Below are 72089 nucleotides of genomic sequence, written 5' to 3'. Positions count from 1 at the left end.
TATTCTAGTGAAAGCTTCAAATACAAGCAGGATTATATATAAAAGTTAAGAATCTAAGACATCAGAAATGATTCCTGTTTTCTTGCATTATCACTTTGGGAAATACCTTCTGTATAGCTGAACCACATATAACCTATGTGATGGGGGCAGGGTTGGTGGTGGTGGCATAAGAGAGAGGCTCATGGTTGCCAAACTTGATTTTTAAAAAATTGGCACAATCCTTCCCCACCTACTTGTGCCAGTTTTTTTTTTTTTTTCTTACACAATGGGCTCAGAAGGGGTGATGTGTTGATATGTGTCTACTCCTCTAACAGAATAAAGATCTTGTTAGTTTCCTTGCTTTCCTGGTTCAGAAAGCTGCTTTTCTAAAATAAAATAAAAGATAAAATAAAATAACTCTTCATTACACTTAAACTTAATGCTTTGCAAAAGCTCTAAAACTACTGTTATGTAGAAAAATTGTTCTGCATTTTTTCTTCCCATCCTTATTTATTTAATTTGAGAATTATGTATGTGTGTATTTATTTGTTTGATTCATATGGTCATCCAGCTCCTGAATGTAACTCTAGGTGGCTAACAACATATTAAAAACAGGATTAACAAAGGACAGAACTCTACAATGGTCATTGAGGGTAAACCCATACAAAACGATCAACAAAAACCTGCCAACTGACTTCAAAATGCCTTTCAAAGGAGAAGTGAATGTTGATGAAGTTCTCCTGGTTAGTCTTACACTTAGTGAGTTCTGGAATGGCAAAGGATTTTGTGTGAATGTCCTGCCTTTGGCTCTATATTCATCTTTCCAGAAGGCTGCAGCCTTGGTTTCCAACTTCTCCGGTTGGAAAGTGTCAGTGGAGAGGCTTCAGAGCAACGGAACGATGAGTTACAGAAGACAATAGCAGCAGTCGTAGCATCCTCTACCACTTCCAAAAATAAACTGAACTCAAAATGATGGGAGGGGGTGTCGCTGGGAAAATTATGGAGACCACTGAAATGGAAAGTAATGTTGTCTTCCCTAAGTTTCCAGCGAGGTATTATACAAAAAAAGCTTAACAAACCTTTTCATAATTCAACACTCATCATAAACATGTATTTTATCCTATCCTATCCCTATACTCATGTCTAAAGTATGTGCCTATTCCTATATGTATATCCAAATCCTAAAGGGTCCTATATACAGTTCTTTTTTCTTTTGTCATACAAATATGCTTGCCTGAGTGATAACAAATTCTTCAACTACCTTGAAGTTAGTTAGCTTCTGTTGCTGCCAACTGCTGTTCAGAATGGCTGGTGGGGTGTTAGCTTTGCCCAGGCTTTCAGTCTGTGTTGGGAGGTAGCGGGTGGGGGACAAAGGTGCTTTACCCACTGCTGGCTGGCTGTGGGCTGTCAGAATCTCTGCTGGAGTGGGGTGGAGTAGAGTGGAGTGGCCATCGGGCTTTGCTTCTCCTTTCAGCTCTTCTGCTGTTGGTTTACTGGGATCCATGCCCTCTCCTCCTTCATCATCACTCTTTGTTGCAGAGTGCTGGAAAGCATTTGGCCTGAGAGGTCAGAAAAGACACACCAGGCATTTCTATAAAATAAGTGTATTTAAAGAAAGCATAAAACATAAACAGTTTCCTTATCCAGAGCCCTGGATAGGCAAAGTCCTTAAATACGCAGAATCATTTTAAAAGCTTATAAATGCGCACACACACGCTGAGCAAAAAGAGAGAGCTGCTGAGCTGGGCTGGAAGAAAGGCTGCAAACAGAAACTGAAACTTTTGGTGGCAAGTCCCCCCAGGCAAGCAGCAGCTTTTCTTTATTTGGTCATCCTTTTCCACACCCCAACCTGAGGATAATTAAGTCTGACCTGCTCACCCTGCCGATACTTAAGTACCATAGTAACCAGGGCGTCTTTGAGTCTTACTCCAAGCAGAAACAAAACAAATACCAATACTCTTCCTGTGGGCTACACTTTTCCCCAGCAGCTGCTCTACTCTTTTGCCTGAACTTCTTCCCCTACTGCTCTCCCATACAACCAAAATCTCCTTCCAACACCCACACCTACACTCAGGTGCTAAAAGTGTCTTCCTTTTGTCATTGGAACCCACATGTGGTCTAAGACTCTTCCAGTTGCCTTAAAGTCTTGAAGGTGGGGAAACAACAAAGGAAAGGAAGGGCTCATGCTAACTGCTACAAGACGGTCCTTCCACAAAAGCAAACATAGAAATTGCAAGGCAATTCTTCCCAGTAAGGTAAGAGTTTGCCATCAAATTGCAGCAGCTTAGCTTGGTGCACTATCAAGTGACCTGGCAGATGCTGGTGGTTATGTTGCCAAATGTCATGGCAAAGAATGATGCTGAAGTTGATACTGCGAACAGAACTCATGGGCTACTCAAGACAACTGGGAGCAGGTGTCCATGCAATCCATAGTCCATGCATGTTTTGGAATTTCATGCTGTAAAATACATGTGGTTTCACAGCAGATAGGTACATGGTTAAAACTGGTATTTGTGTTGCTGGATTAGAAATATCAAGGAGGAGTTATTCTGCTTTCTCTTACTTGGAGTGACCCCAATAGAAGCTTATCAGTCTGAAAGTGTGGGAGAAGCTCATCCAGCAATATATTAATTCTAAGCCTTTATTCAAATTAATGCTCCATCTAGTGGTATAAATATGTATTTTTGCATTGCATTCTGGATTTCCTGCTATTTTATAATGAATGGGGGAGGGGATAAGGCGGATCTGCATATTACAATTTTAATAGATGCAAAATCTCAGATTTTTGAGACTTTCTGCGAGAATGATTTTGGCTGATAATTAGCAATATTTTCTCTTATAAAAATCCAACACTTTTTTTTTGTAATTCCCTCTGGGAAATATTTATCTAAATTATAAAAATTTTGTATGTTCAGTGTGTAAAACATCAATTGTTAATAACAGGTAAGGCAATTACTGCATTTGCACACTCCTTTAGCTTAAATCTAATTCAGCATAAGATCATACCGTGCTCATTGAAAAACTAAATAATAATGCCAACAGCTTTCCCAAGACTTATGAAGCAATAAACTCTTCTAATAAATACTTGGATGTGAACTAGTTCGAGTATGACATTATAAACTTTTCCATGTAAGTTGTACTGAAAGTTGCATCAGTGGGTCAGAGCTACAGGTTTGATGCGTCCTCACTTGGCAGCCTTGACGTTTGCAGTCAAGATCATTTTATGAGTGTGTGTACCATACATACTACAAAATTACAAACTCTGCAAAGGATTCCTGCATTGGGCACAAGGTTAGAGTAGAGGATTTCCAAGGCTCTTCTAACCCTTACATTCTCTGATATGTAACTTGTAATTCTACACATAATCTGTCCTGACAAGCAGGAACCACACCGAGACAAGGTATAAGTCTCTAGTGTTTCATTACTGCTACAGTAGACAGAAAATCCTAACAAACTGAAGAAGCATGGGAAAACCCAGACAGATAAACCCCAAAAGTCAAGGTGGGTCTGTTCTGTGTCTCTTTGAATGACTGCTCAAATTCTCTCTACTATGCATGCATTTTCCCCCCTGGATAGGGGCCCCCTCCTGCTCTCCATCAGTGCTCATGACATCATCTTCTCTTTGTTGTTATCCTGTGGCCAAAGAAAAATAAAGGATTGCAACCAAAACTCTGTACAATATTTATGTATTTGTTACATTTAAATCCCACCTTTTGTTCAGGAGCTCAAGGTACTGTACAAGTCCTCTCTCCTTCCATTTTTCCCTACAACAAGCACTTTGAGAAATAGGTTGGACTGAGAGCAGGCAACTGGTCCAGAGTCACTCATGGAGCTTCTGTGACTGAGAATGGACTTGGATCTGGGCCTTCCTAGTGCCAGGCCAGTCCAACACCTTAATCACTACACCACAATGACCAGTGCAAATTAACACACACACACACATGAATAAAAAGCAGATCAAGTAGATATAAAAAATGGTCACAAGGTACAAACATTTCCTCTTAGGCATTAGTCTCAGCCATCCATCAGGGTTTCTAAATTATTATTTAATTAAAGAATTCTTCTGTGATGCCACCTGGGATTCACAAGAATAACACCTGCTTCCCAGACAAGGAATTCACATCCCTTTTTCTCAAGTAATATCTTCCAGAGAAGATATGTTTATTTTAGCATATAGCAACAGGAGAGACCCCCGCAAACCCCTCCTCCCTCTCCAGGTAGAATGACTTTTTTTCCTTTCTGAAACTACAGGCAGGTCTCTGAGGGAGGGGAGAAACAAGAAGTTGAATATTGGGCCAGGAATAGCATTCCTGAGCTTTGAAAAAAGCTTGCCATCTACAATTTACTGGAAAAAGTCCAGAGACTTGAGAAGGGGACTTTAGCTTAGACCTCAGGTCATCTTAGGAAACAGGGAACAAGTTTAGGTACAAATATTTCATATATACATATTTTGATTGTGTTTTTAGTTTAATTCATTGTCTCTGGTGCTTATTGTCTCTGTGCATCAGGGTTGTTATGCTGTTTGGACCCACTTTGCAGGAGAGTTGCCTCTAAATAGAAGCAAGCAAGCATCATCTGTTCCTCTGTCAGATCTTTAGATATTCTTCTATGGGAGACCCTTTTAAGACATTATCTGAGGTTTGAACAACTCGATTTTTACATTCTCTTTTCCTTTAAAAAAAACTGATTTTTTTAAAGCATCGCCCATCTCCTTGTATGGGAGATGGGTGGTGATAAATCTGATAAACAAATAAATAAATAAATATTATTTATAACTTGTGGGATTGGTTTATTTCCCAAAAGGGGGAAGAGAAGAAGGGTCTCATTTTCTTAGCCAAACACCACAGTGTTACAGGGCCAGGAGGTAGGGCTGTAGAATTAATTTGATCTCTCTCTCTCTCTCACCCAGGCAAGGTGGTCCCTAGAAAATAGGTGGTAAGAAATAAAAAGCTGTACACCAAGTTAGGAGGCAGTGCTAGGATGTACAGGCCCTGAGGACTTCTGAGACCTCCAATCTAAAGCCTCAGTTGTGCTATTACAACAACATCTTGGGTGGTACAAATGGTTACTTCATTCATATCAGCGTACTATATTTTCCCCACTTCTGAAAAGATGGTCACTGCTTGCAGGTCATGTAAAAAAGAAAAAGCCACAAAACTCTCTAAATAGAGGAATTAAAAACAACAACAGCAGGGGAGAAAAATTGGCCACTTTTTAATATTAAGTCACTTCAGATCTAAATCTGAATGATCAAATGATGAGAAACATTCTTGGTGATAACGATCACCCCTTCCCACTTTTCATTGGTCTTGACTAGATTGGGATTGCTTACTTCTGCTATTCTTTAAAATGTAAAAGGATGGAAGTTTCATGAAATAATGTGATGTGGCTGCGCGGAGGACACGTATCCAGAATTCAGATTAGATTCCTAAGACAACTTAGAGTAAATAAGATTCCTTTTGGCAGAAGATACAAGCCACCTCCTTTTCTACAACCCTTGCCTTTCGGCAATGCCATTGTCCTTCAATTCCACTACGCCATGGCAGAATTGATAGCGGCGATGTCAGCCCTACCTCACTCACCATTAAACCAGTTGGAAGGAATTGATTTCCAGAAGAGGTATTTCACCCTTCAATGTACTGGATGCCCCTGTGTGGACCTTTGGGGTAGAATCAATACTCTTGCTTCCAGTATTGTGTGAAGAGCAAACAAAGTAGACATTTATTGCAATTAATTCTCAATTCATTAATTGAGAAAGAAGCAGAGGAGAGGCTGCTTCCCCTTCCACTGAATCCCTTGATGTGGAAAAATGCATACTTAATGTAGCTTTTGTACTAGAAAGAAGAGATAAAATGGAAGAGTGTGAGAAACGATGGGATTTGCTAATGTTTATTGCACTAAACTGGTATATTATAAACAACATCTACTCAGAAGAAAAAGTGAACGTAACATTACACTGGACTTTTCACCAAGTCATTGTTGAACTAGAAACGATTGATGCCTTTTGCTTCTACCAAAAATAATGTTATGAACAATTTCTTATTTGTGGTATTGCTTCACCCTTTTTACTCAGGCCTTTGGTGTGGGAGAGTGAGACCCCCTGCTTCATGGCACTTGCTATCTGTTATCTTTATCTTTTATTGATGTTATTGCAATTTTTTGGTATGATTGTTGTGAGCTGCCCAGAGTTGCTGAGAGTCAGGTGGCATACAAGTTTAATAAATCATCATCATCATCATCATCATCATCATCATCATCATCCCCCCTCCCAACTTTGTTTCTGTTTGTTATAAATACAACTTCACTGAAATGAAATATTACAGGCAACTTTTTTTAAAAATCAAAATGGAGAGAAAGCAAGTTCCAAGTTTGAAACTTAGAATACGGCAATGCTATTCAATAGTCTTTTAATCTTTTATTTTTTTAATCAAGATTTGTAAATATGAGGACCTACTTTCTTTGCACTAGTATGTACTTATTTGTTACTAAATCAAAGTAGGGTAAGAACTAGATTAAGCTGCATGATTAATGTGCATATTGGACCTGAATGCAGTATTGTCCTCCAGCAGACTGGTTAAAGCTTTATAATAAAGATCTATGAAAAATAGACCATTGAGCCAGTGATGATTGAAGTCACAGCAGATTTGGCTCAAATACAGCTGTATCTCTTCAGAGGCTTGGGAATATTTCCATAAATGAATGAAAAATTATTCAGTAGTAAAGAGAGATTTATCTGAAGTGTTAATACCAACCAATTCATAAAAGGACAGTAGATATTCATTAGCAAAATACTGTTTGGGATGGGACAAGTAGAAGAAGGCATTCGGTTTAGGCTTGAAGATCCACAACTTGTATTAATCTCTTGTTTCTCTTCTGCTGTAGAAAAGCACAACACGATTGAGATCTCTTTTTAATTTCTGTTTTTAAACACGAACGGCCAGTTCATTAATCAATGAATTAACATTAACCAATCCCCACTTTCCTCTCACAATTTTTTGCATGCCTAAAAGCCTTTATACAACTATTCAGTAAATTCAAAGATTTATTTATTTATTTATCAAATTTGTCACCCTGCATCTCCTCCCACCAGGGGGACTTTGGGCAGTTTACAACAATAGTCAGTAAAACAATAAATATATAATAAAAATACAATATCTAAAATACAATATCTAAAAATACAGTTACAAATATAATAATTACAGGTAAAAATAGAATCCAAATGGCGGATGATAACTCAGACCTTGTATGTGAAGAGAGCTCTAGGGTACTAGCCATTCCCAAACATGGTGACTCCCCTCCCCTCCCTGCCCCAAGCCAGGTGGCAGAGCCAGGTCTTCAAATTCCTCTGGAAGCCCAGGAGTGATGGGGCCAACCTCCCCTCTGGGGCAGTGGGTTCCACAGGGCAGGAGCTACTGCAGAGAAGGCCTGCCTCCTAGACCCCGCCAGACGAAATTCTCTTACAGACCGGGTCCTCAACGTGCCCTCTCTGCATGATCAGGTGGGACAGATTGACATAACGGGGAAGAGGCGGTCCCTCAGGTAGTTTTCTAACAACCAGTTGTCTCTCAGCTCAGAGGAAATGGGATTCCCAAGTGTCAGCACTTTGAGGTAGACCAGGTCAGGAAACAGATCCCACATAATCTACTGGAACTCTACTTAAGTAACAGAATTTTGACAGCCTGACAGATTTTCTCTTCTCCCATAAGAGAACAAGGGAATCAAGGTAGGGTCACCTTGAGTTTCTTTCTCACCTTCTCTGTTTCTCAAGACTAAGCTGGTGTTTATGTGACTGCTCTTGCATTCCTTCAAGGCTGTCTCTATACTCTTTTACATTATTCCGCCTAACAGAAAGGGAGAACTGGGGGTAATTTTAGGGGTGGATAATAAGGCAATTAGAAAGCATGTATAACTCCTCCCCAGAACTCCTGATTCTTATCTGCCTATAGGATGTGGGAGATAACTTGTACATCGTTTAGCATAAAACACAAGGATAAGAGTATGGCCTTTCAAATATTCATATACACATGAGAAATTGCCTCATTTCTTAGAAGAATATTTCTCTCTTTAGTCACTGATTCCTGTTCAACTTTGCTGAAACTCAGCAAGACACATTTTGCTAAACTGTCTGGTCCTTCTTTCAAAAGGCTGAGAATGAATGCTATCTTGGTCTGATCTGTAGGGAGCTTCGCTGGCCTGCCTGCCATGAACAATTCACACTGAAAGTTGTGAAGGTTAGGAATTGGCCCTGAGCTTTCTCAGACTTCTCTGGCAGGCCTCTAGTGTAATGGAGTAAAAGCAGTGATACAGCAGCCTGAGGGACTGCTCCTGGTTGAGATAAACCATGGCCCATATGCTAACTGAATCACAGATTCCCAAAACTCTTAATCTGTGTATCCACCTGATATCTATGCTGTAATATGCCTCTGTGATTTGTTCTGAAGGTAGAGGGATATATTGAGGATCTGTAGCCATGGACTAGGTCCAGATTTCAAGACTGACGCCAAGCCCTGTGAGGTAGCCAAACTCAGGAAACAAGAACTTTATTGTCAGTTGAATCTGAAAAGCCTGCTAAAGCAATTCTCCAGGCCAGCTTATACCTAGTGTAATTAAGGCAGAGTTATTTGGATTCTCTTTCTCATGCTTCCCTTCTTCCTTGGGGCCAAGGTGTCTTTTTTTTGCAATGGTCCTGTTTCCTCCACCATGTTCCCAGAGGCTGCTAGACATTCCATCACACATTTGAAGCTGGTGTACTGCTGAAATATAGGCCACAATGAGTGAGGCTGGTACTTAAGTTTTTATTTGTTTAGTTGTGGAACGAAAAAGCACCAGTATGAGGTAGCTTTAGGTTGAAGGTAGATGCTGTACTCAGCCTTTTTCAAAAATAATCAGTCCATAGAGAGCAATAAAGGATGAGGGAAAGAAAATAGGAAGCTTTAAGTATTAATAGTAAATGAATATTAAAAATGTTGCAAGTTCCTAGTTTATGTACTTGTTTTACTACAGCCTAAAGCAAAGCATAGTGAAGAAAGTAGTTTTCCAAAACTCAGGTAATATTTTCTTTAAAATATTTGAAAGTAAATGTGTTATTCTGACAATTTATATGTGTTTTCAGAATGGAAGAGGGAATGAGAAAAAAATCCCATTTATTCAGCTTCCACTTGGTTTCATGAGTTTGGTTCAACATCACTTCTGCATTAAAAATGATCCTTGGAGTGTTAATCATGCAGCTTTGCAAATTAATCATTGCATTACCAAAATATTTTGTTTGCTAACATTTTTCACATAGCTAGACGCATTGGATTAATTTTGCTGCATGCCCACTCCATCTTCTTTTTCTCCCTCAAGCCTGCCTTGGTAACTGAAAATGATCCATAATTTCAGTGTGTTTCATATTTCCTGCTGTGCAGTTTGGCCCTCTAATAGTTGTCATTAGAAAGCTTGTAACTGCACAAAAATGAGAAAGGCACACTTAGAAATATGATACGGATTGAAATACAACCTGAAGCACACTCAACACAGTCTGCAATTTAGTTTTATAGCAGCCTGGCAATGCAAAGCAAAACTGCTATGAATGCTGGTGAAAATATCCTCACTGAAAATAGTGTTCCAATGCAAAATAATATCCCTCAATGGGTCCCTTTTATTTTTGATAAATATTTCACTGTTCGGAACAAATGGAATACGTAAGTGTGTGTTAAGGATTCTCTCTGTGTTAATTTACCCAGTTGCAGCTTTAAAAAATTATCTTTCTTCCTGTTTCTTTCAAAAAAGCTGGATATGTGATAGAAATTAAACTTGTGAATTGTGGTTGTTCTGGAAGCTATGACAGCAGAGTCAGTTAATCAATATTAGTCAAGAATGCATCAATTCACAGGTACAAATTTAGAAACAGGTGCCAATCTGAGGTGCCGATCTTGGTGATATCAACATGCAGACATGCACAAGTTGTGAGCTATCTCTGTAATACTTTATTCAGCAGCTAAAATAAATACCACAAACAACTCGTAGGGCATGAACAAATATAAATTCACAGATTGACACATGAACATTTTTTTCTTTTATGAGGAGGGACAAATTGCAAATACAGGTTTATCCAGGTATGCAATGGAGCTCAGTGGATAGAAGGTCTTAAAAATCGTCATGGTCCAGCGTGGTGTGGAGAGAGGAACTTAGTAGAAGAAGCTAGAGGTGGACAACATGGTGCTCACATATCTCAAGGTACCCTGGATATCTGTTTTGGAACCCCTCAGACTCCCTGAACCAGCCCTTAGTGTCACGTCTGCAGTAATTCCTTTGAACCCTTCAAAAATCCACTGAGAATGGCAGACAGCATCTTGGTCAATGCCTGCTTTGTGACTGGCCAGGCTTGCCATGGCAACTAATTCTGTGAATAAGGTCACTACACACTTTAAAAATGCTGGATGTGCCTCCAGATCAGAAAGGTTTCCTATCCCTGGAATAAGTATTAAAGGTTGGGTGTCCATCTAAACATGATCTTCAGCCTCTCAGCAATTTTTTTTGTAAAGCTTGGTCATTACCTTTCATCTGATATCACAATAGCTGGAAAAATTGAGAGCCAAATTTAAAGAAACAGCATGGGATACTGCTGCAGTATCCAGTTCCATGACACAGTGAGTTGTTCCTGAAGGCCTGCAGTGGAGTTATTGCCTAAATTAATGTTACCAGCAGCAGCCTTGCAAATATCACTATAAGCAGAGTGGAGCAGCTTCCTCACAATGGCTCCCCCAGTATGTAGCTAATGTGTATAGAAGTCGGTAATTTCTTTGAAAAGGTATTACAACAGCTACACAGGTTCTTTCAAAAGTAATGAAAAGAGAGCAACCATGTCTTGTGCTTTAACATTTCCAAAATTAATTGGTTTATTTAAATCAGCAAAGCCATATGTAGCCTTCTAACCTTGCATTTTTATTTTTTATTTTTACTAAAAAGTAGGTTCCAATATTGAAAAGTACCTTAGGAGGCAGCAGGCAGGGGATGGCGGTGCTTAAAGCTTTGGATCAGGATTGTGGAGTCCCTTGTCCAAGTCTCCACTTGATCACGGAGCTCTCTGGGGTAACTCTGAGCCAATCACTTTTTCTCAGACCAACCTCTCTTCCAATTATTGGCTCAGATCCACAGGATCTTGACTGAATCATTCTTTCTTGCCAACTCGACTTTAAGAATCATACTATAGCATATTTGAAAGGTGAAAGGTCCCCTGTGCAAGCACTGAGTCATGTCTGACCCTTTGGGGGGATGCTGCTTTTGTGACGTTTTCTTGGCAGACTATATATAGTGGGGTGGTTTGCCATTGCCTTCCCCAGTCGTAATTACCTTTCCCCCGGCAAGCTGGGGGCTCCTTTTACCGGCCTCAGAAGGAAGGAAGGCTGAGTCAACCTGATCCAGCTATCTGACAATCCAGCTTCTGCTGGGATCGAACTCAGGTCATGGGGAGAGTTTTCGTTTGCAGTACTGCCACCTACCACTCTGCGACACACAAGGCTCTTATTTAGGAATCAAATATTCAGGAAATATTTTAGCATATTTAGGAATCAAATATCTAATAGAAATGTAATACATGCAAAGTAAATGATTTCAGTTTTGGAAGAACCTCACATACGGTGCACATTCATACAATCACTTATAGTGTGGCTTTTATGTCTGAGGAGAATCCACTTTGTATCTGATCCATTTAGGAGATGATATTTGCTTCATCCATTCTGCCAGCTTGGCTAGCCAGATGGACACAGAATTTCTACTCCTCTGTCCCACTGTGTGGATTATGATGTAGATCTTCTACTATTTCCTGAAAGGTGAGGTCTTTGCCTCAGAGCTTCTCCTCCTCCTGCTCCTCCTCCTTCCTCCATAGGTAAATAAGTCTGAATCCTAGTGCAGACACCTCTCTTCTGTGCATAGGGGCAGGAATTCCAGTGTTGGCTCCAGGGACAACTTGATTCTCAGCATGGATGTTAGGGGCTCACAGCTGCATATCTATGGTTGAAACATGGTTCATTCATTTTCTGTCTCACCTATAGAAACATGCAGTCTGTTCATTCAGTTATCCACAAGCCACTTATACATACAGACACTCTACTCTCTGTCACACTCAGTAATGTATTCATGTGTTCCCACATAGATCATCAATAGCAATAGAAGGGATTTTAAAATATGGGGTGGAGGCAGGAAACAGGGTTCTTGGTTGGAGGTCAGAGTTTTTTTCTTTTTCCAGGGGAGAAGCGAGGGTGAGGCCTGAGAAAAAGGGAGAAACTTTTGAGGACTTGAAGAAAAGGGCTCTGATAAAGGTGGCAAGTCCTCCCTAAAGTGCTTGTGGACTGGATGGGGAACATCTGGGGCTGGATTAGAGATTAGGATTAATTTACATCCCCTGTGACATAGTAAAATATGTGGAACTCAAAATCTGCTACAATAGTTCATAAGTTTGACTTCAACAACAACAACAACACATTCCCAAGGTAGGAGCAAGTCGTGAACTCCCTGAGTCAGTTCAGCTGAGCCTGTGGGATCTACTCTGCAGTTCAGGTGGAGATAATTTGCTGCATTCAGATATTTGGACTCAAACTCCAAGCATCCTCAGTTGCAAAGGGCTGTGGGAATAATAGTTCCAAATATCTGGAGGGCAGTGGATTGCTTGCCTCTGTCTCTGTCTCATCGTGGGCCACTGAATGAAAAACAGGGCGGAGGGCTCAAACTAAGGTGATTATACATTTCCCCATAAATGAAAGTGATGCCCGGAACAGTTTCTCCAAAGTATTTATTTTTTGGATAAATGAAACTTGTCGGTGGAGCCACAAACATTTGTAACTGTCCTAGAACAGGGTAAAAAGAAAAAAAAAATCAAGCAAGCATTTTTTTCAGACTTGATTTGCAACCTAACGCAGAATGAGAAAATATGTACCTTACCTATTGAGTAGTGCAAATGTCAAGGTTGAGGCAAGCCATAGATTGATCTGACACACTAAAAATATTCATAGCATCATTCCTCTCCATGTCCTTTTTCTTCCCCCTCCTCTGGTATAATTTTTTCTACCTGCTGGCCTATTAATACGCCCAGTCTAGTGGGAGGTTTAAGAGTTCATATCCAGCAGCACATTTCAATCTTTGCAGCCTCATTCTTGGCTTCTATTTCTGGATCATTGTGTTCAGAATTCTGAGGTACAAGTTAATTAATATGTCAGCACTATCTCATTTAAATGGGAACAGTACAACACTTAGACCTGTTCCCACTCCTTGGTATTGGGTCGTTATCTACAATTTGGATGGCAGAGAAGAAATTACCATATTTTTACATCATGACAGCTTCTCAGGGCCCTGTTGCAAGTCAGTACCCAGTAAAAGTCATTAAAGAAAAAGTAAAAAAAAAACTTGTTTTAGATAAATCTTATAATAAATTCCTTCTAATATATAATTTGCTTCTTTCCAAATTGCAGCAGCAAGACATGGACCGTAATGACCCTATTAGATTAATCCCCACTGAACACAATAGGACTTATTTCTGGGTAAACCTGTATAGCAGTAAGCTGAAGGTCAACCTGGATGTGATGCAGGAGATCTGTAATTAGATTCCCCAAGCACTCATGTTCCTTCTCTTTACATTAAAGCAGTCGGAGGAAACTCTAACTGGAGCAGCAGCACCTGAGGAACAGACGAATAGCTCTTTTCTTGCATGTCAACCAACCTGATGACCTCCAGGTATGTTGGACTACAACTCCCCAAGTCCTCCAACCACATCCCTCTCCCTAATACAAATAGAACCTGGGTTGGCACTCTTCTGTCCTTGAAAATAATAGCTGGTTTGGGGTAGATTTACCATGCGGCCCTATCCATGTCTGTTCAGAAGAGACTCTTGTTTCTGATGTCCAATTGTTCAGGAAAAAGATCATTGGATAGGCTGACCATACATCCTGTTTTGAATGGGACAGTCCTGTTTTTTTAACATTTCCTGACCATCCCGTCATTTTAATATAAATGTCAATTTTGTCCCATTTTTTAAAAACATTGGAGCCATTATTGGGAAAAGCGGGAAAAAATTGAAATTGAAATAAAAAAGGAGGCTTACTTACCCATTGGCAGTAGTTCTCAATCCAGCAGGGAACCTAGAGCAGAAACCGCAGGAACAGCTGATTGGTGGTGAACAAGAGGAAGAGTGCTGCCGCCAGTCAGTGCAGTGGAAGACAGTTGGAAAAGCACACCCAGCAGAAAAGAAGCTGATTGGCTCTCAGGCCAAAATGGCTGGAAGAAAATAAAAGGGTGCACCAAAGAGGAACAGGTTGTTGGGGACAACCATTCACTAGACTCCTCTGTTCCTCTCCTCCTGTACCAGCTCGCCTCTGCCCTCAGCCCTCTGCTTCTCCAGCCTCCAGCCACCTCATTCCTGTCCTCCCGTCCCAGCTCACCGCTGCCCTCAGCCTTCCACTGCCCTCAGCCCTCTGCTTCTCCAGGCTCTGGCTGCCTCGTTCCTGTCCTCCTGTCCCAGTCTGCCACTGCCTTCAGCCCTCCGCTGCCCTTAGCCCTCTGCTTCTCCAGCCTCCTGCCGCCTCATTCCTGTCCTCCCGTCCCAGCTCACCGCTGCCCTCAGCCTTCCACTGCCCTCAGCCCTCTGCTTCTCCAGGCTCTGGCTGCCTCGTTCCTGTCCTCCTGTCCCAGTCTGCCACTGCCTTCAGCCCTCCGCTGCCCTCAGCCCTCTGCTTCTCCAGCCTCCTGCCGCCTCATTCCTGTCCTCCCGTCCCAGCTCACCGCTGCACTCAGCCTTCCGCTGCCCTCAGCCCTCTGCTTCTCCAGCCTCCTGCCGCCTCATTCCTGTCCTCCCGTCCCAGCTCACCGCTGCCCTCAGCCTTCCACTGCCCTCAGCCCTCTGCTTCTCCAGGCTCTGGCTGCCTCGTTCCTGTCCTCCTGTCCCAGTCTGCCACTGCCTTCAGCCCTCCGCTGCCCTCAGCCCTCTGCTTCTCCAGCCTCCTGCCGCCTCGTTCCTGTCCTCCCGTCCCAGCTCACCGCTGCCCTCAGCCTTCCACTGCCCTCAGCCCTCTGCTTCTCCAGCCTCCAGCCACCTCATTCCTGTCCTCCCATCCCAGCCCACCACTGCACTCAGCCTTCCGCTGCCCTCAGCCCTCTGCTTCTCCAGCCTCCTGCCGCCTCATTCCTGTCCTCCCGTCCCAGCTCACCACTGCCCTCAGCCTTCCACTGCCCTCAGCCCTCTGCTTCTCCAGGCTCTGGCTGCCTCGTTCCTGTCCTCCTGTCCCAGTCTGCCACTGCCTTCAGCCCTCCGCTGCCCTCAGCCCTCTGCTTCTCCAGCCTCCTGCCGCCTCGTTCCTGTCCTCCCGTCCCAGCTCACCGCTGCCCTCAGCCTTCCACTGCCCTCAGCCCTCTGCTTCTCCAGTCTCCAGCCACCTCATTCCTGTCCTCCTGTCCCAGTCCACCACTGCCTTCAGCCCTCCACTGCCCTCAGCCCTCTGCTTCTCCAGTCTCCAGCCACCTCATTCCTGTCCTCCTGTCCCAGTCCACCACTGCCTTCAGCCCTCCACTGCCCTCAGCCCTCTGCTTCTCCAGCCTCCAGCCACCTCGTTCCTGTCCTCCTGTCCCAGTCCACCACTGCCTTCAGCCCTCCACTGCCCTCAGCCCTCTGCTTCTCCAGCCTCCAGTCACCTCATTCCTGTCCTCCTGTCCCAGTCTGCCATGGCCTTCAGCCCTCCACTGCCTTCAGCCCTCCGCTGCCCTCAGCCCTCTGCTTCTCCAGTCTCCAGCCACCTCATTCCTGTCCTCCTGTCCCAGTCCGCCACTGCCTTCAGCCCTCCACTGCCCTCAGCCCTCTGCTTCTCCAGCCTCCAGCCACCTCGTTCCTGTCCTCCTGTCCCAGTCCGCCACTGCCTTCAGCCCTCCGCTGCCCTCAGTCCTCTGCTTCTCCAGCCTCCAGCCACCTCGTTCTTGTCTTCTCACCCCAGCTCGCTGATGCTCTCAGCCTGCCGCTGCCCTCAGCCTGCCACCGCCCTTAGCCCTCTTGCAACCTCTCCATCCAACACCACCCCTGTACCAGCCTCTCCAGACCCAACCATTGCCACATCTCCCCCTCCTCCACCTTCCCAGCTTACTGTTGATAACTTTTTTATCATCTTTTTCGTGAATATGGAATATTACATAAGTTTAACCCCATCCTGTTTTGCCATCCCAATGTCCCATTTTTGTCTCAAGGAAATATGGTCAGCCTATCATTGGAGGAAAGGGTCAGAGACATCTCAGCTTCCAGTATGTTAAATTGTTATCCCCACAATTCGTTTGAAGTAAATAAAAATGCCAGCAGGTGTAATCGTAGTCACATATCACTTCTGCACAGGCTCTTAGAGACACTTACATTTATTTTGCTTGCCTGAGAATGAGACTGTGTTCAAGCACAACTTAGTGTCCTCCACCATCTGGTGATTCTCATCTGTCTAGCTAGTCCATGACAATAGTCCTTCTGGCTGGGCACATGGGGTTTGTAATCCAAAAACATTGGGAGGGTACAAATTATAGGAGAGTTACTCTAGCACCTCCCTGTAGGTTACATTAAAACTGGAATCTTCTCTTTTTCCCACTTTTAGCAAAATGCTTATTATCTCAAAAGAGAATGATCATAGCAGATGTCCCATTTGGTTTCTGTAGATAATCAGATGGACTCTGTAAAGACCTTATTTAAAAGCACTACAAGGAAAAGAAAATTAATAAGTGAAACATACATTTTATTTATTTCATTTTTAAAAAATACTTACATGGCTGCCTATCTCATAGGTGGCTCAAGGTTTCCATTAACTCAGGGTCTGAGCCTCCAATAACACTCTGTCCCTATTGCATAAGTATATGTAAAAAAAGGTTTGCAAAACTCAGCAGCAAGGGTTATTGCCTTTCCTGTATTCAGCATTTAGCACATGTTTTGTGTTTCATACCCAAAGGGTCTTCGTGAAACTGTAGCTGTTGAGAAGCAAGTCTGTTAGCTCAGTTCATCCACCGTGCTGAATCAATATTTATGATGGCAAATCATGTTATCACTTGACCTTCCAAATAAGTCTTAACTAAGTTCTGTTTTTGGTTTTCATTTCTTATTTGGTGAGCTCTCCAGTGTCAGTAGGACCAGTTGTTAAGTATGACTTACCAATTTACATTACACAAAATTATAATTAGCAGAAACCATGCTTTGTCAGGCTACTTCAAAACATAGTTTCTGATTCTCCTTTGAAAGTGACGTTAACTCAGAGATGTCATACTAAACTAGTGTCTCCTTAATCAGGGGAATGTTGTCTGAACTGAGCTATGCATAGCCCTGATATACGTATAATTGCATTATGTGTGCCATGTAAGGGCCATATGAATAAATTGAATCCATTTTTGTTTCCTGTGTGTGTCAAGATATCTACACATCTGGAATTATTGTTCCATATATTCAAGAGTTTCAGTGCCTGCATGGGGATCTAAATTCCATTTTCTCTATATAGGATGCTTTTATACATGGGCACATTGAAATCTGATTGGAGAGATGAAAGGAATGAATTCATAACTGTTCATAGAGTTCCAAAGACTGGAATCCCACTTGTTTCTCTGGATAATTTGGAAAATGTATTTTCACACTGCATACAGTTTTTGCTGCACATAACTACCACTGTGCAATGCCTTATCAACATCAGTTGATTTGGGTGTTCCATGTAAAATATTCCTAAATGAATTTCCAGAGCCATAGATTGTGTCTGGGAATCTCTAGAATAGAGGCAGAATTTGCTGTGATCTTTTTTAAGGGTTGTAGGCCAAAATCTTGATATATAATCAGCAGAGGACATTTTTCATAGCTGCAACCAGGAGAGAAGTCAACCTTCCAGACATTAAAAAGAGGTAGGAGTGCCTCTCTTGCTGTCTAATGCCTTCTTCTTAGCCCTTTCCAGATGTCCTGAATGCATGAGAACTTGAACCTGTGGTGGGACAAGTGGATCACATAGCCATGGGATATGGCTCCAGCTTGGTCCTTGTGTAGAAATAATCTAGTTTTGTTAAGCTGCTTTAATAAATGGAAGAAGAGCTAGGATTGCCTACAGGGTCACCCAAGGCAAGAGCTCCATTTGTCTGCAGATTATTTAACATAATGTAACATAATTGGGAAGAACTAATTAGCATAAGAAAGTTAAGCTTTCCAAAACTATTAGAAGCTCCAAACAAAATTAATCGTTCAGTTGCCATTTCCCCCCCCCCCCTCACATGCTCTTTTTTCCCCCACCCTGTCACTTCTGGGGAAAATGTTAGCATGGTGCCTGAGTGCTACAAGGCAGAAAGGGGGTCTTCCCAAAGTTTGAGTCCTCTCACTTCCCCCTCCGTCAAGGAAGGACTGTCACTTGATTCTTTTCAAGCTGTTTTTGATTTCAGTCAAATCTGTGTTCACTGAAGGTAAGTGCTATAGGCAACTGCACTAAAGGGAGAGTCTACATATGAACTTACAGAGCTTATGGTTCCCTCATCACCAACACACTTCCTCCCACCTGAATTGTCCTTATTTTCCATCAGCTTCTGAGGAGAGCCATTCATCCATCCATCCATCCATCCATCCATTTATTTATTTGGTAGCTGCAATAGCTTCAGGAAGGAGGAGCATGGAGGAAAACAGAAAACTTCATAAAAAATACAGAACCTGCGTCCCATACAGAAAATGGGGCTTGCTGCTGTAGGCCTGCTCTCCCTGACTTGCCTTTACTGCACAAACAGTAGTTGAGTGAAAAGTGTTGGACAATTCAGTTAAAATATGAGAGCCCTGGAGGTGAGCATCAAAAGTCACAGCATCAGCCAAAGAGCAGGTCTGGAAAACAAAGTAAGAATCAGGGCTGAAGTTGCAAGCAATGTTCTGCTGTCTCAGGAAGTCCTTTATTCCCCTTCCTATTCAGAAAGTTCCAGTAGTCCACCTAGGTGGGTGGAGTCAGTCCAGAACTGGAAGATGTGTGTGTGTGTGTGTGTGTGTGTCTGTGTATTGGGGAAGTGCCCCTCCTGTACAGTGATTCCCAGCTGTACATGATATTTAACATTCACAAAAAGCTGTACCTTGTGCTTCAAGACATGGGCGGTAGTCAGTTGTCCCGGGCTAGACGGGAGCGGGGTTTGTTCCTGAGGCCCCACCCCTTTCCATGTGCTTTTACTGAATACATGATCCCTGCTTCCACCATTTGCTTTACTGTTCATTGTTGTGCACTCTCCCTCTCTCTCTCTGAAGTTGTACCCCAGTTATATGCAGTGGTTTAAGTGCTGTTGTTAGAAGAAGTGAGACACCCATAACCACAGATTATTTGTAAAGTCGTTATTACCTTCAGAAATTACTTCATTAAATTCTCTGATGAGCCATCCTTGCCATTTGTGAAATGTAATCCAGGTGCACTTCAAGAGATAAGTAATCTTTTGCAGTATTTTGAAATAATACCTTTCCATCTGAAATAATACCTTTCCACTTTTAAAACAATTATTCCTTCCTAATGTCCCACATATTTATATGCATGTGTATGCATGTATCTCATGAGGAACTTGAAAAAAAAGCCAGTGATGCTTTTGAAGGCGTTATATGTTCCCAGCTTGGATCCTCTGAGAATATGCATGCATGTAGCAGCAGCAGCAGCAGCAGCAGCTATCCTGAATGCCTTCATGATGTACTGTGCCTCTGGTGTTTGGAGTTTGCAGTGGTTCAAATGTAGCTTCGTTTTTCTTCTGTCTGTAACAGTGCCCTGTTCTACCATGTAGTAATAATAATGGCAACCACATCCACACTAGCAAGGCTCATCTGTTGCAGATGCTGGGAAAGCCTTTAGCCCAGGAGAGGTCAAAAAAGTCACACACCAAGCATTTCTATAAAAATAATTTATTTACAGAAAACAAAAACAAAAGCAAAACATTTAAAGGACCTAGCTCCCTTTTTGGAGCAAGCCTTGCTGAGCTACATTTCCAGCAGAGAGAAAAAGAAGAAGTGAGAAGACAAGTCCGGGCAGGTCCTCCCCCCAGGCTATTTTGCATGAAGCACGTGAGAGGAGACAATCAAATGCAACCCCTTCACCTGGCCAAATGATTAGGTATAAAAGTAGCTTAATCTGTTAGTAGGAAAACCTCAACACTCCCCTTTTTACACTACAGATTAAGATGCAAACCAATCTTCTCTGACTTTATATGTCTTTCCATTCACATTACCACTATCTCCCCTTTGGTTTAACAGAAAGTTACCATTTTTCTTCCTGTGTTTTTCCAAACCTAGGTTATTATAATTCCAAGGCTTTTTAATGTGAAATGGCTTTTCATGCAGGCTTTAAAATCAAGCCTTTGTTTTTCTGTTGATGTGAATAGCAGCAAATCATCAACATAAATGCACAGATACATACAGCCTTGTTTGTCCTTCTTCATATATACACAGGGATCTGCTTTTCCTTTTTCAAAACCAAAATTCTGCAGTTTTTCATCTACTTTTTGGTTCCAGGATCTAGCAGCTTGTTTTAACCCATAGATTGACTTCTGCAGTTCACAGACTAGATTCTCCCCTTTTTCATAGCCAGGGGGTTGCTGCATGTATAATCTGTGGTCTAAATCACCATAGAGAAATGCAGTTTGAATGTCATAGTGGTTAACTGACATTCCCTTGAGTGCAGCAACTTTTAACAGTAATCTAATTGATTCACCTTTAGTAACTGGTGCAAAAGTCTTGTCAAAGTCTAAATCTTTCCTTTGAGTGTACCCTTTTGCAACCAACCTTGCTTTATATTTTTGGATTTTGCCATCAGCATCCCTTTTCAGTTTGAAAACCCACCTACAACCCAGACAGCGTTCATTGGGAGGTAGATTTACCAGTTTCCATGTTTTATTTTCTTTCAAGGATGCTAATTCCTGTTGCATGGCAGAATGCCAATTTTGTGCAATCTCAGGTGGTAAAGCATTCACTTGTTCTAAAGACTCAGGTTCTGTGAATATGTGAAAAGCCTTTACTGTTTCAGCCTGAAAACGTGATGGAGGAACGCCTTTATTACTCCTCTGAGATCTGCGAGGTAATACAGGGCTTAAATTTTGACTCCTATCACTTTCCTGAGAAGCATCTGTCTCATCAGACAGATCTTCAGTTTGCTTTTCTGGTTTAATGTCCTCATCAGGCAAAAGATCACTATCAGCAAGTCCTTGCTGTTCTGTTGTAGTGGTCAGATTGACTGGAGAGCTAGAATTTAATCTCCCCCAGTTTTGTTCAGCAAAAGAAACACTTTTGTTAATTATTAATTTCTCTCCCATTATGAACCTGTAGCTCCTCTGGCTTTGTTCATAGCCAACAAAAGTGGCTTTCTTTGTTGTGGGCCCTCCTTTCCTTCTCTGTTGTTTTGGAATGTGAACCCAAGCAGTGCTACCAAACACTCTAAGATGGCTTACCTTTGGTTTCACACCATAAAACAAATGGAATGGAGTGTCCTGAATCATAGAGTTATACAACCTGTTCTGAACATAACAAGCAGTCGATAAAGCTTCTCCCCAGAACTTAAAACATAATCGTGAATCTTTTAACATGCATTCCATCGCATTTTGCAAGGTTCTGCCCTTTCTTTCAGCAACACCATTTTGCTGAGGGGTGTACGGGTTAGAAAGAATTTGTTCTATCCCTTTTTCCACTAGGAACCTTCTGAATTTGTGAGAAAGGTATTCTCCTCCTCTATCACATTGGAGTGCAGATACAGGCCTAGGGAATTTTCCATTTGCCCATGTCACAAAACCTTTAAATTTCTCAAATGCCTCATCTTTATGTTTTAAGATGTAGATAAATGTGTATCTTGAGAAATCATCAATGATGGTCATTGCATACCTTGCTTGTCCAAGACTTGGAGCAAAAGGACCAATAATATCAGAGTGTACAATTTCCAAAGGTCTAGTTGTAACTCTGTCACTGTGCTTACTCACAGGAGCTTTTAGTGTTTTGCATTCTTTGCAAACTACACAATCTAAGTATTTATCACAGGGTTTTATCTTTAGGTCAGCACACAGCTGTGGCATTTGTGCTATATACTTGATATTAGCATGACCAAATCTCCTGTGCATCAGGTGTACACATTGGTCATGATATGGTGTGTTGCCAACTGCAGCCTTGCAGCTTGGCTTCCTTGCATTTTGCACAATGTACAAGGAGTCTTTTAACATACCAGTAGCACACAATTTCCCATTTTTACGTATCTCACAACCATTTTTCTTAAATGTTATGATATACCTTGTTGCAGCCAATTGTGCCACAGATAAAAGGTTTGATTGTAAATTTGGCACATACAACACACCTTTTACAGTTTCTCCTAAGCAGGATAAATACAAGTCACCTTGTCCCATAATTTTGGTGACAGACCCATCAGCCAAAGATACACTTTGTCTTTCAGTTTTAGACAGTGACACAAAAGAGCTTTTACAATTACATAAATGACAACTGGCCCCAGAATCTAACACCCATACATCAGAATTACCCTTCTCAGCAACCTGTGCAATTTGGGTTGTCTGAAGAGCCTTCTTCTGTGTTGCCCTTGTGTTCTTCTGCTTTTTCTTTCTACTCTTGGGTCTCATGGCACAGTCTCTTTGCAAATGTCCAGCTGAACCACAAGTGAAGCATCGCTGGCTTGCTAGCGCTGTGGCCTCAGCTTCCTTTCCCTTCTTTTCCCTCATTTTCTGGTCTTGCAGCTTTCCAGAAGAGATGGGGGGGGATCTTTCCTCTCTCTTCTCCCATTCAGCGAGTAAGCGCTGTGTAACATACGATGGGGTGAGGTCTGCTTCAGGCATAGCCTCCAGGGTACAAATCAGCGTGTCCCACGTTTCATTTAGTGAGGACAGGAGGATATAGGATTTTGTGAGAGGTGTAAATTCCATTCCTCTCTCCTGCAACTCAACAAACAGCTGCTGAATAAAATGCAGGTGCTCAGGAAGGCTTTCTCCTTCTGCAAGGTAGGCTCTGTACAGCTTTTTCGTCAGAGTAACTTTACTCCCTGCTGTTGCCTTTACATATAAGTCTCTCAAAGCGTCCCAAAGTTGCTTTGCAGACTGCATGCCTCGCACGTGGACTAGCTGATTGTCCTCAACTCCCAAGATAATGGTGGCTCTAGCCCGCTCATCCTGTCTCAGCCATTCAGCATTGGGATTTTGGGGGGTTTGCTCACCAATTGGCAGCCAAAGATTCTCTCTGCGAAGATACATCTCCATCTTCAGGGCCCAATTCAAATAGTTGGTCTCTGATAGGCGCTCCAGAGGCATCGCTGAGGGCTGGGAGGTAGCCATGGCTTCTTCCTTCTTTTGCAAGTCACCTCAGCTAGCTTCTAAGTCCTGCAGACCAGCAGTTGCTGGAAAATCTCCAGGTGGCTCCAAAGAAAATCTTCACAGGTCTTTGCTACCTGCCTTTAAATTGTGCATGAGGTGGAGTTGATCTCTCTTTTCTCTCTGGGTTTTACTGCGTTGTTTACTGGGCACATAACCTGTTGCAGATGCTGGGAAAGCCTTTAGCCCAGGAGAGGTCAAAAAAGTCACACACCAAGCATTTCTATAAAAATAATTTATTTACAGAAAACAAAAACAAAAGCAAAACATTTAAAGGACCTAGCTCCCTTTTTGGAGCAAGCCTTGCTGAGCTACATTTCCAGCAGAGAGAAAAAGAAGAAGTGAGAAGACAAGTCCGGGCAGGTCCTCCCCCCAGGCTATTTTGCATGAAGCACGTGAGAGGAGACAATCAAATGCAACCCCTTCACCTGGCCAAATGATTAGGTATAAAAGTAGCTTAATCTGTTAGTAGGAAAACCTCAACATCATCTTCATAGGTATCTGTGGGGTGAGGGCAAATGACAAACATATGACTTGTCCATGCCTCACAGGTTGGGAAGCAAGTGCAAGGGGCTGGGTTTTGAGTGGTGATGTCATCCTTTCAGTTTGTACTGGAGATGTCTGTCAGTCCTGTCTATGAAATTTACTAAGAGACCTTTGCCTTTATTTAGTTGTGATGAAAAAGGGCCACTAGAAATTATGACCAGCAGCAGGTGGATGGACTCAGTTACAGTGGCAATGAGTACAGTGTTGGAAGAACCTGGAAGACCAGGTTAGGGACAGATCGTCAGGGAGAAAATCTACGTGTTCTCTAGGAATCGAAAATGGCATATAATCAATAGTCAGCTAGAAACCACAAGTGGGGAGCCTGGATGCACCAGGCACTTCTGACTCCTCTCTGGTACTGTCTTTCCTGTAGATCCAGCCATGTGTCTCACCTCCCCATTCTGGAGGCCTGGGGTTCCTGCTTGCATGGGAAACTCTGGGTGTACAGCTTTTGGGGGGGGTATAAGGCCATTGTGATTCTATGGGAACCTTCTGCTGTAACTGTGGCATGTGAGCTGCACATGGTACTTGAGGGCAGAAGATAACGCAGTAATGTAAAACCCGGTTTTTTAAGTTTACAGGCTATGCGGAATGCCTTTAATTTAATTTGGGAATACCTGTTTGGGCATTTTGTAATCACTGAGAAGATATTGTCATCTTTCATTATAAGAGTAACTTTTAGAGTGAATAGTGTTCTGGCTTTGGTAATTAGGCGGAAGATGAATTCTTACAATGCTGGTGGAGTATAAATAGGAACACAAATCTTTTATGGAAGTCTCTTTACACTCAGGTACTATATCACCTTTGCCACTATGCTTGGCCTCTTTAAAAATTATTCAATATTAATCCTAATTGATGAGGAACTTCTGAGAATATCAAAATTCCCTTTTTTGAGAACATCACAGTTATGTTATAACTTAGCGGAATACACATAACAAAGAGTGAGAGAGTATTAAACTAAATCATAATGGATTGGGGCAGCTGATAAATCCCATTAAAGAAACAAATAAAATATCAAAGCTGTCTATTGACTTAATTTGGATTCAACATTGGGGGTGTCTGCAAGGTATGGGCAAAAAAGTCAAGATGGTGGCTGTGATGTGAGATCAAAGATCAGTCTTTGGAGCTTCAATTCACTGTTGTGGCCGCCATCTTGACTATTTTGCTCATATCCTGCAACCAACCCCAGTTATCATACTGATTTTAGTTCATCCCATAAGCCACCCTTTCCAACCTGGTACACAGAATTCCCAGCCAGCACAGTATTTTGGGAGATAGACTCAAAACATGTCTGCAGGCCAACCCATTGGGGAATGAAGGCTGACATCAATACTTTCCTAACTTCTGCTGCTGCCAAAAATATTCACCTCTCTTGTATTTATCATGTGATGAAATCCTAGCACTGACTTTTTATTTCCTTCTGGTCCCATCAAATCCCTTCCCTTTCCCTCTTTTGCCCCCTTTCTCACCTCTGCACTGATATCCTGATATATTTCCTATTTCAGTGTGATAATTCTACTACCTTCTAGTGCCAAAAGTGTCCTGTTCCTCCAAAGTGTTTAACTTTTCAGCCTTATGTCCTTACACACCCAGTTTGTTGTAGTGAAATGATTCCCCCAAGTCCTTAAGTTTGTTATTCCTTATTCCTTATATTCCTAACCGCTCATGTGTAGGCTTTATAAATGCCATGTACTCAAAAAAACTGTCTCCCGGAATACAGGTATGCAAAATGTTTCAGGGCCATCACATTCCAACTTCTAAATAATTTTGTAGGTGGAAGGAGGTGAGGCTGCCTATCACCAGCACCCACACCAACCTGCCAGATCCCTCCTGGGGTCTCCACCCTAACTTCCCCTTTCCCTGAGTTCTGGGGGGCTTGGGCATGGCCATTTTCCCAGGTGGAAGAAAATGGGCAAGTCGTTATACTGCCTCCAGCTCCTCCTGAACAGGGAGATTGCCCCCCCACCCCTACCCCCACCCCAGGCTCTGGTTGGGCTAGTCAGAAAATCCCCCTTCCTCAGGAATAAACTTTGATTTAAATAGTTTTCTTCACCAAAGTTATGAGTCCAGATTTTGGGGGCCATATTTTTTTTTCACCCTCTGTAAAATAGAATTCATCTTATTTTGTAAAGGTTGTAAAAGTTTGTCCTCAAAATTTGTAATAAGAAGCCAGTAAACCAGCTGGTCCAGGCACCTTTCTTTTAACAGCTTCACAAACTTCCCTTATTGTTATAGACACATTCATAATCTGTATCTGTTTCTCTGTAATCTTCAGTAAATTTTTCTTTAAATATTCATCCATTTTCTCCAGGGAAATTTCTTGTCCTTTATATGAATTAGAGAAATATTTTTTTAGAAAACTTTATTAAAGCATTTTCAAAATAGGCATAAAAACTAAAAAGATTGAAGCAAAGAAGCCTACAAAGAAAAAGAAACAGAACTAAAAAGGTGTGAAAAGAACACAGAACAAACTACTACAAAGTGACTTCTGACTTTCTATATCAAAGATGTACATAAATCAATGTCAATCTCTTACTCCAATTCATATTATAGTAAACGTTATTTCTCTAAAGCATTTAAATTCTCATTATTACATTCCCTTCTAAAACAAAATTACCCTCCCAATTAAAGAAAAAAATACAAAACCCTTCAAAGATAATTTGGAACCAAACGTAGTAACAAACACTACCCTTCTTCACTATCATTTGCTCCTGTCTGCCAACTAAACTAACATTAACCAAAAATATAAAAATTATCCAAGCAGCATAACCATTTAAACAATAACCTAGGCATTTACCAAAAATGTAAGAATTTTCAACACAGCATAACTGTTTATCCAAACCTTTAAGAAACCGTCCTGATAAACACTTTTAGACAATTATCCCACTTCAAAATAAACGAAGGCATTTGCATGTCTCAGTATTATGTATAGAGCCTTCTTCTTGTCAATTTCAAATTCTACAACCTGCTTTGAAAAGCCCAAATATTTGTGCGAAATCTTCCAGCCTCAAGAGTTCAGTTCTCTTTCTTGATCATGGTGTGGTGGCCACACTGTCTTCTTATCTTCAACTTTCGACAACTCAATTTTCCTTTGACTATTTAAACATAAGTCACCAATTCTTATCTTTTTCTGCAGAGAAACCACTTTACTCTTAAGGTAGTTTTCAGCCTATCAGTTTCTCTCGATTCTTGTGACAATTTGGACTCCACAAATTCTGAGAAACGCTCCAAGACTTGAATAACAGCATTGTAGAAATCTTTAAATATCAAATTAATTTCCTCCACATTTCTTAACAGTAAGATAGATTATGGCGCCCTCTAGTGCCTCAGGAAGGTAAAGTCATTAACGCTGTAACTGAACACTCTCTCCAGCCTTTTTATCTTTGGTGTTGCCAATCAGGAAAATAAAAAGTAATAACAAACAGCATTCCCATGGGAAAGTGAAAGCAAATAGATCAGAACTCCAACCCACAGATTCAATGAAGAAGAGAAAGTTTTATATGCTTCAAAAATCACTTCAATAAAAAAGCAATAAAAAACCAAAATTCTTTAAATCTCAATTTAAGAAATTATACATAAAAAGCCAAATTACGAAGTTAATAATTTTCAAAAATAATGAGAGTCACCAAGAGATTCTGCATTTCTTTGTTGTAGAAAGCCTCTCTTTGGTAAAATTCAAACACAAAAGCCTTAATGCTGTAGAAATGGGGTGGGCAACTTTAAGTTCCATTTTGGCTTCAGAGCAGCTTGGGAAGAAGATGACAGCCCTGCCTCCCAGCTGATTGCTTACCAGTCGACTGTGAAACACTGTTTTGCGGTCTTCTGGATGTGACCAGCTGTCTGGAGAACACATGGGGTGATTCCTGTGGTTCTTCTTAATCCAGAGAATGCTTCTACGCTCCAAGGAAGCCTGCCTGAGCCCAAGGAAAAAAGCCACTCTGACAGGTCAGTCTGCAGACAGTGGAAAAAACCAGCTCAAGCTGCCATTGTCCCCACTAGAAGTCCGTGAATTAAAAAAATATTGATGAAATACTTTTTGCATATTTACATTATCTGTTATTACAGTATTTCCCTCTAATAATTCTAATATCATTTCTTTCCTTTTTCTTTTTGTAATTTGTATGCCAGCCATTTCCCTAGTTTGTTTGCAAACTCAACAGTTTTTTGTTTTGTATAATTTATTTTTATTTCCATTTCTCTTACTGTTAACATAGATAATTTTCACTGTGGAAGCTTAATTTGTTGGGAAATACTTAACTTCTCTGGAAACTTTAATTCTTCTTTTCTTTTTATCTCATTCAAAATAAATTGTGTTTTGTCTTGCCTCTTCTTTCTGAGTTCATGATTATGTTGCATAAAATATCCTCTCATGAAAGCTTTACTTGCATCCCAAACCATCCTTATATCTGTGCCTTTGTTAAGATTATTTCAAAAAATTCTTTTAATTTCTTCTTATAGTCCTGTACTATTATTTCTTTTTGTAACAGCATTTCATTTAACCTCCATCTGAAAGAACTAATTTTCCTTTTAAAAACTAAACTCACTGGGTTATGGTCTGAAAAAGTCTTTTGTAGTGTTTCTACTTTATGAACATTACCAGCCAGTTTCTTCAAAATTCAAATCATATTTATTCTTGAAAAAGATCTGTGTCTTTCAAAGAAATAAGTATACTCTTTTGAATTGCCATTTTTGTATCTCCATACATCAACAAGCTCTAAATTGTCCATCAAATAAATAAATGAATGAATGAATGAATGAATGAATGACTTTTGGTAATTTTACCTTGTGTAATTTTAATCTTTTTCTCAGATGTTCCATCTTCTTGTGCAGAGAAGACACTCCATTCCAATCCCTCATTAGACACCAATTTTCATAGAAAAAGTCCATTAGTCTATCTGTAAGTCCTTTATCTGATCTAGGACTCTTGAGCTCATTAGAATCTGGGTTTTTAAAAAAAGTATATTGTTTTTTTTAATCCATTGTGTCAACTGATTACTATGCTACCCTGAAATACTTTGATACAGGGTAGGCTATACATTTTGTTATTAATTGAAAGAAATGAATGAATGAATGAATGAATGAATGAATGAATGAATGATGCAAAAGGCTGCCTCCAAATGGTAGCTATCCTAAATGCAGTTTTTAATGAAGGGATTTAAGGCAAAAGATGAATGTGTATTCAAGTTTGCCTGTGCAGCTATGAAGTGTGTATATGTGTTGGCACAGCACTACAACTGTCAAGCAGGAAGGATTGTAAAGTTAAATATTTAGAAGCATCATTGAATACTGAGTGCATTTCAAGCTCTTAAGTGCATTCTGAGCACTGATTTCAGGTGTGTTTTAAATCAGATGGGTTTTTAAAACATCTGATTTATGCTCCAAATAAGCAATCCAACATTTCTTTTCTTAATTCCTGATGAATGAAATATGTTGGGTGGGATGCTACCTTTGAAATTATTTTTGTTTTAGAACTTGTTAATAACAAAGCTGAATATACTCCCCAAGTGAAAGGGATGAATGCGGGGCACTTGGAGTGAAGTTCTTAATGAGAAGGAGTGCTATTTGTTTAAAAAACAAATCTCTCCCCTCCGTTTCAGACAGGATCCTTAATTTAAATTGCTGAATTAAAACTAAATGCTATTTCCCTCAGCTCTGAATTTATTTCACTACCTCATTTTGAAATAGGAGAGAATGCAATTTGTAGGCTTCCTATTGATTTACAATTTTGAAAGCCCTGAAATTAAACACACACACACACACACACACACAAACACACACACACACACCACACTTACAAACATTTTAATTGTCCAGAAGAGTATACGGAACTAAATACAACTAGTTGCAATGGAAATATATTGAATTATGATTATTGTATTAATTGGTCCCCGCCCTCACACCTTCCCTGCTGCATTTGGTGGAACTAATTTATTTCAATAAATCACCTTTTCCTCCAAAAGACTGCATTCTTGCAACCATCCATGTAGCTATGTTTATTTTTATATTACTTGGATACTTTGGCAGAATGTGATGTTTCTTGGTTCACTCAAATCAGCTCTAAGGCATTCAGGGCAGCATACAACTTACACAGGAGCACTGCTGCGTATGGGCAGAGTAGGCAAAATATTAAAATCACATTCTCTCAGGCTGAAGCGAGTGATCCAAATTTGATCAGATCCAAATGTCGGTGTGACAGCCTTTCTGATATCTCGTCTTCTCTAACACGCTTCCCTCTCTCTCATTCTGGCACTTAATTTCCAGTACAGCAATCTGCCAGTGAAGGAATATATGGCCTTCTTGAGCACTAAGCTCAGTACTGAAGAGGACTTTTGAAGGTAGGCCAATAGCTCTAGGCTTCAGGTTGCCATTTCTGGTGTAGAAATGGAAATCCATGACAATATCATTGGATAATACTATCTAAGCCAATGCTTTCAGTCTTAACAAGTATACTGACCCTTTACATCTTACAGTCTTCTATATACATTTCTATGATTCATAATTCTAGAAATCACTTCCATCGAGCTGGATCAGGTTTCCCCAAAGTGATCAGTATCAACCCCCAAGGGTCAATGGGACTATCCAAGGGGTCGATTATGGTTATGATTCATAGTACTATTAGTTAAAGTAGTATTTATTAAATTATTTTCATATAATAAATGTTTGTGGGTTGATGAACAATCTTAAACTTCACGAAGGGGTTGATGAACTGATGAGTTTGGAGACCCCTGATTGGATCCTGAGAAGATATGTTTGTTAGTTCTTTTCCAACCCCCAAACAATCAGTCTTCTGTAATGGTAGGAAAAAGGGTGGAATTCTGAGAAAAACAGAGTTGACCAAAAACTGAAAGTTGCATTTGGTAAGCAGAGCATCTGTCCTGTTCCAACTAAGATTCAACACAGGAAGTGGCGTTGAACTATCTTTAATAATAGCAAGCTACACATTAAGTCAGAAGACAAGTGGCCCATAAGCACGTGGTTCAGTCACGGTGTGGGTTTTTCCCACACAATGCCAGGCATGGCGCAGAGAGGCAGTTCCACCTGGTGGCAAGGCAGGCCCCAAGGTGAAGTCTGGTGTGACAGCAAGGCAAGGCTTGCAAGCAGGGTCTGATGCAGCAACAGCTTAAGTCAAGGTCTGGCATGAGCAGCAAGGCATGGCATGGCAGCAAGGCAAGGCTTGGAATCAGGGTCTGGTGTGGTGGCAAGGCACGGCTTGGGTGTGAGGTCCGGCACAGCAGCAAGGCAGGGCTCAGTTGCAATCTGGCTTAGCAACAAGGTGAGGCTCAGGTGTAAGATCTGGTGCGGCAACAAGGTGAGGCTCTGGGGCGAGGTCCAGTGCGGAGTCGTGATTCACAGCAGCAAGAGGCATCAGGGTTGGATTGCATGAATGGTTATTTCTGGCAACCTGTTCCTGCTTCTGGTGCCTTTTAAGTACTCAATTTTCCTGCTGTTTTTGAGAGGGAGCCAATCGCACCTCTTTCTGCTCAGCCTGCCTCTCCCACCTTCTTTCACACACGCGATAGGTGATGGTGAGCCTGTCCCCTGACTGTCTCCAATTGGCAGCTCATCCTCCAATTTGAATTTCGTGCTCTCCACAGGTTTTCCCACCTTTTCTATCAACAGCTCACCCTCCTCCACCTCAGACTCAGTCTCCATCCTGACACTACTGGATTCCACCCAATTTTTGCCAATTCCTTTCAACTAATTTATCCAAAGCTCTGCTTCCCTGATTATTGGGGAAGATTCCCTGATTTTTAAAAAAGGGATTCTAGGAGGACTCAAGAGTCTGAACTGGAAGAAGTTCAGTACCCCACAATCTTCTTTTTGCTTATGGTTCTCAGGGGCGAGTGCACTGTGTCTAAACACAGTGAGTCAAAACATGCTTTTGGATATTTTTGAGAGCATTTTTTCTTTCTGTAGTTGAGAGATAACCAGAATTTTAAAATTCTTACATTAGATGAAGTCCTGCAAATGTATGTAACACTGTGAAAATTAAGCATATCAAAGTTAAAAAAATCATTTGAAATCAATTGTACTTAATGTTGCTTGGAACATGTCAAACATTTTTATTTGGGGAATTATTCTCTAAATTGGATTAATTCCTGAAGAATTGTTTGCCTATTTGAAGGCTGTACCTACATGAAATATAAAACAAATATGTTGCAGTGTATCAACTGAGAAAAAGTAAAGCCGAGTCTCTTTATGGTATAGTGAAGAAGCTGTTTAGGTTTTTAGGATCTACAATTACCACAGTAGGCATCATGCATCTGGACAATTGTACCTGCTTTTCTGGTTGTCATGGAAGAGCAATTTCACATTTTAACACATCCACCCTCATTGGGCTGACTGAGGTGACGATGGAGCAGATAAAAATGTACAGTAAATTAAAGCTGAGTGAAAAACTGTTTCATGATTGCTTACTGCTCATTGCTAGGTCAGTTTCAAACTAAAGAATCCTTTATTCTCTGGGATATGCATAAACATATGATAGATAGGATGAGAATGTACAAAGCAAGCAGCTTTCTTTCCTTTGGGAGATTGAGCTATTAGCAGCAATTAAGGACAGTGCTAGAATACTTACTGAATTGTAGATAACAAGCCTTGAAAAGTGTAAATAGGAAGACATTCAAACAATGTGTGCTTGCAGTCAGGTAAAGGTCAATCTTTATTAAGCTCCATCTGAGAGACTGAATCTATATACTAAAACTCTGGTGTCTGTCTGATACTTGTAACCTGTAACGGAGCAAAATGGTGCATCAAAGGCCATGAATTTTTGAACCAAGGTACCTCTAATGGGCTACCTTACAGAATGCATCCAAAATCCAGGATCCATGACTCCTGTGGAATAGAAGTTTGGTAAAGTTTATAAAGCATTTGATGACATAATACAAAATGTCATAAAACATTTCCTGTGGTCAACTCCTGGTGTTTGACTGTGCTATACAGTTCAACATGGGCTACTTTCAAGGCAGATAGATCTCTGAAGGTCTCCTTGATTTTTAAAGAACTTTTCCACTACTGTACATTAGAAGCTCTGCCATTGCTGAAGACACTGAAGAATCTGGTAAGAAAATAACTCTGAAATGATGATCCAACAGGTCACGGGCTGTGTAGTCTCTATATCTCTTAAGCAGAGGGGGAAGCATCCAATAATGTTGAGGATGTATTACAATAACAGTGGAAAAACAGGGAGGAAATTCAAGGGTAGAGGGACACAAAGGAAGAAAAATACATGGAGGCAGACTTGCCCTTTTCTAAAACCCAAGGTGTCCATGAATAAATACGGCATTATAAGTAGTACAGCAATGAAAGGAAAAAGTAAAACAAGGGTAAATGAGAAGAGGCTTTTCTTTTTCAAGCCACAGCTACAAGAATAAAATGTAACAAAATGTAACAGAATAAAACAGAAATATAAAATTGCCACAATACTTGTCAAGACTGAGTCAAAATAGGGATCCTGCATACTCCAATTTAGCGATTGTTAATGAGGATCAATTAAAATATGTCTTTATAATCAGTACCCCTTGCTGTGGCCTGAGCTTTTAGAAATGAGTGGTACAAGTTCTGTGCTTTAATCTAATTAGATAGTTCTATTTAAAAAACAGAATGACACTTCGGCATTTTAAAGCTTGAGTTAATTTTCTGCTGTGAGTAACCATTGACTAATTGGTATTGTGGGAGTGTTTTGAAAGCAGCTGTAATTCTGCTTGGAACACCATGGGAGATAACATGGGGTTTGCTGTCATTGTCTCAAATCCACCCTCCAAACATAGCAATTTTGGGACTGCTAAAATGTGGAAAGACAGTTAGGGTTATTATGGTCTTTTCACTGATAAAAGTGTATTTCCTTCCACTTTCTTTGCATTGGTCAGAAGTGCTGCATCTCTAATCATGAGTGCCATAACAGCATGCGAATTAACAACAGAGGTGCACACGTGCACATGTACAGGTAGTCCTCGCTTACCGACTGCTCATTCAGCAACTGTTCAAAGTTACGACGGTGCTGAAAACGTAGGTTTACGACCAGTCCTTGAACTCATAGCTGTCATAGCATCCTTGCAGACATGTGATCATGATTCAGGTGCATTCATTTACGATGGTCACAGCATCCCACAGTCCTCCATTTGCAAACTTCACAGTCAGCTTCTGTCAAGCAAAGTCAGTGGGGAAGCTGGCAGAAAGTTGCAAGTCATGGTCACATGATGTTGTGCTTAATGACCATAGGTGATTCGTTTAATGACCACAGCTAATGTCATAAGTCGGGTGCTGTCATGTGATATTTCACTTTATGACCGCATTGCTTAGTGACAGAGTTGCCAGTCCCAACTGTGGTCAGTAAGTGAGAACTATACTGATTACAAAGTGATATGGATAATCTTTTTCATTAAACAGCTAACTTCACTAAAGAAAGGGATCTGATATTGCAGGCCTATGCAGTTAGATGCAGTGTTCTCCTAGCATTAGTTGCCAAATGTTTTCCAATGATAAATGAAAATCAAAATGTTTGACCATCACAAGTCTATGAAGACCTAACATATAAAATTTATATTTTTAAAATCATTTTTCCCTCTGAAAAACACTGAATGACATTTAGAAAAAATAAATAAAACAACCTATAGTGTTTCCTAAATTTCAGATAAGCCACTGTTCAATTTAGTTTGCTGCCATTGAAGATAAAACGGAGAGTCTCAATTTGCGATGCTCTGTGTAATTTCTTGAGAGTAAATATAACAAAATCCAGAGATCCTTACTACTGAGTAAGCAACCATAATTTCAAAGTATAAGTTGTGCATTTATGCACATGGTTTCACAAGGTTAATTGGACTGAAAGCAATATGCCTGAATTTGGAGTAAACATTTGATCAATAAATTAGGAAAACTAAATGACTTAAATATAGCGCTTGGCTAAAGAAAGATGATTTAAGTATATTTTGTTCTAATCTACATAATATAGTACATAGACAAAGCTATGTTAGGTTAAATAAATTATTATATTCCTTTCTTAATAACAGTTTGGGCCTGCAATTTTCCCTGCTATAACATGTGAACTTCTTAATATATACATTTTGGTGTGCAGTTTGTTCAGAAAACAGTTATACTTCAAGTGAAAATCTTTCACTTGAAAGATCAACCTAATTAATTTTGTATTAAAATGCAAACCAAATGAATTTCTCACCTGTCCCTTGCTAATAGTAAAAATGTTGATGATTTCTTCTCTCTAGCCTTTTGAAAAGTGCTTTCTTTCTGCTACTGGGAAGAAGAAATTGTAGAAATTAGAATCTGGAATAACAGCAATGAACTTAAGGTGGAATTAGGAATGATGGGAACTAATGGGAGCTGAATGAATGTATATTGCTACTTTGGCTGCTAATGCTGGACCAGTATTTTTGCTCCGTATTCTAGATAGCTTCTTTTGTCCAATATAGTTTTCACATTCATGCAAATAAAAGAAATTTTAAAAAGATATCCTCCTTGGTTCTCTGATTCAAAGATGTGTATTGCTCACCATTTGGTGATGGGGGAGTAGCTTATGTATTATCATGAGCAGACACTATTGTCTGTATTCAAATACCTTATGCTGTGTATCTAATTTGGGATAAGATGTCTTGTATTGTATGAATACCTGTGGGGAGAAGAATTCTTAGTGTTCGTAAATTGTTGTTGCTAAGGTGACAATTTTTCTATTAGCTCCTAACTCAATCTATTGGTCTGATTTCATACTTCAAAAATATAAAGAGACTAAATTCTGCTGTAAGTTCAGTTAATGTTAAAAATATAGAAAACAACTGAAGTAATAAAAGACTTAAAGAAATTAAAGCTCATATTCCTTCCCCATCTTTCTTTTCATTTACTTCTTAAAATAGGAAAACTTAACAGGGTAGAATAACCAAAAAAAATGCAAATGTAATTGTTAGAGCTGCGTTGGGAAGCTTGCACATAATTTAAAATTAAAGATAAAATGAGACCTAATTTGTCAGAATATAATGGGAACGCCTGAGAATGCAGTTAACATGCTTACTAAATTGTTTTATATAATACATGTCATTAAGAATAAATCCAGTACACATGTTACTACCGCAAGTTCAGTGGAATACACAGATGTAGTACAAGTAATGAGATGGTTTTGTGGGTCTCACATTCATTTCTACGGGTTCTTTGCAATACAAAATGGAGGGTTTCACCTGTCCTGTGAGGGGATGGGAGCAATAGTTATCCACAGGACAAATAAAGGGCCACAGCCTATAGTGTTCATAGGTCACGTTTAGGGTAAGGATCTCTAGCCAGTCCTGGAGTGGTTGTTGGGGGAGGGAATTACAAAACAAGTTTTGTCACAATGCAAGCTCTGGCCCTTTTTACAGCTGTGGTGATGTCACACACATGTACAAAAGGGGTGGGATTTGTTTTGTGCTGTCATTTTGATAAAATCAGTGGATTCTGGAGTTGCCTCTTTTGCTAGCTGATACCACCATCCCAGAATTGTGTTGAGATAAGATGGATGAGAATAACTGGAATCTTGGCTCCACCACAGAATAAACTAATTGTATGAACCCTGTGACCAGGTATGTGTCAGGTACAAGTTGGGCCAGAAAGAAGTGGCTACACCTCAGGATTCTTTACAGCACAGGAGGGCAATCTGAGACTGTAGACCACATGAGAATATAAACCCCTCCTCTTCCACCACAACTGCTGAAATTGTTAGCTTTCTTTCCCTTCCCATGTTGCCACGTGAAGCCCACAAAAAGTGTGGAGAAAAGTAGAAAATCTGGTTCTGTCCATGAATGTGACACAGCCATTGTCATGGTCATATTAAGAAATCAATTCAGACAAGGAAGAGGATCATGGCAAACATCCCAGGATCAGATTCTGTGCTACCAGACCCCACCCATGATGCTGACCCAGAAATCTGCTCTGTCATTCCTACCTTAAACTCAGCATACTCTGAGCCAGACCAGTAGCCTCTTCCTCCAAGCCCTTGAGAATTGAAGGTACTGCATCAGAAAGCAGGATGAAATGTGTTTGGCTATGCCAAGAGATAGCACTGCTTAGGAGTAACCAGGGCCAGCTGTTCTTGGGTAGGATCAAAAGCAGCAGCATCTGCAGTGGGAAGCAAGGAGGGCAAATGATGAATGCAGTGTCATGCTGATGCAAAGCAAGCTCTGCCCCTCTTGAATGTGCATTGTGATGTCACACCCACATATAATTCCGGATGCCAGGTTGATTAGTAATCTGCTCTCATTCACATCTTATCATGGTTGAGAGTGCTGACTCACCATGTATTACTGAGACCTTGTTGTTGTTTATTCACTTAGTCACTTCCGACTCTTCATGACTTCATGGACCAGCCCACGCCAGAGCTTCCTGTCGGTCGTCAACACCCCCAGCTCTCCCAGGGATGAATCCATCACCTCTAGAATATCATCCATCCACCTTGCCCTTGGTCGGCCCCTCTTCCTTTTGCCCTCCACTCTCCCTAGCATCATCATCTTCTCCAGGGTGTCCTGTCTTCTCATTATGTGGCCAAAGTATTTCAGTTTTGCCTTTAATATCATTCCCTCAAGTGAGCAGTCTGGCTCTATTTCCTGGAGTATGGACTGGTTTGATCTTCTTGCAGTCCAAAGCACTTTCAGAATTTTCCTCCAACACCACAGTTCAAAAGCATCTATCTTCCTTCTCTCAGCCTTCCTTATGGTCCAGCTCTCGCAGCCATATGTTACTACGGGGAACACCATTGCTTTAACTATGCGGACCTTTGTTGTCAGTGTGATGTCTCTGCTCTTAACTATTTTATTGAGATTTGTCATTGCTCTTCTCCCAAGGATTAAACGTCTTCTGATTTCCTGACTGCAGTCAGCATCTGCAGTAATCTTCGCACCTAGAAATACAAAGTCTTTCACTGCTTCTACATTTTCTCCCTCTACTGTATTTGCCAGTTATCAATCAAGCTGGTTGCCATAATCTTGGTTTTTTTGAGGTTTAGCTGCAAGCCAGCTTTTGCACTTTCTTCTTTCACCTTCATCATAAGGCTGCTCAGTTCCTCTTTGCTTTCAGTCATCAAAGTGGTATCATCTGCATATCTGAGATTGTTAATGTTTCTTCCAGCAATTTTAACTCCAGCCTTGGATTCCTCAAGCCCAGCATGTCACATGATGTGTTCTGCGTACAAGTTGAATAGGTAGGGTGAGAGTATACAGCCCTGCCGTACTCCTTTCCCAATCTTAAACCAGTCCGTTGTTCCGTGGTCTGTTCTTACTGTTGCTACTTGGTCGTTACACAGATTCTTCAGGAGGCAGACAAGATGACTTGGTATCCCCATACCACTAAGAACTTGCCACAATTTGTTATCGTCCACACAGTCAAAGGCTTTAGAATAGTCAATAAAACAGAAATAGATGTTTTTCTGAAACACCCTGGCTTTTTCCGTTATCCAGCGGATATTGGCAATTTGGTCCCTAGTTCCTCTGCCTTTTCTAGACCCAGCTTGTACATCTGGCAATTCTCGCTCTGTGAATTGCTGTAATCTACCTTGCAGGATCTTGAGCATTACCTTACTGGCATGTGAAATGAGTGCCACTGTTCGATAGTTTGAACATTCTTTAGTGTTCCTCTTTTTTGGTATGGGGATATAAGTTGATTTTTTCCACTCTGATGGCCATTCTTGTGTTTTCCAAATTTGCTGGCATATAGCATGCATTACCTTGGCAGCATCATCTTGCAAGATTTTGAACAGTTCAGCTGGGATGCCGTCGTCTCCTGTTGCCTTGTTATTAGCAATGCTTCTTAAGGCCCATTCAACCTCACTCTTCAGGATGTCTGGCTCTAGCTCACTGACCACACTGTCACAGCTATCCCTGATATTGTTATCCTTCCTATACAGGTCTTCTGTATATTCTTGCCACCTTTTCTTGATCTCTTCTTCTTCTGTTAGGTCCTTGCCATCTTTGTTTTTGATCATACCCATTTTGGCCTGGAATTTACCTCCAATGTTTCTAATTTTCTGGAAGAGGTCTCTTGTCCTTCCTATTCTATTGTCCTCTTCCACTTCCGCGCATTGCTTGTTTAAAAATAATTCCTTATCTCTTCTGGCTAACCTCTGGCATTTTGCATTTAATTGGGCATATCTCCCCCTATCACTGTTGCCTCTTGCTTTCCTTCTTTCTTGGGCTACTTCTAGTGTCTCAGCAGACAGCCATTTTGCCTTCTTGGTTTTCTCTTTCTTTGGGATGTATTTTGTTGCTGCCTCCTGAACAATGCTGCGAACTTCTGTCCATAGGTCTTCCGGGACCCTATCTACTAAGTCCAGTCCCTTAAATCTATTCTTCACCTCCACTGCATATTCCTTAGGAATATTAGTGAGCTCATATGTAGCTGATCTGTGGGTCTTCCCTAATCTCTTTAGTCTGATCCTAAATTGTGCAATAAGAAGTTCGTGATCTGAACTACAGTCAGCTCCAGATCTTGTTTTTACCGACTGTATAGATGTCCGCCACCTTTGGCTGCAAAGGATGTAGTCAATCTGATTTCGGTGTTGTCCATCTGGTGAAGTCCATTTATAAAGCCCTCTCTTAGGTTGTTGGAAGAGAGTGTTTGTTATGCAGAGTGAGTTGTCTTGGCAAAATTCTATCAGCCTATGTCCTGCTTCGTTTTGTTCTCCCAGGCCATGCTTACCTGTAATTCCAGGTGTCATTTGACTGCCCACCTTAGCATTCCAGTCTCCTGTGATGAAATAACATCTCTTTTAGGCGTGTTGTCCAGTAGGTGCTGCAGATCCTCATAGAACTGCTCTACTTCAGCTTCTTCAGCATCTGTGGTTGGGGCGTATATTTGGATCACTGTGATGTTAGATGGCTTGCCCTGAATTTGAATTGAGATCATTCTATCGTTTTTTGGATTGTATCCAAGCACTGCTTTAGCCACTTTACTATTAATTATGAAGGCTACTCCATTTCTTCTGTGGTCCTCTTGTCCACAGTAGTAGATCTGGTGGTCATTTGATGTGAAGTGGCCCATTCCAGTCCATTTCAGTTCACTGACACCCAAAATGTCTATCTTTAATCTTGACATCTCACCAATAACCACATCCAATTTGCCCTGGCTCATAGATCTTACATTCCAGGTTCCAATGGTGTGTTGATCCTTAGAACATCAGATTCACCGTTCGCCACCAGCATCGTCGGCCGCTAGCCGTCCTTTCGGCTTTGAGCTAGCTGCGTCATCACGTCTGGGGCTAGTTGAGCTCATCCTCTGTTCCTCCCCAGTAGCATTTTGACCATCTTCCGACCTGGGGGTCTCATCTTCCGATGGTATACCAACATATCTCTGGTTGTACTGATCCATTTAGTTTTCACGGCAAGAATACTGGGGTGGGTTGCCATTACCTTCCCCAGGGATCGCATTTAGTCTGACCTCTCTGTCATGACCTTCCCGTTTTGGGTGGCCCTTCACGGTTTAGCTCATGGCATCATTGAGGTGCTCAAGCTCCAGCACCACAACAAGGTAACGATCCTTTGTTGAAGTACTGAGACCTGGTTGGGCCCAAAGGGGTGTGTGGAAATATGACCCCCTGGGTTTCAGGTTCCGCACCAGATGAGAGCCCAGGGGAAGGAGGGGTGGGGTAGTTATTGTCATCTGTGAGTCACGGAGGGCTCTTGGAGGCTCTGCTCTTTGGATAATTGAATATCAGATGCTCTGGTTGAAGCTGGGCCTTATCAATGCCTGAAGGTTCCAGAGAGCAAACACACTGAGCAAACACACAGGGAGAATTAAAAAAAGACTGCTGGGGGAATACCCAATAAATCTTCCTTCCGTTTGGGTCATCTGAGAAGAAAATAATAAGAAATAACCACTTTTCAGCTGAAGATAACAGAAGTAAGTATTTTGCAGGACTCATAAGCTGCAATGCTTGTGGCATGCTTGTCTTACTGTCTGGCATATATTTGCAGCAAACACAAGCTTGTAACTATCCTTGAAGAAAAATAATTGAAGTTCTGAATGGCCACACTTCAGGTGATGAGAAAGAATGAGAACTTATCACTTCATAAAATAGATGCTATAACGGAAACAGGCAGTGGAAGTGACACACATAATAAACAAACTGTACTTGTACTGCAGAAATACATTCATGATGAAAGCCAACATTTCCCTCCTGCCGTTTATCTTGCCCCGTTCTGCCCTCTTTTTGACTGGTTTCTTCCATACTTGTTCCCTTACAGTTTGTTTATCTGTGGAGTCCTTGGTGCTCTCTGAGCCTTGTTGTTTTCTTGCAGACATTTCATTGCCAGGCTAGGCAACATCTTCAGTGTGAAGAGCGAGTGGGCCTTGCTCTCAGTTTATATACCGTGGCTTGCCCTGCTTGTGTTGGTGGGGGTGTTGTTCTCTCCTTGGGAGTTCTTTGATTGGGCTGTTGTTTGCTCCTTGGTTGATTGACTGAGTTAATAGTTCCTTGATTAAGGTGTATTGTGCTGGTTGATGGTTCATCTGGTGTTAATCCTAGTGTTGATTTTTGCATATCTGGGTGTTGATTGCTGGCAAGGGAGTGTACTGGTCTTTTGGCTTTTCTATTGTCTCTTTTGAATGGTGTGTAGATGTTGTTTACCTCTATGTGTCTGTTGATGGCTGCTTTGTCTGAGTGCCAGGCTTCCAGGAATTCTCTGGCATTTTTGGATTTGGCTTGGTTTAGGATGCTCAGTTTCCCAGTTGAAACTATGGTTGAGTCTGTCCATGTGTTGTGAGATTAAGGAGTTCTCATTGTGTCTTCTGACTGCTAGTTGGTGTTCGTGGATGCGCTCTGCTAGTCTTCTGCCCGTCTGTCCTACATAGTGGCTGTTTACAGTCTTTGCATTGTATGTTGTAAATAACTCCTGTTTTTTCTTCTTGGGCTATTGGGTCTTTTGGGTTGCTTAATAGGTTTTGAAGAGTTTTAGTTGGTTTATGTGTTACGGTGATGCCATGTGGTTGTAACAGTCTGTTGGTGGTATCTGAGATGTTTCTGATACATGGCAGTGTTATCCTTTTCATAGTTTGCCTTGGTTGGGTTGTAGTGGGTTGGGTGGTGAGGCATTTTTTGATAAAGTTGAGTGGGTATCCATTTTGTTGGAAGATGTTGTACAGATGATCTTTTTCTTTTTTCTGGTGTTCTGGGTTGTTGCAGTGTGTAAGTGCTCGTCTGAATAGTGTTCTTACACAGCTTCTCTTGTGGGAGGTTGGATTGTTACTTTGGTAATGGAGTACTTGGTTGGTGTGGGTACCTTTCCTGTAGACTTGTGTTTCTAACTTACCATCATTTCCTCTACTGATGAGGATGTCCAGGAATGGTAGTGAGTTGTTTTCTTCCTCCTTTGTGAAGAAGGGAGGGCAAGGGAGGGGAAGGCAATGAAACGTCTACAAGAAAACAACAAGGCTCAGAGAGCACCAAGGACTCCACAGTTCAACCCTGAGCTACAAATATTCGCTTCAGTTTGTTTATCTGTTATGGCTAAGTCGACCATTCAGTACAAGAGAGGGTATGTTATGCTGTGGCATGAGAGCAGTCATGATTGGCAACCTGGTTCTCTCCAGATGTTTTGAACTTTAACTCTCATCAGCCTAGCCTGCTTAGCCAATGGTGAGGCACAATTGTCAGCAACACTAGATAGACCAGACCAGCTCCACAAGAAGACCAGAATGACACTTTATCGAGATAGTCTATAAAAACAGAATCTTACATTTCTGATTGTGCTTTACCTCCCCTCTTATACTCCAGTGAATCAGGGAGGTGTTGGCCTGAGCTGCCTTTGAATATTATCTTGTTTCCCATGACTTAAATAATGTTTCAGTCCCCCAGATAATGGTTTTTGCATATTTCTGTCAAGGTCACCTCCTTTCCTGTCTACTACAATGAACCTTTGGGGGCACCAGTATCTACTGAAGATATGAATCAATTTCTGGAAAATATTTTTTTTTAACATTCTGGTCACCAAATGTTTCAACAGCAGCAAGAGGCTGCTAATTTTAGTATGGTTTATTATCTCCATATTCCTTTTCTTCCTCCTGTGCTTCTCTATAGAGACAGACAGAGAAGATGAGGGTGGGAGAGGTGGGGAAGAAAATAGGGTGGGAGATATTAACTCTGGTAAAGAGGGGGAAGGTACAGTGAAGTTTTTCTTCCAAGAGACTGAACTGTTCTACGGTCCAGATTGTATTGTTTGGTGTGCAATTATCAGCTGATAGCTGACACAGTATGACAAGAATTTCAATATACTCTTATTGGCAATTTTAGCTGAGGTTATCATCTTGGCAACCTGATTGAAACTGTGTCCTGTTTTGTTTTTAAATTAGAAAGATAAATTAGATGCATTCATGGAATTTTTTCTGCCTGTAGGCACTTGAATGCCTACACCCTACACCCTTGTCTAGGTTATTAGTACATCAAAATGGTCTCCATGATCAGACCAGAGGCCTGTCTAGTCTAGCCAGACAAAGATTTCTCTGCAAACAGAGCACAAAGGCATTGTCTGCTTAAGAGGAAGCACTGTATGACTGGCTTTCATCTTGTGCAAATATGCCTGGTAACCTTGTTGCTGGCATTTCTCTATGCCAGGATGATGCCAGCAACTCAGCTCAAGGGATTATCTTGCTATCATGGGTTCCTTCAGGAAATAGTTGAGCCAATTTCAGCCTCCACAGGAATGTATCTCAGTGATATGTGGTACAGGTGCTTGTAAACTGGTATTGGTTACATCTTAATAACTGCAGAGTGGCTGAAAAAGATTAAAATTATTCAGAAAGCTGTTGGAGTACAGCAGTACCAGACTTGGACAGGTGGGAAAGACCTACAGTCAAATAGCCATGAACCAAAAAGGTAATCTAAATGACATCAAAAAGGAGGATACAAATAGTATATTTATTTATTTATTTATCATTCAAATTTAATTAACGCCCATCTCCCCCCAAAAAAGGACTCTGGGCGGTTTACAATAAAATCAAACTACGATCATAAACGTTGAAATCTCATAAAACCAGACACATTACAATTATTATAAAATGCAATAAATAAATATAACATCCAAGTCGGTATGAAATTCCAAGCTGGTGGGAGGGACTCTAGGGTGCGAGCCACCCCCAAGAATGGTTACCCACTTTCCCACCCCAGGCAAGACAGCAGAAGCAAGTCTTCAGGGAAGTCAGCAGTGAGGCCTGTCTCACCTCTGGGGGCAAGATGTTCCAAAGGGCGGGGGCCACTGCAGAGAAGGCCTGTTTCCTGGACCCTGCCAGATGAAATTCTCTTATGGATGGGGTCCGTAACATGCCCTCTCTGGATGATCGGGTGGGGTGGGCCGATGTAATGGGGATGAGACGGTCCCTCAGGTAACCTGTCCCCATGCCATGTAGGGCTCTAAAGGTGATAACCAAGACCTTGAATTGGACCCAGAAGCAAACTGGCACCCAGTGCAGCTCGCGCAGCAAAAGTGTTATATGTGCTGACCTGGGGGCACCAAAAATGGCCCACGCAGCTGCATTCTGGACCAGCTGAAGCTTCTGGATACTCTTCATGGGTAGCCCCATGTAGAGTGCATTGCAGTAGTCTATATGGGAGATGACAAGGGTGTGAGTGACTGTTTGGAAGGCTTCTCGTTCCAGGAACGGGCATAACTGGCGCACAACCTGAAGTTGCACAAAGGCCCTCCTGGCCACGACTGCCACCTGCTCTTCGAGCAGGAGTCGTGAGTCCAGAAGAACCCCCAGATTATGCACTGAGTCTGTCTGGGGCAGTGCAACCCCATCCAGAACTAAAGATGACAATTTCCTGGAAGGCGAGGTGCCGTGAGTCTACAGCCACTCCGTCTTACCAGGGTTCAGCTGAAGCCTGTTGTTCCCCATCCAGACCCCCACAGCCCCCAGGCACTGAGAAAGGGCAGTCACTGCATCACTTACCTCACCCAGGATGGAGATGTATAATTGGCTATCGTCGGCATACTGATGATACCTCATCCCATGGTGATGGATGATCTCACCCAGTGGTTTCATGTAGATGTTAAATAAGAGAGGAGAGCGAACCAAACCCTGTAGCACCCCACAATAGAGGGATCAAGGGTCGGATCTCTTCTCTCCTATCCCCACCGATTGGGATCGGCCCTGGAGGAAGGAGGTGAACCAGCACAGAACTACACTGCCCATCCCCAACTCCCTGAGCCATCCCAAAAGGATGCCATGGTTGATGGTATCAAAAGCTGCTGAGAAGTCAAGGAGAGCAAGGATGGATGCACTGCCTCCATCCCGCTCCCGCCAGAGATCATCCATAAGTGCGACCAATGCAGTTTCTGTCCCATATCCTGGCCTGAAACCTGACTGAAAGGGGTCCAGATAATCCGTTTCATCCAGAATCGTCTGGAGTTGCAACACTACCACCTTCTCAACCACCTTCCCCAAAAAGGGGAGGTGGAAGACTGGACGAAAATTGTCCAGCACAGTTGGGTCCAGCGATGGCTTCTTGAGGTGGGAGTGCACCAGTGCCTCCTTAAAGGCAGCTGGGAACTCCCCCTCACTCAAGGATGTATTTACCATCGCTTGGACCCAACCTCACATCACCTCCCGAGCTGCCTTCACCAGCCAGGAGGGGCATGGATCTAACTGACAGGTGGTGGCATTCACAATCTGGAGGATCCTGTCCACTTCCTTGGGTCCAACAGGATCAAACTGCTCCAGATAACAAGGCTAAAATGTTCCCTCAGCATCTCCTCAGACCCTGCTTCATGCATGGAGTCCAACTTGGAACGGATCTGAGTGATTTTATCCTGCAGATGCTCAGAAAACTCTTCTGCACAGCCCTGTAGGTGGGTCACTGGGCCCACCTTCCCCAAAAGGGTACGTGTGATCTTTAACATGGCCGTCGGATGGCAATCTGCGGATGCAATAAGAGCAGAGAAATACTGCTGTTTAACCGCTCTTACCACCACAAGGTAGGCCTTAATAGCGGCTGTAGCTTGTATTCGGTCAGATTTGGTCTTTGTCTTCCTCCAGTGGCACTCTAGGCATCTCTTAAGCCTCTTCAAAACCCTCAGCTCTTCTGTGAACCACGGGGAGTGTTGTGTTGGATGAGGCAAGAGAGGCTACACAGGTGCGATCCTGTCTGAGGCCCTGGCCACCTCCCTATTCCAGGCAGCAGCCAGGGCCTCCGCTGGACCATGCAGCAGATCCTTGGTTACAACCCACAGCTCCCTCTGAAACCTCACTGGGTCCATCAGTCGCCGGGAATGGACCAACTGAATGGGTCCTGCCTCCCTGCAGAGCGGGGCGGCATAAGAGAATCTCAGGGCCACCAGGGCATGATCTGACTATGACAATGGGGTTAGATGCGGCTCTCCTCTCAGATTACGTTGCCACTGCTCCTACAAGAAAACTAAATCTGGAGTGAGACCACTGTGTCGAGTCGGGTCCTGAATAATCTGGGACAGGCCCATGGCTGCCATGGTAGCTATGAACTCCCAAGCTGCCTCCGAGGCACACCTCAGGGAAGGCAGATTGAAGTCCCCCAGAACCATAAGTCTGGGAAACTCCACCGCCAACCCTGAGATGACCTCCAGCAGCTCAGGCAGGGAGGTTGCTACGCAGCAGGGAGGCTGGTACAGTAGCAGCACTCCCAACTGTTCTCAGGAACCCAACTTGAAAAACAGGGTCTCACACCCAGCCACTTGTGAAGCAGGGCCCTTGAAGGCCACCACAGATTCTCGGATGACAACAGCCACCCGTCCTCCCCTACCTTGGTATCTCAACTGTTGCCACACCTGGAACCCAGCTGGGCACATTTCCGAAAGCCCCCCCAACTTCTGGGCCCAGCCAGGTCTCGATGATACATGCCAGGTCTTCCCCCTCCTCTGTGATCAAATCGCATATGAGGGGGGCTTTGTTGTTAACTGACCTGGCATTAAGGAGCAACAGCCGGAGACCAGGGCCCTCAAGGATCTGCTGTCCAGGGCCTGGGTCTGAACCTGGAGGGCCGGAACACGCCACCAGTAGCAGACACCGGGGGTATCTTCCCTGAAGATGGCCCGCCCTCCAGTTCCCGTCATAACATCCCTGACCCGTCACCACCTCAGTGGTACACCCCCCCCCCTTATAGCCCCCAGAATTTCCAGGCCCAGTTGCCTCCACTCCCAGACCTCCGGAAACCCTGGATGGGAATAAGGGTCTCCTCCTCCACTCACATATCCCCAAAACTCAATCAACGGCTGGGCAGTGGCTGGCCCCACAGCGCACCAGATCATGCTCTGGGTGCTGCAGGGGCCTAGCCAATGCTCCCCACACTCTCCCTGTGACCCCCTCAGCCTCTCTCACTGGTTGATGGGGAGGCACCCATCCATTCCTGCCCCACCATCTCTCACACAGGGGGTAAGCACTGTCAGACACAACCACACAACTCTGGCCTCCCCCTGCATCTCTCACACTCAGAGGGGAGTACCACACACACACTGGAGGGACCCTCTTAGCTGCCTGCCATCTCTGGGCAGGTTGGGGGATGACCCAACCCACACTCTGGACTACTTCCCACCTGTCACTGCCGGGGCCTATATCCCAATTCCCGTTGTGCTTGTTAAACCACCTCAGACACTGGAAACTGCCGACCAAGCCCCTCTCAATCGCCCTTCCCCATCTTACCCATCTAAGGGACTTCGGTAAGGGGCCTGGGACTGCAAAGGCTCACCGCCTCCCCACCAAGATCTTCATCCAGGGACGCTCTATCACTGGGGACTAAAGTCCAAGGAACTCATCACACCCTGTTGTCAACCATACCACCAGGGTTCCTACTAATGTCCCCAGTCCAAGGTCATTCAAAATCGGCCCACTCCATTATGCCGAGATCCACCACACTGGGATCCACTGCTCTGGAATCCGCCACTCTGCCAGGGCCTGGCCGCCCCACCAAGGGCTCTTCGCTCTGCCATCCCACCACTCCATCAGCCTCCCTGCCAGGGCCCAAGCCTCGCTGCTGAGGCCCAGCCTTGCTACCAGGGGCCAAGGCCCAGAGAAAGTACCAGGCCTGCCGCTCCTTGCTGCAAAGCCGCAAAGCCGCCACAACCCCAAGCCTCCTCCACTGTGTTGGTGTCCACCAAGACTTGCCAAGCTGCCGAGCCTCACCAACCCACCAGGAACCAGGGAGACACCCAGGCCACACCTCCACACCGTCGGAGCTGTTGTGTCACCCGGTTCCAGCCTGTCCAGCCTGTCGCACCACCCAGTTCCAGCCCGCCACGTCACAGGATCTATTGCCAGAACTGCCGGACCTCCTGGGACCACCCGAAGCATGCCGCAGCTCACCGCTCCATCCAGGAATGGCAGCCCAAGGTATTTAAATATCCAGGCTGGGAGACTGCAGATATTAGGGCCGGAAAACTACTCTCCCCAGCCTCAACCCAATCAATAGTAGGGTGGGGGGCTGATAATCAAGCTCAAAAGAAGCCCCAAAATTCAGTAGAGCTGGGAGGCTTGGAGCAGCAGCAGTCAGTGTCTGCTCCCGACCGCCATCTTGGATCTTGCTTAGGTGTCAATATATAGGATATTCCTGGAGGAAGAACAGGAAAATGCAATAAATAAATAACCATACTTTCTCCTTAAGTGAATTCTGGAGCTTTATTGTGCCCTGTCTAGTGTACAGATGAGATATATGGATATGGAACTATCTTTAGTCTTAAAAAATATTTATGATGCCCTTTGAAGTTGGCAGAACTATAGAAACCAGATATTGCTTTTTCCCCCTCCCCAAATGATGACTTGGGAACTGGGGGGCTCCATATGTTTGTGTTGCTTGCTTTTCTATGTTGTTGTTATTCTCAAGCCAGGATACAGGATGAAGATGAAAACAAGATAAGCAGAAGAATTGCAGCATAATTTAAGTGCATAATTAGTTTATTGAAAAGCAAGCACCTCTACAACATATTGGAATGACCCAGTGCAAGATAATGATCAACCTCATCAGTCAGAAGGTACAAAAGGGGTTATTTTGACTGACTTCAGTATTTAGAATACTTTGTGATTCTTTTACAATCATTTGACTCATTCTTTCCTTCTTTCCTTCCCCAACTGATTATCAAAAAATAAAAACTGGGGGAGACAGAAATATTCCAATAGCTGCATTCTTAAAGTTTTCAAATAGCTTTCAAGGTTAGCCCCATGGAGAACACATTAGAGCAGTCCGTTATACAGGTAAAGTCTCCTTCAGGTTGAGCTTGACTCCAGGTGAATCACAGATAGGTTGAAGCAGTTTTCCTGGCTACAGTGTAAAATTGGGCTTGCCACTGCCTTCTTCCAGGATGCCTTTAAAATGTCCTGGTCTTGACTCCAGCCCTGGCATTTCCTATATTATATGCACACTGCAAAGTATTAGAACAAAAGTTTCCAAAAGTACATACAAAAACATTATCGTCATAATAAAATCCATGCAAGACATTTTAACGCATACCTTGTTGCAAGAAATGATGTAATGGAAGAATTAACCTTGGAGTAAGGATATTAGGCCTTTTGACCTTGATAGTTACATGCTTAGGCTGAGGTCAAATTAGCCTAATTCATATTTTTTATTGGTTCACCATGAGTCCATGACAATAATATTCTAATTGTGGATAAGCGTTTTGGCTCATTAATGTGGGGGGGGGGGGAGGGAGAGAGAGAGAAGTTGGGACACTGTTTTTGATGCTTGGAAACTACTATAAGTGTCTAAAAGACTGACAGCTTATATTAGAGGCAGGTGGAATGGGGAAAAGTAATCAAGTAAGAAATGGCAATTAACCTTTGCCAGTATGTCTGAAAATTAAAGGAATTGCAGCTGTGAGCCAAACCTAGCTTTCTCCTTGAATGTCCTCCCATTGCCATTCCTCTCCTCCGCCTCCTTTGTCATCTACACTGAAAGCCCATGTTGCAGAGAGCTGGTGGACAGGCCTAAAGCAAGGCAACCAATTAAGAGACCCCATTCATTTTCCAGCAATTGAAAAGGCAAACTACTACTACCTCACCATCTTGGGAGGTGGGTGGACTGGAAACAAAGAAAAGACTAGAGTTGGGCTACCTGATACTTCATCTTCCATGTATTTCTTCCCCAAATGTCAAGAGTTATGTTGATATAAGTACAGGTGGAATCATGAATCACAATATTGTCACTCATGCCCTCGTGACCTTTTGTCTGAATTACTACCATGAGCTCTACATGGGGCTGCCCTTGAAGGGCATTCAGAAGCTTCAACTGGTGCAGAATGTGGCTGCCTGGGTAGTAAATGGTGTCGGATATTTGACACACGTAACACCACTGCTCCACAGCATGCATTGGTTGCCAGTGTGCTTCCAGATGCAATTCCAGGTGCTGGCTATCACCTTTAAAGCCCTCCATGGCTTGGGACTGGGTTACTTAAGGGACCAGCTTCTCCCAGTTGTTTCTACCCATCCAGTTTGGTCTGGCAGGTTGGGCATGCTCCAGGTTCCATCAGCCAAGGAATGTTGGCTGGCAGGGACTAGGAGACATACCATCTCTGCTGTAGCCCCTGCCCTCTGGAACATTCTCCCTTCAGAGATTAGGATGACCTGACCCTGTTGGCCTTTCATAAAGCCATGAAGACCTGGTTATGTGCCCAGGCCTCTAGCCCTGAGTGTGTTAAGGGTGTGTTTTTTGGCTATATTAACATCTATGGCAAAAGTTTTACTCAGCGGCCATATATGTATATTTATTTTGTATTGTTTTAATTGTTTTATATTTTTATGATTGTATGCCACCCAGAATCACTTGTTGAGATGGGCAGCTATAGAAATCAAACAAATAAATAAATAAATATTAATATGAAAGTCTTCCAACTAATTATACTATCAAATGACAAACACTCTTCCTATCATGAATACTAAAGACAGAAGGAAAATACAAAGGTCATTTGTCAAGAGTTGTTTCTTTTCCTTTAAATTAGAGAACTCATTCAAATCCATGTTCTCTAAAGCAGTGAATCAGCTTGATATGTGCAATGTAGCATGCAAGGACTTTGTCACAGCAGATATATGTTTGATTAAAAAGACCCCGCATGTTGTTTCTATTTTGGTGTAAGCAGCATTAAGCAAAGCGCAAAAACTGCAGTAAGAATTAGTAAGCTAAAGAAACAAAAGACATGAGAGAAGAAAAAAGAAAACGACATAATAGCCATAGCAAAGCTAGTATAGGTAGTCCTTGCTTAGCGACTACAATTGGGACTGGCAACTCTGTCACTAAGCAATGTGGTTGCTAAGCAAAACATCATGTGACTGTGACAGACTTATGATGTCACTTCCCATTTGGTCATTAAGTGAGTACCGTGGGTCATTAAGCAAGACATCACATGACTGTGACTTTGATTTTACTGCCAGCTTCTCCATTGGCTCTGCTTGTCAGAAGTTGGTTGTGAAGTGTGCAAATGGTGATCACATGACCATGGGTTGCTGTAATGGTCATAAATGCCTGCCCGTTGCAAAGTACCTGAACGTTGATCACATGACTGCAAAGATGTTGAGACAGTCGTAAATGTGAGAACTAGTTTTAAATTTACTTTTTCAGTGCCACCATAACTTTGAATGGTTGCTAAACAGGGGAGTCATTAAGTGAGGTCTACCTGTATATACAGCATGAATCTCTATACCTTTCCATATCTTTCTATTTTTACAAACCATTCATGCTTCCGTCACAACCATAGTTCACTTTAATACACTGCCTTGTGTTCTTTAAACTTCTTTCTTCTTGAGGATATCTTCAGTTTCATCCAACCACATCATTCGTGGTCTTCCTTTCTTTCTTGACCCATTCACTCTGTTTTGTGATTTGACCTTCATGATTTTCTGTTTGGCCAAACCATCTCAATGTACTCTTTCATACTGGTTACTCAGTTTTATATTCAGACTACAGTTAATTCGTTACTCAGTTTTCTTTTCATTAAGAATTTGATTATAATAATAAAATCTAATACAAACTAAAGAATAGAAAGGATTAAAAAGTGCAAGAAAAAAGAGAGAAGAAAGAGAAAGCTAAGAATATAATAAAGAAAGAAAAGAAATATATAGAGAAGTGACTTCCAACCTTCATCACAAGTATAAACAAATTTAGTGATTCTTCACCCCCTATGAGATTCTTCACCCCTTAAGGGATGAAGAGATAAATGTTACAAACATTTATTTCTTCATCCAATATTCCATCTCTTATCTATAAACAAACAAACAAACAAATCTATAAACAAACAAATCTATAAACATAATCTTTTCAGTCCTGGGGTCAGCAAAAAGTTTGTAAAAGGTTGCTGGAGGTAACAACATAACCTGTTTTAACCTTGATCAAATAAACCAACTTTATATTCCTTCCTTTTACTTATTCATTCAAATATTGTCATAGGATTTGTTTTCTCTTCATTTCTTCTTCATCCCATCACACAGAGTTCTTCAAGACTTTAACAAGCCTAAGAAAAAAAAATCCAGGTCATTCTCTTGGTTTGTCATTTGCATTTCCCTTTTAAATTTTAAAACCTCAGCCAGTTTCTTTTGTAAATCCAGTGAAACAACCTTTTCTAAGTCATTCTCTTGGTCTGTCAGTTGTAAATCCATTTTTGATACCATCTCTATCTTGTCAGATAAAATTTGCTCTACATCTGACATTTCTTCAATAGCATCTTTTGGACATAGTCTATCCATAGAAGCAGACATTACTGACACTGTTGGTATCGTGGCTACTATTTTCTGATATCATTCTTCAAAAGTTTCCTTTGGTAGTTTTATTGTCATAACATTTTGCAGCATTTTACAGGCTTGTAAATCTTTCCTCTACTTGAAAACATTAGTCCCCTCTAGTATCTAGTTTTTGAAATCATGAAATTGCTTATCTCTGATATGTTTTGTAAAAACCAAAACAGAATCTATTTCCCATGAGAAGCTGTTTGTTCTTTATTCTTTACAATTAATTCCAAAATCATGTGGTAAAAATTTCAATATTCCAATTTTATCTGGACCCTTAGTCCATTTATAACTTTCTAAGATCAAAATATTATTTAGTTTTTTTGCTGTTTATTTAAGATCGTTTAAATTCTTACACTTATTATTATAATTTTCTTTCATTCAGGATTGAAGGCAGACTCACCTGGCATTTTTGAACTTGTCATTCTGAAGGTCTCTAATAGCTTAGAAGTAGTTAATGAGGAATTTCCAAAAGTGATTAGAAAGTGAGATTTGCAAACTTAGTGTCCTTTAAAAGTTTCCGCCATGGTTGCGAGTAAGATGGCTAATCTTGTTGCCTCCTGGCACTCAAACCCATGGAAAACCGCTGTCCTGTGGTCTCCTTGTGAACAGCAGCCATCTGGAGCACATAGGGATGATCTCCTGTCCTTTCCTTATCCAGAAAGGTTCCAAGGAACTGGTTTACTCACCAGTTCCTTGGTCTTTGCCATGGTTGTCAGCTCCGCTTTAGCAAAGCCATCTTCAGTTCGTCATACCTCCCCTGGAAATCCCATTTGTTACCAGTGTTCTTGATCCTGTGTCTTCTTGGGATTTGGGGGTTCACTAAGCTTGGTTTTCTCCTTGCAAACATTTCATTACCAATCTAGGTAATGTTCTCTGTGCTTTCACACAAGCAAACTTTACTCCTTGTGTCACTCCCTCCTCACATGGACTTCTTAAATATCCTTTTCCTATTGCATTCAACTTACTTTTTGTTCTCCTGACATACCTAACTCTCACTTCATTATAACAAAGTGGGCATAAACATGCTCTTATACACATACCTATCTGCTTCTTTCCATATTCACTACACAGACCACTGTGTGGCTACTAGCATTTGCACATCTTAACATTTCTCCATCCATTTTCCTTTCTTTAATACACATTGTGCCATGGCACACATATTCATCCACTGGCTCAGGTTTTTGGGCATTTAGTCTAGCTTGCAATACTTCATTCCATTTTTCCTGTCAAACATAACTACCTTGGTCTTTGATTTATTAATTTTCAGATCCATAGTCTGCATCAGATAATCTAATATTCATTGCAAACCATTCAGGTTCTATGCCAAAAACCCAGCATCATTGGCATACAAAAATACATATATATTCATGTTCCTTACCAACCCATTTCTAATGTAACCCTAGGCATTCCTTCTTCATTTCTCCATAAGTAATTCAAAGAATCAAGGGGGCATATATCTGTTGTGGCTTTGATTTGTGAATCTGTTTCATAGGGTGATGTAATGATTGCCTATTCTACAACACTCTCAGACTCATGATCAGGAATGCAAAGATATCTGATTTATTAAAGAATAGTATGCAGGATCACAAAGAAAGCTGAGAATGAAAAAAGCACGCCAAATGCAAACTAAAAACCCTCAGTGTAAATGAGATCCCTCCCCCCATAGAATCTTCCCAAGTTCACAATCCCAGGTGCTCCTAATGGCTTCTGATGGTCTGCGGGAAAAGTCCTTGAACAGAGCACATAACCCAAACACATTCCATTGTAATGAACCACAGATACAGAGCTTGGTACAAGGTTTCACAGCAGCTCCCTCCCAGACAGAAATGTGCGTCAGCACCATGGCATGTGAAACGTTACGATGTACAGTGCACATTGAAACAGTGAACATGACATACTGCCCCCCCCCAAAGAAAGAAAACACTAAGCGGCAGGCTTCAAAGAGTAAGCCAAGTGGAAACAGTTAACTAAATCAGGAGCATAAACGTGGCGAGCAGGCACCCACTCAGGGTGAGGAAAGTGTTTCCAGCAGATCAGGTACTGGAGGGTGCCTCGAATCAACAACCTCCTTGACCTCAAAGTGCTGTTGGCTGTCAATCATGATTGGAGCAGGAGGAGGAGGTTGGGGATGCCAGCAGGAAGAGTGGTGGACAGGCTTGAGCAAGCTGCAATGGAAAACAGGGTGCAAGCATTTCAAATTGTGAGGCAGATCCAACTTAACAGTAACTGGATTGATCAGACCAACAATAGGGAAAGGACCAATGAACTTGGGAGCAAGTTTTTTAGAGGGTTGTGGGGACTTGATGAATTTGGTAGATAGATACACTTGATCCCCAATCTTGAAATCGTGTTGCAAAGAACGATGCTTATCGGCTTGAAACTTGTAAGCAGCCTGGGCATCAGCCAAAGCCTGCTGAATCACCGGCCAGGAATCAGCAAGCTTAACAGCTCAGTCAGAGGCAGAACATGTTTGGGGAGGGGGTTGTGGCAGTTCAGGGATGGGAACAAAGTCGTGACCAGAAACCACATGAAAAGGGGTTTGCCCGGTACTCTGATGGACAGCATTGTTGTAAATCACTTCAGCAAAAGGCAGCAAGTCCACCCAATTGTCCTGATGGTAGTTAATGTATGCTCTAAGAAATTGTTCAAGGGAGGAGTTCAAAATCTCAGTAGATCCGTCAGTCTCAGGATGGGATGAGGTGGACAGCGCCTGTTTGGTGCCAATCAATTTTAAAAATGATTTCCAAAACTGGGAAGTAAACTGTGTCCCAATGTCGCTGACCAAACGAGCGGGGCTACAGTGGAGACGGTAGAAGTGGATGAGAAATAGGCATGCCAATTGCGGGGCTGATGGGATGGATGCACATGGAATGAAATGGGCTTGTTTGGAAAAAAAATCTTTTACAACCCAAATGACAGTTTTCTTCTGACTGGGAGGAAGATCCACAATAAAATCCATAGAAATCTCATCCCAGGGACGGGATGGGCTGGCCACAGGCTGCAGAAGCCCCTGCGGTTTCCCTCCTGTTCACTTTGACATTGCACAAACAGGACAGGAAGCCACATAGTCTTTTACATCGCATCTCAAGGTGGGCCACCAGAATTGACAATGAACCAAATGCAATGTTTTAACAAAACCAAAATGTCCAGCAAGTTTATCATAATGGGAATGCTGTAAAATGTCAGGTTGTAAAGTTTTGGGTACATAAAGGCAGTGTTGCACCCATGCCAGACTGTTTTCAAAAGAAACAGTGTCTTTATTAGCTAGCAACCAATTGTCAGATTTCAGTGCCTGGAGAAAATCTTTCTGTAATTGGCAAGGAACTTGCACTTTCCGCTTCCCAGTTTGGGCTGGGGGCGGGGATGCCTGTGGACAGGTCTGGCTCCAGGTGACAGCAACTAAGCCCAGTTGTGGTTCAGTGAGAACAGTCCCGACCACATCTGCCATGTGGTCAAGGTCCTGAGGTAAACGTGACAAAGCATCGGCCAGAAAGTTTTTCTTTCCTGGAATAAATTTTAACTGGAAGTTAAAGCGACTGAAAAATTGAGCCCAGCGAATTTGTTTAGGACTGAGACACCGGGGGGTGCGGAGGGCTTCCAAATTCCTGTGATCGGTCCAAACTTCGAAAGGGCATTTAGCGCCTTCCAGGAGGTGACGCCAGGCTTCCAAAGCGGCTTTTACAGCAAAAGCCTCCTTTTCCCAAACATGCCACCGGTGTTTGGTTTCAGAAAATTTTCTGGACAAATAAGTGCAGGGTTTTAAGTGATTTTCAGAATCTCTCTGTAACAATATAGCCCCAACTGAGGAGTCAGAAGCATCAACTTGGACCACAAAGGGGCATTCAGGATCGGGGTGCTGTAGAATAGGCTCAGCGGTGGAAGAGGGTTTTTAACTTCTCAAATGCTGCCTGGCGTTCAGGTGTCCAATTCAGCACTGCCTCAGGGTTTTTTACTTTGTGTGTCTCCCTCAAGCCCTTGGTATGGAATAAATCAATGAGGGGCAAAGCAATCTCAGCGAACCCCTGGATAAATTGGCGATAGTAATTACTGAACCCGAGGAAACTTTGCAATTGCCTCTGGGTGCGGGGACGTTCCCAACTTAAAATCGCCTGAATTTTTGCAGGGTCCATTTCAATGCCCTTGTCAGACACCCTATAGCCCAGATAGTCAAGTTAGGTTTTGTGAAACTCACATTTGGAAAGCTTGGCCTAAAGTTTGGCATCTCTAAGCTTGCTTAACACCTGCTTGAGGAGGCGTTCGTGTTCCTCCTCGGTTTCAGTGTAAATGAGAACATCGTCTAAATAAACCAGGACCCCTTTAAACAAATGTTCATGTAATACTTCATTAATCAATTGCATGAAGACTCCGGGCACCCCTGCCAACCCAAAAGGGAGGACTTTGTACTGAAATGAACCCAGTGGACAATTAAAAGCAGTTTCCCACTCATCTCCAGCTCGTATGCGGATGCAGAAATAGGCTTCACGAAGATCGAGCTTGGAGAAAATCTTGCCCTTAGACAAGTGAGCTAACATGTCCTTCATGAGCAGAAGAGGGTACTTGTTGCAAATTGAAATGGAATTTAACCCTCGATAGTCCATACAGAGTCGAAGCGTGCCGTCTTTCTTTTCCCGGAATAGCACAGGGGCCCCAACTGGGGAATTTGCAGGTTCAATAAACCCCCTTGACAGATTTTTGTCAATAAAGTCCCGTAATGCCTCAAGCTCCTTCTGAGTCATTGGATACATTTTTGGCTTGGGCAATTGAGCGTTGGGAACCAACTCTATTGCACAGTCAGTTTTCCGATGGGGGGGGGGTAGCTGATCTGCTTCCATTTCCCCAAAGACATCTGCAAAGTCTTGGTATCGATCAGACAAGCCTTCTAAATGTGCCAAACTAGGGCGCAGCGTGGCAATTGCAGCCCTTCCAACCCCTGCACATGAAGCTCTCTCCACTCTAGGAGCTTGGTAAAACCCATCCTTAAAAGTCAGAGTTCTGTGTTCCCAGTTTATATGTGGGCTTCGATAGGTCAACCAGGGGATCCCCAGAATTACCAAGGGATTGCCAACAGGTCCCACTACAAATTTTAAAGTCTCACGATGGCTGCCCATTTGCATTGCGACAGTGCCAGTGAAATGGGTTGCCGCCCCCCCCACCCGCTGTTGAACCATCAAACTGGGTAAAGATCAAAGGCTGCTGGAGGGGGAAGCTAGGCAGGTCCAAAGCAGCAACCATATCAGGGTTTATGTAATGATTGCCTATTCTAAAACACTCTCAGACTCATGAGCAGGAATGCAAAGATATCTGATTTATTAAAGAATAGTATGCAGGATCACAGAGAAAGCTGAGAATGATAAAAGCACGCCAAATGCAAACTAAAAACCCTCGGTGCAAATGAGATCCCTCCCCCTGTAGAATCTTCCCAAGTTCACAATCCCAGGTGCTCCTAACGGCTTCTGATGGTCTGCGGGAAAAGTCCTTGAACAGAGCACATAACCCAAACACATTCCATTGAAATGAACATAGATACAGAGCTTGGTACAAGGTTTCACAGCAGCTCCCTCCCAAACAGAAATGCGCATCAGCGCCATGGCATGTGAAATGTTACGATGTACAGTGCACATTGAAACAGTGAACATGACAGGTGAGTCAACTGATGCTTCACTGGATCAGAACATTTTGGTGATGTGGTTGAAGTCCTGTCTCAGTGTCTGGAGCCTGTTAAGGTCTGGATGGGAAGAAGCGGGGTGATAACACAAATAAGATAGAACTGCTGCCTGTTCATTGGGGTTCTCTCTATCAGCTCCTGTATTGTTTCTTGAAGAGGTGGCACTGCCCTGGAGGGAGCAGGTCAGTGATGTCAGGATCCTCCTGGAGTCATGGCTAGTGCTTGTTGAGCAGGTAGAGGCTATGAACAGGAGGGCCTTTGCCCATGTCTAGCTGGTGTACAGTTATAGCCCTAACTGGAGATGGAAGACAGTAATTAACGCACTTCTCAATATCTGGTTGGACTACTGCAATGCCCTGCACATGGACTGCCTTTAAGGGCATTTCAAAACTGCTCTTGGTAGAAAATGTAGCCACCAACATGCTAACTGGCACTATATCCCAGAAACAGATTACACCAACATTGAGGCCCTGCACTGATTGCCAGTAAGCTTCTGGATACAATTCAAAATGTTGGTTTTAACTATAAAACCCTATATGGCTTGGCAGGAACCTCTTCTTTAACCAAATTGACCTGTCAAATACAAACTTCTCACAGGAAACATTTTTGATCACCCCCCACTTCCACAAAGTTGGGGAGGGGGCTCAAGCTAGGAGGAAATGCTTTTTCATCACTGTCCCTGTTTTGGGGAATAGTCTTCTGCAGGAAGTTGGGTTTGCCTGATCCTTCTGGCTTCCTGGAATTTTGTCAAAACAGAGCTCTTTTGGAGGCCTTTTACAATCAATCAGTGAATCAATCAACATAGTGCCGTAGGAATTGCACATTCTTATTGGGATGCTATTTTAATTTTAAGTTAATAATAATGCTTTTATGGCTTTATTATTTTAGTTTGATTTGTTTTATTGTGGGGGCATTCTTTCTGTAAAACTGAAAATCAAAGAAAGGAAAGAAAAAAGAAAAAGTAGGAAGTTGTTTTTTTTTAGACTTTTAGCAAATCAGATTAAATTTTCAGGAAAAGTAGGACTGGTTGAGGGGATGACTCTGCCAAACTTCATACAATCAGGTGAGTGGTTCTGGTGTTAAGCTCCTTTGAATCTGGATTCTTTTTTACATGACAGTCTCCATCCGTTTGTGTTTTTTGTTGTTGTTGTTGACAAAAATAAGTTATATTAGCAAAGTCTCTCTTATGATTCAGTCTGACTTGAATCAGAGCAGTTTTTAAATTGCTCTGAGTTAAATCAGGCTGACTCGATCAGAAAATTACCAGAATCTTGTGATCAATATGCACCCCTATTCTGAATCTGTAGATCTGTATATAATGAAGGGGCATGGTAAACTATACAGGTTTTTAATTTTGCAGCACGCGTTATCAACTAAATACAACAGGATGCATCATAAAATAAATATCTTTATGCTGTTGTTGCCTATTTCTTTCTTCATTTGTTTATTCTGGTGTGCCACTGACTATCACTGCCAGTCACGGACAAATTTCTAGCCTACCCACCTTTTGGATATCTGAACTATGTTCAGATATTTATTTCTACCATTTTTTTTAAACAATGGAAAAATATTTTAAAATTGTGCTCTATCCCTTGGGTTGGTGTGTGCAAGAAAAATTATGTTTCAACCTGCTAAGAGTCTTTGCCCACTGTTGCATTGAAGTGCTGTTATCCATCCTTAAGCTAGCAGAAAAAATATACTGAAGTTTGTTGTTCTTATTGCTGAGCTCCATCCTGACTCTGCTGCCTGTGCAGTCGCCTAACTATCCTCCAAGTGAAAAGGTGAGGAAAACTAACTCAGTTTATACAGTTTGAGACTGCCCTTGAATGGTGTCAGAATAAGGGGAGAAATGCTGCTTTAACATGGATGTGGCTAAGATGATTTAAGATGGTCTCAACCATGGGCTTTGGCAAGATGAGGGCAAGATGCAGACATGGCAGCAAAAAAGTATTGCCAGGCCATGCATGTGACCTGGTTTGGGGCATGTGGGGAAAGGGTGTACTTTGGGCCTTAAGGGGCTGAAAATTAACACTGTACTATGAAGATAGTAGATTAGGGTGAATCCAGGGCCTCGTACTACAGGCTGAATGTGCGTACAATATTGAAAATTAGGGTCTAGTCGTATAAGGTAAATGAACACAAAGAAGCCCATAGGGCAGAGCATGCAACCTCTAGCAATATCCATATCTGACAGGAGTTTTCTACTTTGGCTCACAATCCTCCACCTCCATCTATCTGAGCTGGCCAGTGAGATCAAGCCCACTGGGAACCACCCTTTCTCCCTCCAGATGTCCCCATTGTCTCTAACATCCATTCTTGTTCCATCTTTTGCTAAGGGAAAATAAATTCTTCTCCTTCCTCATGGCACATGGGGATAAGATTGTTGCATTTCTTTAAAAGTCTGAATCAGAAATGGACCCCTCTCCACACTTTTAAAAGCTGCTCCTTTTTCCTGTGGCTCCACTTCTGCTGTGAGATGCCAAGATACCTTGCTAGGTTTGTATTGTTTTCATCTCAAGTCAAAGGAAGACAATTACCTTCTCCAGTGGAAATGATGTCCATTTGGGACGGTGGGGAGAAACAAATTACTCCAATGTGGTAAACTGGTGAAGAGTTTCTGGGCAACTTCAGTCTTTTGAAAGAAGAAAAACAACTGGAGTTGGCATGGAAACTATCTTGATTACTTGATGGATGATCACACTGGGAAATCTATTCATGGAACCTCCACTGATGTCATTTTGGAGCCATGCAAGGTCTTTTTAAAATTCTCCCTGACATTTTAAATTTCTTGGAGAATACACACACACACACACACACACACACACGGAGTTATGGATGTTTGCATTTCTGAGTGTTGCACTTCTGAGTACTTACATTTTCTGTTGTGTCATTCCACTTTAGATTTGTGTGAGATGGTTATTGAATTGTTTTATTTTGTAAGTTTCCTTAAGTTGCAATATTCTTTGGGGGCACTTTCTGCTAGAAGTCAGATATACATATATAATAACAAACAAATCCATGTTCCTCTACCCTTGCAACTGAGTCAGTGCAGGTCCTATATATTCAATTGCATCAGAAACTGGCTGCAGGACACTTTCTATCACCACTGGTGTCTTTATTACCGATGCTGAAATTGTGCTTGTGCTAATGATTTTACTTCCTCCTTTTTGTCCCTTTTCTTATAAATGACCTGTTTGCTACTTGGAAACTCAATCACATAAATTTCTGCACTGACTCAATTATAGTGCCAATGGGTGCACCGTTGGAAGACTTGAATGACCAGGTTGCGGACAGATCTTCATAGAGAATATCTATATGGTCTCTGAGAGTCAAGACTGACTTGATGGCACATAATCCATCCATCAATCAATCAATCAATTGAAGTTTCCAAACTTTAGGCAGGATTCCTCTATGCAGACATTTGTGTGGTATGTATGGACTTCAAAGGGAACAATGACATGATACGTATAATATTGGGGGGTGTTGTTACTTGGCATCCTCCCCCCATGTGCATATAAACTGAATGCATCTATGCAAGTGACACTGCACCAGAGATGTTTAAGGGAAATCTGGTACCCCCAAAGACCCCAGATAGAGTCCCCCATGGGGGAGATGGGAGGTGATATAAATTTAATAAATAATAATAATAATATAGTTCTGAAAAATAGTAAAGCAAGTTCAAACCATGCATAATGGAGAATTTAAATAATATATTGAGAATATTAAGCAATCAGGGGAGTTAGAATAATATGTAAAATACAGTAAACATGAAAAAGGCAATAGTGCTAGTGAAAATAATGTTTGTATTTGTGAAAGAGTTTGAGTGGAGAATGATATGTATAGTACTTTAGCATAGGTGTGTCTCCTGAAATTTCTAACATCATTGTACTTAACAGTTACTCAGCCAAAGACTCTTTAGAATTAATGATGGAATAGCAGTATGGTTCAGTGTCAGGCTATCAGATCAATAAGGACAAAAAATGTTGACACAGAACTTAACAGGAAGAAAAGCAATACTGATACCAATTAATAAGGTTTAATATTACTTCTAGAATAGAGATCTATTTGACAAAAAATATAAAGAACTATTTAAAAATTATTATTCACAGATCTGGAAAAATATAATGGCAGATATTTCAAGGCAGCAAAAGTTAAAATTGTCTTGGTTAGGAAGAATTGCAGCCATTAAAATCAATATTCTACCAAGGCTTACTTTTCTGTTTCAAATTATTCCAATAACAATTGAAAATAAGGAATTCAATGACTGGCGGAGACAAGTAACACATTTTATTTGATCCAAATAAGATTTCAAATCCTGTGGTATCTTGAATTTTATGCTCAGAAGATAAATTCAAGGTATTGCAAGATTTGGAAGAATACGGTGATCTGGCAGCTCCAAATTTTAAATGGTATTATCAAGGTAGCAGTTTAACTTGGATCATGGAGTGGATCACATTACCTTATGGTTGGGTTACCTCTACTGAGCAGGGCTCCCACAAATATCTTTGGATTATACAAACAGAATTAAACAGTTCATAAGAGATTACCAATAATAAATAGCATATTAAAAGTTTGGGATAACAACAGAAAAAAATCAGTAAGACTTACCCCCTCTAGCCTCATTTCTAAATATTTAAGAGGAAGGCACAAGGAAATTTTCTCAGTGGAGAGATAATAAATTGTACAGACTGCAAGATTTGATTATTAATAAGACAAAGATACAATCTGTTGAGACTTTGTCTTTGGAATGGCCAGAGCCCCGTGACTGGTTCCAGTATGTTCAGATAGGCAGGACAGTATTAGAAGAACTGCAAAAACAAGGGAGAATCTTTATAGAGACTTGACTGAATTTTAAAATCCTGTAACACAAAATTTGGATCATTTGCTAGACCTCCTTTGTAAATTGTTGGTGAAATATGACTCAGAAACTGAGCAAGCTAAAGACTGTATGATTAAGCGAATTCAGAATTTAGATACAATAATTGATATGCAATACAGGGAATTTCAATGGAAGAAAAACAATATTGTACTTACAGAAAACTGATGTAAGATGTTTTATTGCTGGTACATTACTCAAGTGATTGCTAAAATGGACAGTTCATTGATTAAAGATTGTACAAAATATGATGACCAGCAATGTTGTAAAGCTCAATAGTGTTGGGGAAAAAAAAGGTTTGTAACAGAATGGCACAAATTCTAAAAGCTGAATTTTCTTTCAAACCTGCATTTTAAAAATTCAATATTACTAGCACTTACATTCCCACAAGTAAATAAAACTAGCATTGCATGTGGTAATTGCTGCAAGGATACTATATACATCCTACGGAAAGTATGTACAGTTTCCTCTGCAGAAGAATGGCTAATGAAGTTGGCAGGATTTGCCTCAGTATCTAAAATGACTTTGCAAAATATGGGTTTCTCTTAGCATTATCTTATTATTCTAGCAGTCAATGATCTTTTAGATGAGAATAGCTTTTCAGTACTCCAATAGAATTTGCTGTAATTGCATAATCTTATTTTATGATTTATACTATATGGATTATTACAGTTGATATTCATATGTTATTTGGATTTTAACAAAACTGAAGTGTGTGTGCATGTGTGTGTACACAAACACACACATACTTACTTAAAACTAATAAATGAAATATGGAGAATTTTAACTTAAATCTATGATGCTTGTAAATTCCCTCTTTGTTTACTTTGTCTATTATTTTTCTTTATTTTTTCACTTTTCTCTTGCCTGTATCTTTTTCTTTTCTTTTTTCTTTTTAGATGCTTAATAAAAACACACATATATTTTGAAAAACGTAGGTCTGTTTCTCACTACTTTCGGAAATCAGAGCATTATAGAACAAGCCATGGATTTCCCAGCTTGTGAGAAGAGAAGAAGAAAGGAAGGCTAGGAAATGTCCTAAATGTAAAATAGGGGGCAATTTTTACTAAGGGAAGGAATTTGAGGAGAAATGGTGGATGTAGCCTTCTGGGGGCGTGTTGTTGTAGTAATTCGTTCATGATGAAAACTTAAGAAAAAGAGATTGAAAAGAAACTTATGGTCTAAACAGAGAAATAGGATGTCCTCATCTGTTGGCCCGGTTGCAGTGAACTGCTTCTTGAGAAAGAAGCGATAGAGATGAGGGTGGGATGGGATGGGATGGATCACTTGAAGAGCAAGTGTGGAGATCCTACCTAGGTCGCCATCATTCTTTTTTCCCCCAAACAGTGGGATTAGTGAGGGCCTCTTCTACTGTCTGTGGAGGATTTAGTAAATGAACAGACCCCACCCCCCGCCCCTCCCCGCCCCAAGAGCTCATTTTAGGATAATCTATCATCTTTGGGAAATCATTTTTAAGATAGCCACGAGAAAGGAGAAAAATGAAAAACTGCTTTTTTTTTTTTTTTTTAGCTTTCCTTGGCTTGGAAGAATAGAATGAACAAGGTCCTTTAGCACACAATATGATACAGTTTATTCCAATCCAGTAAATGAGAAACAGTTTCTCTCGCTGATTATCCTGATCCAAGGGGTTTGTAGTAGTAGTCCTAGCAGTTGTATTTTTTATATGCCTGTAATTAGGCACAGTCCAAAATAATAAAATACAACATCAAAAATTAAGGTAATAACTTGCTAAAACATAATTTAAAATCACAGCTAAAATATAGAGCCTCAGTAACCTGAATGACTCATAACATTTAAAACAACAGTTAAAACAATATATTTCTGCACAGAATTAATGCTATAACCATCTCCACAAAGGCTCTAGTGGTAGTAGTAGCAAGAGCAGACATTTTATTTATCATGCACCTATAACTACACACTGTACAATTGTAGGATAAAAACAGCACTAATAACAAAATGTATTACAGTCAGCTGTAAAATCACAATGTTATTTCATAATACCAATGTCATGGGCCTTTTCATCTAGAGATTCCTTGACTAAAAGGGCAATTAGATATGTATATATGTATGTGGGGGCTCGTCCGGGATCCCTTCGGTCTCACAGTGTGATCTCTGTCTAGAGGTGCACTGCCTTCACTCTCGTTACTACGCACCTGGCAAAGGCTCTGCAATCGTAAGTAATGGGCTCCCCACTCTCCAAAGTTTCGTCAGTTCATAGGGACGAACTTTATGATTTAGTGAAGAAGGCTAACTCTTGTCAAAAGGCTAACGGTACGACCATCTTTCCCATTTCAAAAAATTCGGTGACTCAACTCCTACTGTACATGGAGAGACACTGCCCTGTCTATCCTTCAGAGGGGTCGCTCAAAGCATCCACTTGGGAAAGGATAGGAAAATATTTTCATGATACCCCACGAGCACCCGTGCCTATTCTGACTGCCTGGAAGGCTGTTATGGTGGCCATCAACACTCTTTTCCCTCCCCCGTCTTCCCCGGAGACTTGCCCTTCTCCTCCCGACCCAAAAACCCCACCCCCTCTTGCCGCCCATCTCGATGCTGTCTCACCACCACCCCCTCCATACCCAGCCGTTTCTCCTCCCCCTTCAGCTCCAACCCCCGACTCCCCTCAACACCACCCCCTAGGAGGCGCCATCACTGAACTCCTCTCCTCCCCCCTCTCATTGGAAATGGAGAGTCCCTCTGCCTTTCCCATGACCATCGGCCTAGGGGCGGCGGGAGGAAATTTGTATAACAATATTGAACTTAAGGTTTTGAAACAAATCAAAGATGCTGTAACCACCTACGGCTTGCACTCTCCTTTTACTAGGGGAGTTTTAGACTCTTTAGTTACTGCTAACACTGTTATGTTATTGTATGATTGGAAAATGCTTTTTTCTATGCTTATGACCCCGGCGCAATACGTTGTGTGGCAATCTGAATACGACAAAGGGGTGGAAGTAGAAATTAGAAGAGGTCTTCCCGCAGGGGTGACCGCAGATCAATTATTAGGAAAGGGACAATTCGCAACCTTAGTCCAGCAACAGAACTCCCCCCGTCGTTGTTTTGCTATCATTCACATGTGCGCCATGAATGCTCTCAAAAGAGTGGATGATTCCGACTCTCAATCCACCCAAACGTTTTTGAAAATAATGCAAGAACCAAATGAACCATATGCTTCCTTCATAAGTCGCCTTCAGATTGCTTTAGACCGACAAATTGATAATGCCACGGCTAAACAAGAGCTGCTAATGAAACTTGCTTTCTCTAACGCTAATCATGACTGCCAGACCATTCTGCAACCCGCAGTCAATCAACCGGGTGTAAAGCTTGCAGACTTCCTGCAACTCTGCAGAATCGTTGGTACCACCTCTCATAAAGTGAGCGCTCTCGCTGCCGCCATTACTACCTCGCTACCTTCTACTAACCCCTCCCCTCAGCTCCATTCCCCGGAAGCCCTCGCAATCACTCGTCATGGAAATTGCTTCAATTGTGGGAAGCCGGGCCACTTTAAGAATCAATGCCGTGCACCCGGGGGAGGTGGGGCGCCCCCTTCCACTCAAAGGGGGCCGCCCCCCCCCTCCAAACCTAAAACTCCTTGTCCCAGGTGCCGCAAAGGCTATCATTGGGCCTCGCAATGTCGCAACAACTCCTCCCCTCACCAGCCTTCGGAAAACTAGATCGGGGGTTGTCAGCTAACCCCGCCCCAAAGGCTGAATTACCCATCACCAGCTTCCCTGTGGAGTTGGCAGAGGATCTTTTGTATGACGATCCGGGGGCTGTCCTTTCCCTTCCTCTTGTTGTCACGCTGCATAAACCCCTCCCTCCTCTTACCCCTGCTTTGCTTATTCCCAACTCCTCGCTCACGCTTGAGGGAATGGTTGCTGCTCCCTATTTGTATGACTCGTCAGATTTGACACAAATTGCTCTGGCAGGAGTGGGAGATAGGTGCTTTTCCTTAGATAAAGGAACAATTGTCGCCACGCTCATACTTCTCCCTTCTCCTGATATGCCATCATTGTTTGCCTTGCAGCAACCAGTCCAAACCTCTAAACCCACCCTCCTTGTCACACTAAATGGTCGCTCTTTCGAAGGCTTGATTGACACCGGCGCCGACGTCTCTGTCATTCGTTCCGCTGAATGGCCCTCCTCCTGGCCTATCGCCGAAGCCTCCTCGGTGCAAGGAGTAGGCGGAGCACAGGCCGCTAAGGTCAGCTCTCATTGGCTTTCTGCTGTGACTGCTCATTCTCATATTACAGCTTATCTAAAGCCTTATATCTTGCCTTTGCACTGTAACCTATGGGGCCGTGACTTGCTTTCACAGTTCCACGCTTTTATTCAACTTCCCTAATGGCTTTACAGGACCCTTTAGGGTCTCTCTCTCTCTCTCTCAAAACCTCTGTGCCGGTATGGGTTGATCAATGGCCACTCACCAAAGAGAAACTGGACGCCTTACATATTTTGGTCCAACAGCAGTTAATTGAAGGCCATATCGAACCCTCCACCAGCCCATACAATACTCCGGTATTTGTCATCAAAAAGAAGTCTGGCAAATGGCGCCTCCTACAGGATCTTAGGGCTATCAACACCATCCTTCAGCCCATGGGACCTTTGCAGTGTGGACTTCCCAACCCCAACTTGATTCCGGAAGGACACGACCTTATTGTAATAGACCTCAAGGATTGTTTCTTTTCCATACCTTTGGCACAAAAGGACAGAATTATTTTTGCATTTACGGTACCGGAGCTCAACAATTCAAAGCCTACTGCTCGGTACCAGTGGAAGGTCCTCCCTCAAGGCATGTTGAACTCACCCACAATGTGCCAATTTTTTGTCGATAAAGCATTGCAACCCTATAGATCCCAATTTCCGCATTTTCTTGTGTATCATTATATGGATGACATTTTAGTCGCTGCTGAGGGCCCAAAAGGGACAGTTCAAAAAACTTTTCCTATTCTTTTAGCCACCCTAGCAACGGCAGGGTTGCACGTTGCACCAGAAAAGGTCCAGTCTCGTTATCCAATGCAATATCTAGGTCACAAAGTTTTAGCCTCCACGGCTGCCCCACTTCTACCTATGCTCACGCTTCCCCAGCCGACCACCTTGGTCCAATTACAACAATGTCTGGGGGTCATTAACTGGGCCCGCGCATACCTCGCTTTAACTACACCCATGTTATCACCTTTATTCCAAGCGTTAGTGGGTTTGACAAACCCAGCTGACAAGGTGTACCTTACAGAACAACAATTACATGCCCTACAACAGGTCAATGCCGTCCTTACGACCCAATGGGTGGACCGTGCGCTCACTGACAAACCACCCTCTCTTGCCATTCTTTCAACACGTCAATTATTAACTGCCATCATTGTCCAAACGTCTGATAACAAACATCTACATATTTTAGAATGGCTACACTTGCCACACACACCTAAGACATCCATCATCACCAGAGCAGCACAAATGGCCTCTCTTGTTGAGAAAGGCCGGAAGAGGATTAGAGCCCTAATGGGACTGGATGTTTCCACCCTGTACATTCCCCTTAAGGTTACTCAATGGGAACCCCTCCTACAAAACTCCACTGCACTGCAGGATGCCTTGGAGGACTGGTGTGGCCAGGTGTCATGCCATCTTCCCCCTGATCCTCGATTGCAACTGTTGCGAACAGTACCCTTCACACTAACCTCGCCGTTCGTTCAGCAGCCACTCAAGGAAGCCCTCACTGTTTTTACAGACGGCTCCAAAACCATAGGGGCTTATACATGGCAAAATAATTACAAATGGCATAAACGCCTAACAGGCCCACAAGCATCTGCCCAACAGGCTGAGTTAGCCGCTTTTCTGTTAGCCTTGTCTCTTTTCCCAGAACAGCCTTTGAATGTTATATTAGATAGTATGTATGTCACTCAAATGGCTGTGGCCATGTTTGATGCATATATTTCCCCTGTTACCCCCCCCTCTCTCATGACGCTTTTTTTGCAGCTTCAAACTCTCCTGAAGGACAGAACATCCCCTTTGTTTGTAGCGCATATTAGAAGCCACCAACAGCTACCCGGTTTCCTGTCCGAAGGCAACCACATGGCAGATGAGGCTTGCAAAATTATGGCCTCTTCCCCTCTTCCTCCGCAGCTTTTAGCAGGGGACAGCCATGCTTATTTCCACCAAAATAAAAAAGCATTGGTGCGCCAATTTGGCATTACATATCAAGAAGCTACCGCCATTCTTCAACAATGTCCAACCTGCAGTTTGCAGGCAAAGTGCATCCCTGAGGGAGTTAATCCCAGGGGTATCCAAGCTTGTGACACATGGCAGATGGATGTCACTCATTATCCCTCTTTTGCACCTTGGAAGTATATCCATGTATCTGTGGATACTTATTCGGGATTCATCCTGGCAACTTTGCAAAGAGGAGAAGCCACGAAAAACGTAGCACTTTCGTCACATCGGGATGTCCCAAAACTTTGAAAACTGACAATGGCCCTGCTTACGTCAGCACTCCCTTTGCTGAGTTTTGCCGTAAGTGGTCCATTACTCACAGATTCGGTATACCATTCAACAGCCAAGGTCAGGCTATTGTGGAAAGGGCTAACCAGACCCTAAAGAATGCCCTTGATCGGCAAACGGGGAAAAAGGCCTTAGGCCCCCCAAGCCTCCCGATGTTACAAAATATCCTTAATCTCACCTTGTTTACCTTGAATTTCCTTAATCTTACCGGTACCCCCCCTGCTACGGCTGCATCTCGACACTTTTCTAAGCCAGTAGTTCCCTCTTCCCGTCCCCTTGTTTATTTTAGGCAACTGCCCAGCCCTGAGTGGAAAGGCCCTGCGCAACTCGTCACCTGGGGAAACGGCTACGCTGCTGTGCAACTTCCTGATCGAGTGCTCTGGGTTCCTGCTCGCTGTATCCGGCCATATCATGGGCAGTCTCCTGACAAGCACCTCCTTGACCCTCCTTCTCTGTTATCTCTCTTCCATCTCTGCTCCCCTCACAACGAACCCTAAAACAACCTCTCTCATTCGAACCCATCGTTTACGCTACCCTGCCACCATCGGCCGCAGCTCAGCATCCAACGCCATGGAATGTCTTCAACGCTCTCCCATCAAAAGAAAAGGCACCTTCTGGCGCTGGTTTCGCAACAACACTCTTCTCCAAGATGGCGATTCCTACTCCATCACTTATCACTTTCGCCAAACTACCCTTGCTATCACCAACGTACAGTTGACCGATCTAGGACAATATCACTGTGAAATAACAAAATTAATTAAGGGGTTCGCCACCTCATCTCGCCTTACGCTCACCTTGTTTCAACTCTCCCTTCCTGAGCCCGCCCGTTGGCAGGGACGACGCCTGCTGGCATCCGACGCCCAGGAATCGCATCGCCCTTACAATATCACCTGGACAATCCGCGATGCCTTGGGTCAGATCCTGAATACCTCCTTTTGCTATAGCCCAATTGTATCTTGCTTCCCTAACCTGTATTTTGATTTTTCAGAAATGCTTTTAGGGGTGACAGCCTACAGGAAGCTAGACGGCTTCCCACAGCCCACCCACTCCATCGTTAAAAGCCATCCCCTCTACGTGTGCCCAGGACATGACACCCGCCCTGACCACGTGCACGACTGCGGAGGCTTAGCAGATTATTTTTGCAAGTCTTGGTCCTGCGTTTCCACCGGCCACATCTACTGGACCCCTCCGTATAAGACCGATTACATCACTCTCACTCGGTTGAGAGAGGACATTGAGTGCACCGCGACCAGAAAGGGTGCGGCAGGACAGGGGGGCTGGAATAAATGTAATCCGGTTATTGTACAATTCACTGCTGCAGGAAAAGCTCAGGGGAATGCCTGGGACTCAGGTGTAAAATGGGGAGGTCGCATATATCCCGGATGGCCCGCATATCATTATGGCAACATATTCTACATTCAACGACAGGTCACCCTCCCTCAGTCCCCACCTGTTGGGCCCAATGCCGACGACATTCACTCCACCTTTCTTAAACCCCTCACCAAACAAGCAAACCCCCTTGTCTCTCTTCTTAACTCCTCCTTTTCCCTTGTTCACGCCGCTTCTAACACATCTCGATGTTGGCTTTGTTTGTCTTCCTCTCCACCATTCTATGAAGCAGTCGGTTCTCCTGACCCTGTCCGAAACTCTACCTCAGCCTCCTCCTGCCGCTGGCAAAACACCACGTTGACTATCACCTCTATAATAGGGCAGGGCTGCTGCCTTGGCCGTGTTCCTGCTAACTATACTCAATATTGCCTTAATTCTTCTCATGATCACTGTGCCCTCTATCTTCCAAAAAATCGCTTGAACATCAACGGTCACACCGGCCATGGTGGCTACGGTGTACTCTACACTACCTCTGGTAATTTCTCTGCCCGATTGACAGGGCAATACTTTATCCCTGGGAACAACTCTGTTTGGGCATGTTCTTCTGGCCTCACCGCATGTGTATATGGTGATACTTTGTTACGAACTAACGCCTTTTGTATTCAGGTGCTCCTACTCCCCAAAATCTCTATCTATTCCCCTGACGAACTTATCTCCATTTTAGAACCCCCTCATTACCCCCTCAAGGCTAAGCGCGAAGTAGTGACTGCTGTAACTTTATCTGTCCTACTGGGCTTAGGTGCGGCCGGAGCCGCCACCGGTGTGTCAGCCCTTGTTGTCAATGATCAGAACCTGCGTCACCTTAGTGCTATCATTGACACTGACCTTCGCGCCATCGAACAATCTATTGTGGCGCTACAAGATTCCCTTACCTCTCTATCCGAAGTGGTTTTGCAAAATCGTAGGGGTCTCGACCTTCTGTTCCTCAAACAAGGGGGACTGTGTGTTGCTCTAAAGGAAGACTGCTGTTTTTATGCCGACAACTCAGGAGTAGTATTGGACTCTATGAAAGAGCTCAATTCCCGTTTAAAAACAAGGGAATTGGAGCGCCAACAATCCATGTCATGGTATCAAAATATGTTTAGCATTTCTCCATGGCTAACCACA

Source organism: Candoia aspera, chromosome 1, assembly GCF_035149785.1.
Source record: "Candoia aspera isolate rCanAsp1 chromosome 1, rCanAsp1.hap2, whole genome shotgun sequence".
In the NCBI taxonomy this organism is placed as follows: Eukaryota; Metazoa; Chordata; class Lepidosauria; order Squamata; family Boidae; genus Candoia; species Candoia aspera.
This window is presented reverse-complemented; position numbering follows the sequence as displayed.